Source organism: Dromiciops gliroides, chromosome 1, assembly GCF_019393635.1.
Source record: "Dromiciops gliroides isolate mDroGli1 chromosome 1, mDroGli1.pri, whole genome shotgun sequence".
NCBI lineage: Eukaryota > Metazoa > Chordata > Mammalia > Microbiotheria > Microbiotheriidae > Dromiciops > Dromiciops gliroides.
This window is the reverse complement of record NC_057861.1, coordinates 266,529,424-266,601,512: the sequence shown is the minus strand read 5'-3', so window position 1 is coordinate 266,601,512 and position 72,089 is coordinate 266,529,424.

The following is a 72,089-nucleotide window of genomic DNA, read 5'->3' as shown; positions in this document are numbered from 1 at the left end:
GATACATCTGGGGATTTTCCAGGAGAATATGTTGGATTAGACCATTGGGAAATAAGGAGAATAAGATCTTTTGCAAGAGATCTTTGAGAACATACCCAGTATATGTAGATTCAGAACTTGGAAGCTCATGGTTTACATGTATTTAGCTTCATAGCACAAAGAAATCATAGGGATTATTACAGAGGGCAGGCTAGAGTTGATAGAAGAGAGAAAACTTGTCTCCTTCACCATTCTAGGCTTTTCTGTCAATTAAAAGAGTAATAAAACTATAAATTGATCTAGATCTGGATGTTGGTGGTGAAAGTTAAACATTTCCTTCCTGCAGTTATTTCTTTGCAAAAATATAATATTAAGTCCTAATTCAGTAGAAGCATTTCTATAAGGCACTGAAATTAAATTGTTATGGAATAAGGGAGGCCAGGAGCAGTGGCATATTTACTATGAATATTGAAGGTTTTGAAGTACCCAGATAATCTGATGGACACAAGTAAAGTTTGGAGGCTGAGGATACAGGTTAAGTTTGTTTTGCAGAGAGTCATTTTAGTTAGAGGGCACAGGGTTTAGCATCACCACACAAGAATTGTTTTAGGACAGACTTTGATTAGAGTTCAAGCCAAGAATGATGCAATAGGGAGGGAACAGAGTTCAGACGAGGAAACTGGAAATAACATCCAAGAATTCAGAATAAGTGGGCAGATCCACTTAAAACTACAACCAGAGTAGAATGTTTATCTCAAGATTGAGACCATCTTCCAAGTTGCACTGATATTAAGCAGACTTCTTGGCATGGGCAGATTAGGACCAGCTGCTCCTGAGGATAAATCAGTAATATGTATGTGCTAGTGATTGTAGAGAAAGGTTACACCTTTAGATCCCTTAAAATTCTCATAGGATCAAAAAACCTGTAGGAACCCTAGAGACAACTTAGTTCAAACCTTTTATTTTTTTAGCTAAGGAAACTGAAGTTTACATGTGTTATGTGATTCCCAAGATGAGACTTCCTTTCGTTCCAAATCCAGTGTTTGATTTTTTAAATAAGAAAACACAGACTCAGATACCCTGGTTCAGCTACTTTGCTTTCTGATTGTCTGGATTCGTGCAGTTATTGATTTTGGAAAATCTAAACTGACTTGTCAAGTTTTGGAACACCTATAACTTTTAAGTTTTTATCTACACATACTGACATCAAGATTAATGTGTTTGCTTCTATAAAAACAATGTCTTCTTTTAATGTTATTCTGTTTTTCTTATCTTTTTCCAGATTATTTTTTACTACAGTATATTTTGTAGTCCCAATATCATGTTGTCTCTCTTACTTCTGTGGAGAGGCATCATCATATATTCAAGTTTTTCTATTCTAATAATTATTTTGCCTGTGTAGAGCACAGATTCTTTCATTAGCACCCATATCAATTCTCTCAACAATCTGATTTCATCATTGAACCATTATGAAACATCTTAATGTGGCTTCATTCCCTTTTGGGCATACATATGGTTCTATATTTCATCAAGTGCTGGTTTTATTTCTTTTGTCTTGCAATATGTATTGAGAGACATTTACAATCTTTTCAGGTGTCTTGTTGCTTATCTTCCCTTCCAAATTTTGCATTTTCTCTGTTGATTTGTCTGATTATGCTTTAAGTTTTTAATCAAATTTTGTTTCTTCTGAATTTTTATGGCTTTAGTCTTTTTTCCCATTATTTTTCCATCACTCACTTTTAGACTACTTCCCATTTTGATGGTACATGTGCTTTATCAGTGCAATTATCTATACCTATGAATTCACAAATCTTTGCCATGTTGAATAAATAATTAATGCTAAAATATAATAAAATAATTAAGGGATAGGGACTAAACATGTGCTTTCACTGGTATATGAAATTTTCTGGTGAGAAAATTTCATTTACCAATTCAAGTTATTTTCTCTGCAACTTATATTCTTAGGGAGTTGCCTTTGAGGATTGAGAGGATAAGTGACTTGCCCTAGGTCAAACAGCTAATACGTGTCAGAAGTGGTACTGAATCTTAGGTCCTTGTGTCAGTGAGAGCAGCTCTCTATCCATTTTCTATTCTGACGCTAAATATTGTGAAGACAAGACTTAAAAAAGGAAGTTGAAAGTAAGCATATAACTTTTTGACATTACTTACTGAAGTAAGTAAGTAGATAATCCTTATTGCCAAGCTGATGGTATTGGCATCCAGAGAAGCTACCTGATCTTCCAAATTGATGCCAAAAGTGCGTAATAAAAATCAAGAGTTGTCCTTAGTGTTTTGGATTGCTGAATCTATTTGAGCCTTTCCAAATCTTTAAAATCAGTTAGTCCATAAACATTTATTAAGTGCCTACTATTTACCAGGTACTGTGCTAAGGGGATAGGGATACAAAAAAAAAAAGGCAAATGACAATCCTTGCCCTCAAGGAGCTGATAATCTAATGTTAGCATCTTCTTCCAGGAGTTAGTATTACCAACGAAGAAAGCCATTTTGGTTGGAAGCAGGCAAAACTATCTATCATCTATCTATCTATCTATCTATCTATCTATCTATCTATCTATCTATCTATCTATCTATCTATCTATCTATCTATCTATCTATCCATCTATCATCTCTCTATCTACACACATATACACATATATACATACATGTATATACATACATATATATACATATAGATGTAGATATAGATGTAGGTAGCTAACAACTTGGCTTAGAGGGTCACCTTCTGACTTCTTCACTATCATTTGAAATATAAAAAGGCAATAGGTTTTCCAGAGGGAAAAATTAATGCAGAGCCCCTATATCAGCTTCTGAAATCATTTTTATAGAACCTTAAAAATCTTTTCAAAATTTGAAGGCTTCGTAGTTAAATGCTACACTACTAACACATCTGATATTTAATAGTAAGTTGTTAGGCTAGGCAGTCACTTTTAAAAGCTGATATAATATATTTGAGCCATCTCACTTTTGTGATTCATCTTAGCAATATTTTTGATGCATGTGCCTTAGGGACTTTCAAAGATAAGACAAAGACATTTGGCATGATTTGCTGAATGCACTGTCAGTTCCTTCCCCTCAGAATTCTTAATGATTGCCTCTTGGCATCAAGGTTCAGGAAGGCAGAATGTAAATCACATTTTTCTAATATGTGCCTTTATTTATTGCTATAAACTACATTCAGTTGCCAGTAAAACTTGTACACAACTTTTTCAAAAAACTCTGATGATCACTACCACAGATTACTAAGAATGGATTTAATTATGGCCAATCCTACTCTCATTGCTCAGGGTGGAAGGTCAATGCATTTTATTCCCAAACACATTTCAACTTTTCAAGACCTTTACCTTTGATTAAAAGAAAAGAGTACAGATGAAACATTTCAGATTTTTTGCTGTCTCTAATAACTCTTCTAATAACATCTTTATCATATATACAATGATGTTAGTGTTAGGATCTTAAACCATAGATTTAGAGCCATAAGGGACTTTAAGGTCATCAACCACAACTCAATTTTGTAGGAAGTTGTGCCACAGAGAGATTAAATGGCTTGCTACTATCAGATATGAAATGGCCTTACATCTTTCAAAGAAGTTTCTCTACCAATTTTCTGATTTCTTAAGCAAAGCAGGATTTAATTTGGGTTATAGCCATAACTTTTCAAGGGATATTTAGAGGATACATCAATATCGAGTAATCTGACACAATAGAATCAAAAGGTGCTGAGAGTCCTTTAAGCACTTAGTTACCACAAGCTGGCCTGTTCTTATAACTATCAGGGAACCAGGTCTAATTTCATGGGGGGGGGGGAGTAGATGAAGGACCTAAAAGCCACTGCTTATTGATATTGACCTGATACATCCTGCAAGGTAATGAGAAAGAAATGTTAACTGACTGCAACAATAACAACAACTGAAGACAGCTGGATAGCATGTTGAGATTTGTCAAGCATTTCCAACAAATCATAGCATGAGATATTCAAATGGCAAGGTAGGTACTAAAGGTTTTTGGTTGTTGTTTTGTTTAACCAGACCCATGATTTCATTGTTGTAAAGAATGTCCAATGAGGAAAACTACACTACCATTGCAGGTTTATAACTGCTCTGCAACTTATAGTCTTTGTGAGTTTCCTGGGGACACTGAGAGATTAATTGACTTAGACAGAGTCACATGACCATCATGCTTCTGAGGTGGGACATGAACCCAGGTTTTCCTGACTTTGAAGCTAGCTCTCTAACCATACCTTACTGCCTTGAATATTTAGTTGCAAAGGTTTTATAATCTCCATTTTAAATGTCAAGAAACTGAGGTTCAGAGGTATTCAGTGACAGAAATTTTGTCACCCAGCTAATTAAATGTCAGATACAGGACTTCAATACTCTTCTGATTATGCCATGCTACACCTTCAACAATTATATTACAAGGGCTAGAGAGGATGATTCCTATTCTATTTGTAGAATATTGTTATTGGGGTGCAAGAGAGAAGGTAGGAATTAAAACAAGTAAGATATCAAAAGATTTATGTTAGGAATCTAGACCCATTTGGCTAGGTTCTGGACTAGGTCTATAGCCAAGGGAATGGAAAGATTAATCTGAGACCTGCTGTGGAGATTAGTGTTGTCAAACTGCATATGGGTAGTGAAGAAGAAAGAGAGAAGAGGAATTAGAAGGTAATATTAATTTGGAGAGTCTTTAAGAAAAATGAAAATAAAATTCAGGATCCCATTTAGATCTTATTCTAATTTGTTTACATTCTAGCCACAACCCTTGCTATGGATTCAGGGGAAAAGCATTACAAGAGATACATGCTTCAGCCAAGGCTCTATACTAGACTACAAGTATTAGTATTGGAGTAACAGAATATGGTACTAGATTGGGGAAATGAAGGGTGGAGTAAATGCTTAATGTGATGGAAATAGAATCAATCTAGCCTTAGAGCTTACTCAGAGACATGACAGCCTTTAATTTGCTAACATAAAGACTCAGTTCAACTGCTTGTGTGCTTGGGCAAGAAGTATCTTTAGAGATGGAAAATATTTGAATGGGCACACAAATTGGAAGAGTAATACTGTACTAAAGAGTACTTCATATGTACATAAACTAAAAGTGATGAAAAATGCTTTGTCTCCTTGAAGACTCAAAATTCTAAAGGTTATTTGCTATACTAATTCCATCTTGGTACATGTTCATTGTGAATTTCATCTTTTTCATTTCAAGTAGAAAATGAATAATAACATAACACTGAAGTTTATTCATAATTCTGCCCTCAACTAGCAATGTCTAAAATTGGGTGATGTATATCTAATTATATAATTTATATTAATCTAACATATATTAATCTATATATAATATATTTCCCCTTTTATGGAAATCATGAAGAAAGAAAAAAAAAAACCTGCGTGAGAAATTCCTCCAGTTTTCCCCATATGCCCAGCTGGTGAATAACTGAGCAGCTAATGTCCTGGAGTAAGAAGTGTGGGTGTGTCTGGGGAGGAGTGAACAAATCCACTTTTATAATGCAGAAGAGGGAAAATCTGTGGAGGAGAAGGATTTTCTTCTTTTTGTGTCCACAGAAACAAACTTGTAGAAAAGAAAAAAAAAAGAGAAACCAGTTAATAGACAAGGTGAATAGAATATGGTTTGATTGAGATATGCCTCCAACTTTCCGTTTTTAACAACTGGAGAAGTTTTGGCTATGTTAGCTAGATGCTGTGTGTATGCATGCATATATTTGCCTTCGGTAAAAGGGTTCTTGTTCTCCATCTCTTGAGCCTGAATCAAGTAATAGGAAACATACTACCTCCTAGGGCAGCCCATTCCCTTTTTAGATTACTTTCTTTTTTTTTCTTCTTTTTAAAAAATATTTTCCTCAAATACATGTAAAAAAATTGTTTTACTTTGCATCATTAACACTTTCTTTTTTCTTTAATAGTATTTTCTTTTACTTTTTTCTAGTTACATGTAAAGATAGTTTTCAACACTCATTTTTGTAAGATTTTGAGTTCCAAATTCCTTTTTTCCTCCCTCTTCCTAAAACCAGCAAGCAATCTGATATAGGTTATACATCCCAGTGATATTAAACATATTTTCACATTAGTCATGTTCTGAGAGAAGAATCAGAACAAAAGAAAAAAAAAGACAACAAAGAAGAAACAACAATAACAAAAAAAAAACCCAACAACAAAAGTGAAAATAGTATGCTTCAATCTGCATTCAGACTCCATAGTTCTTTTTCTGGATGTGCAGAGCATTTTCCACCATGAGTGCTTTGGCTTGGCTTGGATCATTGTATTGCTGAGAAGAGCTAAGTCTATAATTGTTGATCATCACACAATGTTGCTATTACTGTGTACAATGTTTTCTTGCTTTTGCTCACTTCCCTCGCCATCAATTCATGTAAGTCTTTCCAGGTTTTTCTGAAATCTGCCTGTTCATCATTTCTTACAGCACAATAATATTCCATTACATTTATATACCACAACTTGTTTAGGTATTCCCCAATTGATGGGCATCCTCTCAATTTCCAATTCTTTGCCATGAAATAAATGTAAATGTTCATTTTTTAAAAAAAACAATTAAGTTCCAAATTCTCTCCCTCATTCTTTCCCCTCTCCCCTCACTAAAAATGCAGGAAATTTGCTATGGGTTATACATGTGCAGTTAGACTGCTTTAATTAGAAAGCATTCCATAAATACAATTAAAACCTGTCTCTGGAACTAAAAATTATAGAATTTGGAGTTGGGAAGAATCTTTAATCCAATACCTTAATTTTAAAAATGAGAAATGTGAGATTTAGAGGGGGAAAAAGTAAGTTGTTCAAGACTTCCCAAGTAAAAAATGGTAGAAGTGAGATTTGAACTCAAGTCCCCAAGCTTCAAAATCCAACACTTTTCCCATTCTACCATGTTCCTTCCATCTGTTCATTGCTTCCAGTCCCTTTCTTCTTTGAGACAAAGCAGAACAAATCTTTTTCATCAGAAAAGAAAATTGCATCTTATATTCTTCTGGAAAATCAATACAAATCTGGAGTTTTGCTTTGTCTATTTTTCATTTCTCCAAATAATGGCTATAAATTCATTTCTTCATTATAGTCATTCAAATACTTTAAAATATTCAATGTTTTAATAAATGGCATACTATGACATCACCAATTTTAAAGTGGATGAACAAAATATGGCCTTCTTTTAAATGAGGCAAATGTCATGTTCAAACCTTGTTGCAAGTTTACTGCTATTTTGTTTTGTTGAGAAATGTATTGACACATTTTGTTATGATGCAACAAACCTATTTCAAATAACTAGAGTCTATACCTGGAAAACATTTTGTGATTTGATTTAAAAATATTGGGATGTATCTCTTAACTATAACAATATGGTACTAACATTAATATTTGTATTCCATCAAACTCTATTGCCTCATATGTTTCCTTTATGTTGTAATCATAGTGTTTATTGCTATTTGAAATCCACTGCTTTCATTTTTCATTTCATACAAGTTTTCCATCTATGTATTTTTTGTTTCTTACACAATAGTCATATTCCAATACATTCCTATGCCATAATTTGTTCAGCCATTCCCCAATTGTTGGGCACATTTTGATTTTTTTGTTTTCACCAATGATGACTTTTGTAGTAAAAATATGTTTTTGTAAAGTGACAGTAGAAAACAAAGATTATTATCGGAGTTCTTTCTCCTTTTCCGGAACAACCAAAGCTGGATAGGGTGGCCTATGATTCAATATCTTCTGAAGATCACCAAGTTTTCATGAACACTCGATGGGGGAAAGAGATTCAAGTGTAGAAGTTTGATAATGACTGGAATTTGTGTGTGTATATATGTATGTGTGTGTGTGTAGCCTTTCACTCATTCATTATTTATCTTACCTTAAGTCTGATCTTTGTCTTTATTTTCCTTATTTGTGACAATTTTAAAAGGACATGTTTAACATTTTTGCTTTTACACTTTTTTTTTAAAACAAATTCAAGTGCAGTAAAACATCACTTTTCTTCGTGCGTCAAAGTGACCAGTTTTAGGAAAGGTGTACAGCAGAAAAATACCCTACTCAGCAATTGTGATATATAGTGTGCATGTGTTTTTTGTGTGTAATATGATATATAGTTTTCTGATGTTTTTTTACATCCCAAATTTCTCTTATTTTTTTTGTGCTAGATTTTTTCTGTTTGAAAACGGTACATAGTTACTCACAATTGTCATCTTACAATCTAGATGTTTTGATATGTTACTGTTTTTCCTTAAATATTTAGATGTTAGGCTATTCAAAGCAGACACATATATACACTATGGATGTTGATCTAATTCATTATTCATGGAAAGTTTAAGCATATGTAGTTTCACTGCTTGTCTCTCTTAACCACATTTAGTTTTTTTCCATATAAATATTTTATTATTTTCCAGTTACATTTAGAGATAGCTTTCAACATTTGTTTTTATAAGAGTTCTAGTTTCAAAATTTTCTCCCTCCCTCCCCTCCCTCCCCCATCCCCAAGACAGCAAGCAATCTCATATAGGTTATATATGTACAATCACATCAAACATATTTCTGCATTAGTCATGTTATGAGAGAAGAATCAGAGCAAAAAGGAAAAACCTCAAAAAAGAACAACAACAACAATAGAAATAGTATGGTTAGATCTGCATCCAGATTCAACAGTTCTGTTTTTTTTTTTCTGGATTTGGAAAACATTTTCCATCATGAGTCTTTTGGAACTATTTTGGACCATTGTATTGCTGAGAAGAGTCAAGTTTATAACAGTTGATCAATACACAATGTTGTTGATAGTGTCCAATGTTCTCCTGGTTCTGCTTATCTCACTCATCTTCAGTTCATGTAAGTCCTTCTAGGTGTCTCTGAAATCTGTCTGCTCATCATTTCTTACAGCACAATAGTATTCCATGACATTCATATACCACAACTTTTTCAGCAATTCCCCAATTGATGGGCAACCCCTCAATTTCCAATTCCTTGTCACCACAAAAAGATCAGCTATAAATATTTTTGTACGTGTGGGTCCTTTTCCCTTTTTTATGATCTCTTTGAGAAAAAGACCTAATAGTGGTATTCCTGGCTCAAAGCATATGCAAAGCTTTATAGTCCTTTGGGCATAGTTCCAAACTGCTCTCCAGAATTGTTGGATCAATTCACAGCTCCACCAACAATGCATTAGTGTTCCAATTTTTCCACAGCTTCTCCAACATTTATTATTTTCCTTTTTTTGTCATATTAGCCAATCTGATAGGTGTCAGGTGGTACTTGTTTTAATTTGCATCTCTTTAATCAATAATGATTTAGACTATTTTTTCATATGGCAATAGATAGCTTTGATTTCTTCATCAGAAAACTGCCTGTTCATATCCTTTGACCATTTCTCAATTGGGGATTGACTTGGATTCTTATAAATTTGATTTAGTTCTTGATATATTTTAGAAAAGAGGCCTTTATCAGAAGTATTGGCTATAAAAATTGTTTCCCAGGTTTCTGTCTCCCTTCTAATTTTGGATGCATTGCTTCTGTTTGTACAAAACCTTTTTAATTTAATGTAATCAAAATCATCCATTTTGCATTTCATAATATTCTCTATCTCTTGTTTGGTCATAAATTGTTCTCCTTTCCAAAGATCTGAGAAATAAGCTATTCCTTCCTCTCCTAATTTACCTATGGTATCATGTTTTATGTCTAAATCATGTACTCTTTTTGATCTTATTTTAGTATAAGGTGTAAGATGTTGGTCTATGCCTAGTTTCTGCCATATTCTCTTCTAGTTTTCCCAGCAGTAAATTCCTATTCCAGAAGCTGGAGTCTTTGGGCTTATCAAACAGTACATTACTTATGTCATTTACTACTGTGTCTCCTGTGCCTAGCCTATTCCATTGATCCTCCACTCCATTTCTTAGCTAGTACCAGTTAGTTTTGATGACTGCCACTTTATAGTAGAGCTTCAGATTTGGTACAGCTAGCCCACCTTCCTGTGCATTTTTTTTCATTATTTCCCTTGATATTCTTGACCTTTTGTTTTTCCAGATGAATTTTGTTATTATTTTTTCTAGCTCTATAAAATAATTTTTAGGTAGTCTGATTGGTATGACAATGAATAAGTAAGTTAATTTAGGTGGAATTGTCATTTTTATTATATTAGCTCAGCCTATCCATGAGTAATCAATATTCTTCCAATTATTTAGATCTGATTTTATTTGTGTGAAATGTTTTGTAACCACATTTAGTTTTACTCTTCCCTTATTTGATATCATGATTCATACTTTTGCTTTCTTAGCTTCAATTGATGCATAATTCATTCTACTGATTTTTATCAATAGAAATGACACTGTCTCATATGAAAACTACATGAATTTTCATGTTTTAAATGTTTCTTATATACAACCATTTAATGAGTTTTGCTTTTTAATCTATCAATTAAATGGCTAATATGCACTAGTGTTAGATACTGTGGATACAAAGAAATGAAACAATCTCTGCCCCAAGGAACTCATATTCCATCAAGAAATGGAATATAGAAAAACAATTTTTACTGTGTCTACATATATACATATATGTATGTATATGTATACACATATATTTACCATAAGTATATATGTGTGTATCTGCATAATTTATTTATTTATTTATTTTTGTTGTCTTCAATTATTTTTTGTTTGGTTGGTTTTGGTGAGGCAATTGGTGTTAAGTGACTTGCCCAGGGTTACACAGCTAGTAAGTGTTAAGTGTATGAGGTTGGATTTGAACTCAGGTCCTCCTGACTCCAGGGCCAGTGTTCTATCCACTGTGCCACCTAGCTGCCCCTGTATTATTTATTACAAGTAATTTTTTCCCCATAAGTAAGGCATTAGCAGTTGAGAGGGAGGGTCAGAAAAGGCCTCATATAGGAGGTGGTTCTTGAAGGGAATTTTGACAGAAATTGAAAGTTCTATGAAGTCCTCTCCTCTTTTGTCCTCTCCTGTCCTCTCCTGTCCTCTCTTCTCCTCTCCTTTCCTCTCTTTCCCCCTCTCACTCTCAGCTTCCAGGGGTTTTATTAGTCAATCAGTCATTCAATAAGCATGCATGTATTAAGTATTTACTATTGGCTAGGCACTATGCTAGGTGGTGGAGATACAAAAAAATAGGCAAAAATGTGGTCCCCATCCTCAATGGGGTCACATTGTAATGGAGCAGACATGCAAAATAACTGTATACACAAGATATATACAATGTAAATGGGAAGTAATCTCAGAAGGAAGACACTAGAAGTAGGGGTAGGTTTAGTATAGGGAAAGGTTCTCTATATAAAGTAGGATTTAAGGAAACCCTGATTTTAAACCACTGCTGCCTTGCGGCTATACCCATATATGGGAAAGGCTTCAGGAGTTAACTGAGGAAAAATCAGGAGTCTGGAGTCCCTTAGGCAGTTCGATGTTGGACATCACATCCCTCTGGAAACTCCTGTGGTGGCACTGGTGCCAAACTGTATTGGCTCTGCTTCTCCTTTGGATCCACCAATGTCAAGGAGAGGGAAAACCTGCTGCGTGGGCAACAGCTTGTTTTCCATATTGATCCACCCAGGCCAGTGCCCTGGAGAGGACACTCCAGCTACTTCTCATGGGGTAGATACAACATGGGATGCAGCAGTTACCAGTTATAAGTCACTCAGGAGCTGCGGCTCACGTATCGGACTGCACAGCCACAGGGCACCGATCGGTGGTCGTCCGAGACTGGTGGAGGCCTACTACTACTATCTCTTCCAGTCTCTCTCCTGAGTTGTCATAAATTAATTTCATAGATATTCATTCTAACATGAATCTGAATTGTTAGGTAATTACTTTTCTGGTGACAATTCCCTATTTCAGAATAGGTGGGAACCAACTTAATCATAGTAGCCTTTGTAGGGTGGGGGAAGAATGGAAGGGAACATAGGGTCACTCCAATTGTCTCTCCTTCAACCTCCTTCTCTCTTAGGGACCTAGCAGCTTCCCAGAGAGTGAACACACTATAAAATAAACCTAACACTAATTAAAGTAAGGAGTGCCAGGGTTATTTAAACAAAGGAAAGGGAGCTTGGCATATTTAATAGAAATAGCGTTGGAGTTAGGGTACAGAAGAGCTGAATTGGTACCTTACCTCAGACACACCCAATGTGACTTTGGTTGTCACTTTTCTGAGCCTCTGTTCCCTCACCTGTCAAATGACCTGCCTCATAGCATTGTTTCACGGATCAAATGAGGTAATGTATATAAAACATTTGAATATCCCCAATTCTTATGTGTGAATTATTATTACTATAGGTATAATTGATATATTTCTCCATGTATTCATGCCTTATTGAGGACTTGGAACTTGGGTGGTGGCAGAGTAAATCTAAAGGGGACAGGTGTGATGTGTGACTTTAGCAACTGTCTTCAATGTACACTTGTTTGTATTGTGCTGGTTTGATTCTCAGATTCTCTTCTATGTCCCTGCCAACTCTACTTCCTACTCTCAACCCTACTCAGCCATACGCTGGCTTTCATCCAACTTTCAGTTTCTCTTTATCTTAATTTATTACTAGATGAACTATTGAGTTCGCCTTTCTCTTTTGTGCATCTAATTTGTCTTTGAACAAAACACCTTGAAAAGAGACTTTCCCCCCCAGGAATCTACATATGGGAAAATCTTTCCAACCTTGAACTTTCCACTTAAGGCATGCTAATTAAGTTGACAGCAACAGAACTTTCTACAGTTTTAAAATTTATGGCAAAAAAAAAAAAGAGACCATTTTGTGATTCCATTATATGATTTGCACTAACTAAAAAGCCAATAAAAAGATACTTAGACCCTTGTAAAGAAAATGAATCTGAATTAAGAGGAAAGGTTTAAATCCCTGCAGATTCTAAACACATTTGAAACTAATTCATAACTGCAAGTACTACTTGTTATAATCCATAAATTTGACAAACACATTGTTAAGTAGCTGATCTAGAGCTGATCAGGGTTTTTTTTTTTTTATCTTTTGAATGGTCTTCAAAATATCACAGGTAAGGTTCTAAACTTTTCAAAAACCAAGTCTTAAAAAGTTTATCTTGCTCTTTTTGCTCTGGAAATTAGATTAATACTCTCCACCAAACCAGTCTGTTATATGAGGTACATTTGACAAGTTTTTTTATTTAATACAAATTTTCTTTTTTTTTCAAACTGAAGGAAATAGGCATTTATTTTTAAATGAATAGATGACTTTTTGCCTTTATTTTGATTTGTGTAAGACCATCTCCTGTTCTATTCTCAGTAAGCATTAGATTATAAAAAGGATCTCACAAAAATGGAGAATTACAGAGTTTCAAGAGATCGAAGGATTTATCTAGTCCAACATATACATGAAACCAATCCTTAGTATATCATATTTAAAAAGTGATCATCCAGTCTCTGATTAAAGGTCTCAAACAAGGGGGAGAGTCACTGTCTTTCAGAGAAGCCTGTTCCACTTTTTGGGAAATTCTAATTATTGGCAAAACTTTTGGTAAAATATTTCATACTGTTTGGAGGGAGAAAATGGAGCTGCATGGACTATTCAGAACACCATCTTCACAAGTACAGGTGGGCGGTACATTCTTAGCAGTTTGTTTAAAAAGTTTTTGTGGGTTTCATGGTACTGCAAGTTCTATATGATTCAGCAGTGTGACATGGAAGTAAAAAAAAAATCTAATGTGTTTGTGTTTTTTTTTTTTTTAAGACAAGAACAACTTCCAGGAATAAGGAGATGATAGCCCTGTGTTCTGCCCTCATTCTATCATACCTGGAATATTGTGTTGAGTTCTTGTTACCACAGTTGGAGAGAAACATTGATAATCTAGAGAGTTTCCAGAGGAGAGCAATTAGGATGATGAAGGCCATTTGTCCATGTCATGTGAGGATCAATTGAAGGAACTGGATAAGTTTATTTTATTAGATTTGACCCAATGCTAAAGCCTGTCAGGATCATTTTGAATCCTAACTCTATCGTGGAATATGTTAGTTACTTCACAATGCTCCATTTTACTTTCTAGTAAATTTTGTCCTGTATAGCTCCTATTTCCAGTTGCTTCTATATTTTTGGAAACATTGAAGTTTTCATTTCATCTTGATGAAAAATGGCATCTTTTCAATGGTTAATTACTAAATATTACTGACCCAAAATAGCCCAATTACTTTGTTATAGAGGTGTTTACTAAAACTGAAAGCCCAGCTGAGATATCTATTCTATCAAAGTGGTGATGATTGTTTTCCTTTGTACTAGAAGAGGGACAAAATGACATCAGTATATTGGGGTTAATGTATAGTGTGCCTGACTGTGGCTGATTAGGTCAATAAGAGCTCAGAAGGGTCTACCACAGGTCAACCACAAATAGTCCATAAGAACATTTGGGAAGGAAATATCTAACAAAATAGAGCTAAAGAATTGTTTGTAAGGCATAAAGTAGGAATTAGAAAGAGTAAAGAAATCTACAACTATAAAAAAATCAAGAAGAAATCCTGGGGATGGCCTGGGGACAGCCCTTACAATTTTACCAAGGCTAGGATAAGGTAAGATGAAATCTCATTGATATTCTAGTCAATAATTCATGAAAGTTAATGATAAGGAGTGAAGTTAAGACAAGGTGGAAAAAAAAGATCTGGTTTCTCAGGACAACAATTCATGATGGGAATCTGAAATAAATTAGGATTTCATTGAAACATTCATGATCAAGTTGGAAAAAGCCTTCAAGCAATAGCTAAACTAATTTTTCATTTTATACAAAAACTCTGACTCAAGGTAATATTCTCAAGATAGAAACTTTTATTACTAAAATTATGTTCAGAGATTTCACTTGAACTTAGTGAGTTCTACATTGATGGGTCTATCTGCCTCTTCTGTAGCACTCCGTAGTGCCATCTTAAGTAGCTCTTGAGGCATGCTCAATAGACATTCCAGTCATCCCTGACCCTTTCAGATATCCTCTTACTGCTTCCAATCAGTCATGTTGACTCAGAGGTTTGTTCTGAGTGATAATGAAAAGTCTTGGATTGGCTGAACCATAACATGGATATAATAGAGGGGTAACCCTATAAAGATTCTCTTTTTCACTTTGAACTTCAAAACACAAGGACTTCTTTTTTTTTTTTTTTTTGTGAGGCAATTGGGGTTAAGTGACTTGCCCAGGGTCACACAGCTAGTAAGTGTCAAGTGTCTGAGGCTGGATTTGAACTCAGGTCCTCCTGACTCCAGGGCCAGTGCTCTATCCACTGCGCCACCTAGCTGCCCCTACAAGGACTTCTTAAAAGTATAGTTAGAAGAGTTACTTGGGGAAAAGGGAATGGTGGAATCTTTATCTTCCATCTAGCCCCAAACATCTGTAAATACATTTTCTCCATATATAAACCTGTGCCTAGGATGGGACCATCTCTTTTCTGGTATTTCCTTCCCCAACTAAATGATTGATCATTAACCTTGAAATATATAAGTCCAGAGGACCTCATGAGTTTCTGAAGGTCACAAAGTCCTGGGAGTCCAGGAAGGCACCCAATTACCTGAAACATGGGATAGAGAAGGAGAGGGACAAGGGAGAGAGGGAAAAATTGAGAGAGAGGGAGAATGATAATTGAAAAGTACATCATACTCAAATCATTCTCAGGAATTGATTTGACTCTGCTCAGTAGAGGAAATATGAACTGACTAATTAGCAGTCTAGCAAACACACACATAGAGCAGCAGCAATAACAACACTTTATTTCTCAGCAAGCCTTGAATATTAGCCTTCCAACTAATTGTGCTAATAGTATCAATACTGCATTTCATTCTAACAATTCTATGATTCTTTAGTGATTAATATTTCCTGTTTTCCTTTTCTATATAAAAATAAGATACCTGTACATAACTGATTCATGTTGTTCATTGGGTATCTTTTTATTTTAACTTTGCCCATGTTGCTGAAGAAAACCCAATTTCAAACCCAGAACTATTTCTCTAATTAGCAACTCTATAAGTGGTAACTTTTCCTAGAGTAGCTGGAGTGAGGGTGAAAAGCCAATGAATGTGAGAATTGGGGAGCCTACTTCCCTTATTGATAAGCTAAGTAACCCAAATCAATAAATTAAGTGGTAGTGGCAGGCAAAAGACATAGATTGACTCAGTGACCAGCGAAGGGGTACCTAATTAGCCCCTGTGTTGACTTGTGTTGATTTTCCTTGTGCAGAACTGTTCTGAGAGTTCCATCAATTTTCAGGGGGACCCTATGGATCATTTAAAAAAAGTCAGGATTAACTCTCCCATTTAAAAAAAAGAGAATTAATTTATTAGGTCTATTAATACATAAATTCTATGATTTACTGGGAAAGAAGTTTTGGTTGAAATTGTAGTCACAAATGTTCAAGAAAAGGAACTGACCTTTTAGCTTTTGAAAGTTAAAGTTTCCTGTGAACTATATGGAATATACCAATGTGATAGGTTGTATATATGACTGGAGGGTTTGTTTATTCATTACATTTTGGCAGGGTCAATGTTTTGAAGAAAAGCTGTGGAAGAAGCTTTTAAAACTTGTAGCTGCTGTGGGAGTTTTCAGGGACAGAAGGCTCCATAAATTCTCTATTGATTTGTGAAACCTTTGGAAAATTTGTGACCAAAAATACTAGATAATATACAGAACTGAGTGAGAACTCCTATGCAAAGTCTAGAGAGAAAAAGAGAAGCTGGCTTTTTGCAATTATCTCATGAATTTGAGCTCTAGAGATACTCAAACTAGACTTGGCCCATAAAATGTACACCTTGGCTTGAATATTGAATATATTACCCTGATTTATGACCAAGCCCAAATCTGTTTCATTTTGGCTACACACTTATTGTTTGGTAATGCTTAATTGTTAGAGCTAGTGCTGAAAGTCCAGGATCAATCAATTAATAAGGCTTAATAAGCATCTACTATGCACCAAAAGATCTGATATGTTCTATTATTTATTTATTCATTCATTCATTTATTTAAGTGAGGCGATTGGGGTTAAGTGACTTACCCAGGGTCACACAGCTAGTAAGTATTAAGTGTCTGAGGCCGGATTTGAACTCAGGTACTCCTGACTCCAGGGCTGGTGCTCTATCCACTGCGCCACCTAGCTGTCCCCTTGATATGTCCTATTTAAACAGTAATAACACCTCATGCATACCAAAATGAATCTGTGATATCTTTGTTGTGAGTAGTTCATTTACTGGTGAAGGTTATGACCTTTCCATGCTTTGATAGGGTCCTTCTGTAAAGCCCCCGTGGTGGGAGGAAATAGAAACACCTTCCCACCCCCAATTCAGGAAAGGGTGATTCTTTTATTATACTGGTTCTTTTATTGTCACTCAAGTTCCAGTGAAGTACTTGGGCTGCATTTCTAATGAATGTAATTAAATTTTCCAAGTGTTTTCACATCTGTTATCATCACAGGTGCTCTACAAAGCAAAAAGAGACATTATTCTATTTTTAAAAATGGAGAAACTGAGACAGAGAAGAGAAGTGATTTATCTAAAGTCACCTAATTAGTTAATGGTGGGATGAGAATGTAAATTTTCTTAATCTTAGCTCTCTGTACTATCCACTAACTCTACCAGTTTCTGGACAAATGAAAAGCTTCCTTAAGTATTTCGCCAATTCAATTACCAGCAGCTATGGCTCAAAAAGTAGTCCACCAGCAGTCTTGGAGAAGAGTTGTTTTAAAGTATTTCTATAAGCAGATCAACTGAATGAAATGAGTTCAGACCTTTATTACAAAGCCACTCCTCTGCAGCCTTACTTACAAGCATAGCAGAATTCATGACTCCAATTGTCCTGCTTTTTTAGCTTTGAATTCTTCTAATCTTGGCTTTTCTTACAGTCCCAAAACATAAAGAGTGCATGAACTCACCTGTCAGTATGACATACATTGACAAAAGCCCACTCTTAAGGAATTATTTTTGTGCTTGTTTCAGTTTTTCTCTTTTAAATTTTGTAATCACACGCTTTTGGAAAGGAAAAAAAACCTCCAATCAAACAGTTTCTTGCTATGCAAATAACTTAAAACAAACTCCAGATTTGGACTAGGAGCCTTCAGAGGATCATAGTCTAAGAGCTAGAAAGGCCAAGAGACTTCATTGAGTCCAATCCTAATTTTACAGATAAGGAAACTGAAGCAAAGGGAGATGGAGTGACTTAACAGAGATCACAGTGCTAAGTGCAAGTACCAAGATTCAAAAGCAGGTTTTCTGACTCCAAATTCACTGCTTATACCAGTATTTCAAAGACCCCAGAGTAAATCATATTCTTTTTTTCCACAAAAAGGTTTCTTTTGAAGAGAATTTTTTAAAAATAGTAAACATTTTAATTTAAAGTTTTGAGTTCCAAATTCTATTCCTCCTTCCGTCCCTCCCTGCCCCCTTCCCTGAGGTGGTAAGCAATCAGATATAGGTTATACTAGTGCAATTATGTAAAATGTTACCATTTTAGTCATTTTGTATAAGAAAACTTGAATAAAAGGAAAAAAGACAGTAAAAACTAGAATGCTTCAGTCTATGTTCCATCAATATCAGTTCTTTCTTTGGAGGAGGATAGTATTAATCCTTTGAGATTGTATTGGATTATTGTATTGCTGAGAATAGCAAAGTCATTTACAGTTCTTCATCAAATAATATTTCTGTCACTGTGCTCAACATTCTCCTGGTTCTTCTCACTTCACTATACATCAGTTACTAAAGGTCTTTCCAGGCCTTTCTGAAATCATCCTGCTTGTCATTTCTTATAGCCTAATAATATTCCATCAGAATCATATACTACAGCTTGTTTAGCCATTCCCCAATTGATGGACATTCCTTTGATCTCCAATTCTTAGCCACCACAAAAAGAGTTGTTATAAATATCATAAAAAAGGTTTTGAACACATATACTACAACGAAAAAATAATCATTCATATTTAGATAGTGATTTATAGTATGCTTTGCTCAAACAGCCTATGAGGTAGGTTGGCAGGAGCATTCTAACTTTACATTTGAAGAAACAGGCTCAGAGAGTTTATGTGTTACCTATGGTCACATGGATAATTACTATCAGAGTCTGAATTCAGTCTCCTGACTCTAAATCCCATCCATTCCATTTCATTACACTATAAATATGGACAAGTGCCCCATAATAATATTTTGGTGATCCCCTTTATCTAAACAAAGTAATGAAAAAAAAAACCTGATTATGGGTTCAGGATGAAATCCAAGAATGTTTGAGTTCTCTCAGTCACCAGTCTCATTTCAGAGGGAGGAAACAGATCAAACTAGATGATTGCCCAGAGCAAATGGATAATTGCTGGTGGGTAATGGAACAACCTGAATTATAAAGACTTTTGACTTTTTTCAGAAGTAGAATAATAATGATAATGATAATTAATAATAATAATAATAATAATAGCAAGTGCTATATAAAGCACTTACTATGTGTCAGGCACTGTGCTAAGTTTTATTGTTAGTGTTGTCTGGTTGTTTCAGTAGTGTCTAACTGTGACCTCATTTGGGGTTTTATTAGCAAAGATACTGGTTATTTGCCGTTTTCTTCTCCAGTTCACTTTACAGATGAGGTATCTGAGGCAAAAAGGATTAAATAACTTGCCCAAGGTTTCACAGCTAGTAAGTGTCTGAGATCAGTCACTTAACCCTGTTTGCCTCAGTTTCCTCATCTGTAAAATGAGCTGGAGAAGGAAATGGCAAACCACTCTGGTATCTATGCCAAAAAACCTCAAAAGGGATCATAAAGAGTTGGATGTGACTGAAACATCTGAACAATAACAAATGTTGTCTTTTTATTTATTTTGTTAAAAACATTTTCCTAATTTACTTCATTTTGGACTAGGCTACACTCTGCTAACAGTCTGAAGACTGCAAGTTTGATACCTTTACTTTCTTTTTCTTTTTTTGTGAGTGGGGCAATGAGGGTTAAGTGACTTGCCCAGGGTCACACAGCTAGTAAGTGTCAAGTGTCTGAGGCCAGATTTGTACTCAGGTCCTCCTGAATCCAGGGCTGGTGCTTTATCTACTGCACCACTAGCTGTCCCTTGATGCCTTTACTTTACAACAACTTCCCAAAGTAGCTATTCAGCCTCCATTTGAAGACATCCAGTGAGGCAAGGACCTTATGGGGACACCTCAGGGGAGATGAGCTGTAAATAACACTTGCTGTTATTTAATGTCCATTGATCAAGTTATGGGGATTTTTTTTTCTTTGCCAGCATACTAACTTCAAATATCTTTATGTCTGGCTTATTATATGGTCATTTTCCTTCTAGAAATTTGTACTTATAAAGTAGATTTTAAAAATTTCAAATGTACTAATTTACATTTTGTTGTTCAGTCACTTCAGTTGTGTCTGACTATTCAGGAACCCATTTGGGGTCTTTCTCCAGCTCATTTTAAAGATGAGCATGCTGAGGCAAGCAGGGTAGAGTGACTTTCCTAGAGTCTCACAGTTAGTAAGTGTCTGAGGATGGATTTGACAAGTCTTCATGACTCCAAGCCTAACACTCTGTGGACCTTGGTGCATCATTCTAGCCTGTTCAGATCTTATTTTTTTATGCTGGCTCATCCATCCTCTCTCAATTTTTCATCATGTAAATATTTGTTAAGCAGGGAATCTATGCCTATATCCAAGTTATTGATAAAAATATCAAGTAGCCCAAAGTAGAAAAACAAAAACAGATTCTAAGGGCACTTCAGTAGAAACTTCCCTCCAGGTTAACATCAACTCATTAATTGCATTAATGACTACTCCTTACATATGCTCCTTTAGTCACTTCCAAATCAATCAAACTATAATTTCCATCTAACCTACAGATATCTCTCCTGCCCAGAAAGATGGCCATGGGACTCTGTATAACAATCTGGTGAAATATAAAGAATATTCATTGCTTTCTGCTATTACCCATTTAGTACCTTTCTCAACACAAAATTTAGACTAGTGGTAAGTCTCATTATTTACAAAGATACTGATTCATAATAACCATTTCCTTTTCTAGATGTCCACTAACTAGTCTTTCAAAAATATGTTCTAGGGGCGGCTAGGTGGCACAGTGGGTAAAAGCACCGGCCCTGGAGTCAGGAGTACCTGAGTTCAAATCCGGCCTCAGACACTTAACACTTACTAGCTGTGTGACCCTGGGCAAGTCACTTAACCCCAATTGCCTCACTAAAAAAAAAAAAATCTATTAAAAAAAAATATGTTCTAGAATTTTACCAGAAATCGAAGTCAGGCTCATTTCCCTATAGATTATTGGCTTTCCTCTCTTCTCTGTTTTCCACATTGAAATAAGATCAGCTCAATTCTATTCCTATGACACTTTTCCTGATCTCTATAGTCTTATAGAGATCATTAACAATATAAATAATAATATTTTATAATTTCCAATATTTTCAAATGTCATGGAACATTTGATCATTAAATATTGCAGGGTTCATGATAAATATTTGCAAAAAAAGCCCACTACTATGAAAATAAAGTTTTTATAATAGTGGCATCAAATAAATAGATATGGAGCTATTAATCCATATGTATGTATCCCTGAAGGTATATATTATCTTAGAAAAACACATATTAACATCATCTGTATTTTATTATATTTTTATTTATTTTATTAAGTATTTCCCAATTACATTTCAATATGGTTCAGCAGCATTTGGGAGTGTTGTGAGTCACATATAGCCTGTTGGCCAAGTGTTTGACATTTCCATTTTACAACAACTTTACAGAGGATGAAGAGAGAAAGAAATTCCAATGAGAGCTTGAGAAGATCTTCTAAACTAAATACCTAAATACTTTGAAACTTAGTTATTTCAGTGCAAAGGTGGGAATAGGGAAAGGATGCTGAGAAATATATTGGAAAGTAGGGGTAAGGGATGCCAAAGATTTATCAACCTCAAAGAAGCCTTGTGATGAAATATTATTAATACTTATTTTGAGAAAATAATCAGTAAATGCTGGATGTGGTCAGTACCAATAACATAACTAAAGTGAAATGTTTTATATAATCATAGATATATAAATGGAAAGGACATCAGAACACATTTAGACACATTTTGGAGATAAGGAAATTGAGGCCCAGGTAGATTAGGTCATTTGGTCATGATCATACCAGTAGTAGTTATAAGAGGTGATATTGGAACCAGTAGTGGTATATATGTTAATAGGGACAAATTAAAATCATTAAATTTATTGACATATACAATAAATGTTGTTCAGTCATTCAGTCGTGTCTGATTTTTTGTGATGCAATGGATCAAAATGTTCGTGGGATTTTATTGGCAAAGATATTGGAATGGGTTACTATTTCTTTCTCTAGTGGATTGAGGCCAATGGGTTAAGTGACTTGCCCAGGGTCTTGCCAGTGTCTGAGGCCAGATTTGAACTCAGAAAGATAAATCTTCCTGACTCCAGACCCAGTGCTCTATTAATGAGCCACCTATCTGCCTTTATATCTTTAAATTTTTTCATTTATTCAGTATGCTCTCCCTTTGCTGTAGTCACAGGATTTTTGACAAACATTAAAAAAATCTCCATCATGAAGCTATGATTTTGTGGCATTTTTTATTAAAAATATCTGTGGGGGCAGCTAGATGGCGCAGTGGTAAAGCATCAGCCCTGGATTCAGGAGTACCTGAGTTCAAATCCGGCGTCAGACACTTGACACTTACTAGCTGTGTGACCCTGGGCAAGTCACTTAACCCCAATTGCCCCGCAAAAAACAAAACAAAACAAAAAAATATCTGTGATGAAATGATCACTTTTTCTAAGTTAAGCTTTGGAGAACACCAAGTTCTCTTGACAGAGTAGAATGAGGTTTAAATCATGCAAATTCCTAGATCATTGAAGCATGTTTATTTCTAGCACTTCAATATATTTATTAATCTTTCAGGGTGTGTGGCATAATGCAAAGCTATTATGCAGTATTTCACCTCCATTTAAGAATATCGAATTCTAGAACAATTTTGTTCCATAATATATCAATATATTTATTAGTGTTTATGATTCCCTCAATGTAGACAAAACTTCCTGGTCTATTCAAAGTGAAAAAACCCATAGCATTATTTTTGTGGATGCTCTTCAATCTGACAAACATGCCCAGGTTTTATAAGCTTGGGATTAGGAAGTATTACATCCTAGAAGATTTGGAGAAAGAGTGTCCTCTGATTACCATCCATTACCATAATCCAACATGGCTCTTTATGGCCATATTCCATTGCGTTGTAAGGAGTTTATATGTTTGGTGCTAAAGTGATTGCTAGGCTTTTTGGTAATTAATTTATTATGGTAAATAATTATCTCATTTAAACTTATTTATGAAATGATAATAGTCTACATCAATTTTTATCTATTTGTCATATTTTGGCATCAATGGCTTGTTTAAATGTATCAGGTTACATTTCTTTACGTTGTGTGCACATCTACTTTCTCCCTTTTATTCTAATTTCTGCATTGATTTAGATCTTGACTCTTTGAAGTTAGTAATCTGACTTTATCCACATTGATTAGATTCAGAAATGACTACTCCATCAGTAATTAGCTGTATATCATCTGATAATAGCATAATTATTTACTTTTAATGAATGTTTATTTTTGCTACTTGCTGTGTCCAGTGGCTCCCAACTTTTTTTTTAGACTAGGGATATTCAAAGAGAAACTTGAAGCTAAAACTTGCTTCTTCTATAAAGTACTCACAATATATGGGTGTAAAGCTTCTGTGTAGCTTATTAGCATTTGGTTTCCTTTGTTGTTTAATCTCAAGCCATATTTTCTAGTCGTTCCTTCTGTCCCCACCCCCCCACCCCCATTATTCCTATTCTTACTTTTCCATTCAAATCGTCAAGTATGGAAACATGTTGATTAAATTTGGAAGGTCTTATAAAATTAATCGTATTTTTATTTGCTTCTTCATCCTCTGCAATATATGCTGGCACATAAGCTCCAATCATCTTCAAGAGTGTCTTTTTGAAAATACTCATCATGAGCACTGTAAAGTAACACGACCAACTGTGTCATGAAATATTACTTTGAGTTGCCTTTGGATGTCTCATGAATCCAACTCTTCCAAATACTTTATTTTCCTCTCCAAGAATTACCAGTGGTCCATCTTGCCATTTGGCAGCAACCACATTTTCCTCTACTGATTTTATTCACAGTGAAAACGTCATGATTTTTGTGATTCAGTTCTTCCAGTAGGTTTATTCAACAATCACTGGATCAAGTCAGTGTTTACAAAAGTCTAACTTCTATGTGATTCATAGCATCCTCTGTCCCCTATTCCACCATTATGCTGCCATGGCTAAAGAAGCAGAAGGAGACCTAACAGGGCTGAAAATCATTTTGAAATTGTTCTTGAATTCATGGGTTGCCATGATTAAAGTACCCAGTCTACTGGTGATGAACCTCTCTGCACTTTGCTAGCCCCATTCTCAGAAAAGGGGCACAATCACTAGAATTGTCTTCAAAGCCTTTTCATTATAGTAGAATCTGCCCAAGCTTTTGCTGTTTTCACATTATCTTCAAGAACTCTGGACTGATCCCATAGTACAATGGGGCATCAGAGTATGAATTGCAATTCTACAGAGAATATATCTTAAGTTCTCCCCTCTCCCTCCCTCATATACTTCAGGAACTACTTCCTCTCTAATGAAAACAAAAGATTAATCCTAAAACTCAATGATTTAAGCTTTGAATATTATACCTTTAATTTTAAAAAGCAGTTTTTTTCTCAAGGAATTACTGTTCTGTTTCCAGGAATATTAAGGCAACCACACTATTAGTAGAATAGGTTATGAAAAACATTCCCCTGTGGCCAGTGAATAATAATTGCTTATAACTTGGTGGAAGAAATTGCCATGCAGGAAGGAAACTTCAGTGGCATGGGGTACGAAGACTTGCCAACATAAGATAACTAAGGGGAATCATTAGAGGGGTGAGAGCAGGAGAGGGAATTGAATCTTCATTTTTCTTCCAAATAGAGTGTCATAATTAAAGATTCAAAGAACAGTTCTCCTGGCAGCTGCTAGCTTCCTGTTAACAGGATCCCTATTTTACTAACCTGGAATTAGCCCAGTGCAAAAATCTGTTCCTAACAGTTACCTTCAAATTAATTAACCCCATAATTATATGCCTGGGTACCTTGGTATAATTAATATACCAGGGCATATACATACACTAGCAATATTAAATACAATACTGATTTTTTAAAAAAAATGTGGTGATTTAGGTTTCTGTACTTCCCGTTAAAGAAAAATGCACCAGCATTTTGCAGACACTAAAGTGCAAAAACTAAAATAAAGAAAATAAACCCTATTTTCTTCATGTATAGTAATTTGTTATACTAAAAGAGCTGAGGGAAAACCAGTTTATTTTACTGGCTTGTGTTGTTTCTTAGATCACATTTTGGAGCGTTTATGACTGGGCAAAGAACATAACATTATATAGGGTTTATGAAAAGGGAAGACAATACCTCTATGCTCATAGTCTTTGAATATATTAGTAGCTTCAACCCCGACCTTTGGAAAATCCCAGATTCCAAAGCCCAGGCTTCTTAAATCCTGTGATTCAAAGTTCATAGTACAAAGTATGTAACACATACAATTGCCCAGACTTCTGTCTTTAAGTGTGTGTGTGGGGGTTCTGTTAACAAGCTCAGGTGCTCTGTCAACTAGCATTTCCTCTCGCCCTGTGCACTGTCAAATGATCCCAAACAGATAACCACAGTAAATGTTTCCTGATGTCATGGGCAACAATCCACATTATCTCTGAAATAAATCAGAGAATGGAAAGAAAACAGGCCAAATGCAATTGCACTCAGCAGAAAAGAAAACATTGCTTTCTTGATTGTTTTTAGCTGGTTGTCATATGTTTCACTGGGATTCAAAAAACCCAAAACAAAACAGAAAGGATTGTAATTATGAGAGAATTCTAAAATATGAAGGTACATAGTTATTTAATAGGTTTGGGGGAGGGACTCTAAGACCATTGTTCTTTTGAAAATTTCTTTGTCAATAACATACAGATCATAGGGAATAATAATAGTTTAATATTAATGATTTTTCTAATTCACACCTATGATCATAACTCCCCTCGACTCAAAAGCATTTAATATTTCATGATTGTGTACTGAAAAAAGCCATATTCTGCAAGACGTAAGGTCTTTCATGATCTGGCTTCAACCCACCTTTAAGCCTTACCAGACTTTATTACTCATCCCAGACTCTAATCTCCAGCCATACTGGTATCCAGTCACTTTCTATTAATCACAAATTGCATTTTTTTTTTCTATTGGGGGGAGTTTGCTTACACTGTATTCCTATGTTAATTTCTTTGCCTCCCCCGATTCCATAATTTCAAATAAACTTCTCTCCTTTATGTACTCTGTGTTCTAACACAAATGACTACTTGGGGTTTAGAATATGCAAATCACCAGATACCCACCTCCATGCCTTTTCTTGTTCTGTTCCCTGAGTTTGCAATGCCTTCATATTCCAGTGGAAAATCTCACTAAGTAAAAGATCCAGAACCAATGTTTTCTCTTCCATGAAACATTCACAGGTTTTCTCTGGTCCTTCTCTTCCCTTCCAATCCCATCATTTTCTCCTTTGTTCTTATATCATTCTTTATTTATAACTCTCTCGTGCACTTAAAATGAATGCTATATTCAGTTTCGTAGTTTTGGTGTACATATTGTATACCAACCTCTAGAGGAAACAATATCTTATTCACCTTTATATTTCCTCCACTGCCCAATATAGTTCTCAGGGAATATTAGTTGGAATCCAAAGAACTTGCCAAACCAAGTAACGACTTGTAGCCAAGATCAAGAGTGGAATCAAAAGACCTTTCCTGGGTAATATCTGCTGGAATGCAACCAATAATATATATACAAAGACATGTTAAACAAATAAGCTGGTTCAGAAATGGAAGACTGATCAATGCTACCAGAAATTGCAGAAAAGTTGTCCTTAAGGTGCCTGGACTTATTGATTGATGCAGATTATTTAAGGAAATGACAGAAACTGTGGAATGTAATGCTGCAAATTGAAAAAAAAAATTAGCATCTACTACCAAGATAAGCTCTAACAGCCAAACATATATCACAAGCTTGCTATCTTTCACAAACTAATAGACAAAAAAATCCCTCTATTCAAATACAGATCCCCAAATATCCTTCAGGTTTCAACAAATAAAACTGCACTGCAAACAACCCATCATAAGCAAAACTGTTGCTCTTAACTGCCCAGATATAACACCAATTCATAAAAGTTTAATAATGTTTTAAATAGATTACAGCATGTTGAATACTTATACTCTCCAAGCTATTTGGAATGAAAAGATTTCAAAATATAAAAAACCTAGTAGAAGAAAACAAGACTATGTGTTCAACATGATGAAGTATATATCATCCCTGCTGTACTGTTGGTCTGTTCCTGAAGTTGTCCCCGAGATACTCTCACAAAGCCTATGGACAATGAATTTAGATTCCAATACTTTTATCCGATTGCAGAAAGCAGTCATTTGTATCTACCTGAACAATAGTTTAAAGAACATCAAACATAAAAGAGTATTAGCAGGATAACATATGGTCCCAGAACTGTATTTAACTGAATGAAATGAGAAGAATGAGCTAATAATAATGATAATACTTGAAGAATATGTCATTTCTGACAGTGTGGGGAATCTCTGGTGTTAGAAGTGTTTTCTGTCATACAGGCAGACCACAACTCACCTAGGACCTGAGGCACATAGAATAGAGGTGTCTTTCTCAGAGTGATGCTGTTAGTAGTAAGTTGCAAAGACAAGAGTCAAATCCAGGTCTTCCTGACTTCAAGATCAGCAATTGACTGCCAATTCCATACTGCCAATAACAATAAGACCACTGCCACCTGTTTAAACCAGTTTCTCTGGCTCTAAATCCAGCATACTTTCCTGTTTTAGGTTATAACAAAATACTAACTTATCCTATTTCTGGGGAATGTGATGGTGCGATTCCATTGCTTCCCTTCCCAGGGGTAGGGGAGGGATGACTGTAATAAACAAAGGGATTTTTAAATTGTCTTGAAGCTATTTTGAAAACAAATCTTAGATTTATATGCTAGAATTAAAATAACAAGGCTTACTCTTCAGATTTCTTTCCTGACCCTCTTCTCCCAGATTTTGTCCGTTACAATAAATTGATTTTAGTTCTAGGGATTCAATTATACAAGTTTGGTTGGTGTCTGTTTTTTAGAGTTGGCTTTCTTCAATCTGTAGGTCTATGTGTGGGAACTAGGTCCTTAGAGCAAGTACCTATGGTTCTCTTCCAGCCCCTGCAAGTTATTGTCTTTCCTCGTGGTCTTTAAGACCTTCTGTCTCCCTCTCTGTGGACTTGGTCATGCATGGAGCCTGAGAGGTCCTCCTACCTTCCACTACTATCTTTGTTCCACTGGCTCCCACATAACTCTTCTCTCTGGCCTAGCAAACTATCTCCTTCTTACATTTCAGGTTTTGGTATCTCCTACAGTTTTCTTCTGGAGATCTCTATTTTCTGTTTCTTGGAAGAGAACTTTTTCTTGATCTCTCTCCCTGACTTCCCTCCTCTCTGTTTTTCTCTTCTCTTTTTTCTCTTCCTTTCTTTCTCTCTTTTTTCTATTCCTCTCCTTATATTTTTCTCCTTTTCTTTATTTTTATCCTTCCTCTCTTCTTTCTCTCCCCTTCTCTCTTCCTTCCTCATCTTAGTCTCATTCCCTTTCCCTCTATTTCTTTTCCATATGTCTCTTTCTCCTCCTTTCTCTGTCTCTTTTTACTTTTATTTTTCTTCCCCCTCTCATTCTCTGTCCCTTCTCTTTTGTTTTCTCTCTCCTTCCTTTTCTCTCCTTTTCTTCATTTCCCCTCTGTCTTTTTCCATTTCTGGAATATTAATACAAACTAGAAATTTCTCAGCCACACTATGGTACCTAGTTATGTGCTTTCTATTTAAAGTGTCTCCCTCAACTTAGTGAGACTTAATGGTCCGGGACAATGAGGTCAGGCTTTCATTTCTTTCTCAACTTGGTCTTGTCCCATCTGTATTCTTCCAGCGTGTATTTTTTTTTCCTGTTCCCTACAGTGTCCCAACCCTCTTTCCTTGGCTTACCTGAGATACTCCTCCCCTCAATTCCACTAGATATTGGATGCCTGAAAATGTTCTTATCCTGTAGCTGAGATCCACTTCATTACTTCCAGAGTGCCACACATTTCAAAGGAGTAGTTTACTATGTTCCAGTTTACAATTAGCAAACATTCATTAACAGACCATAAACATTTACAGAACATTCTTGCCTCTCACCCCATTCCTTGTATCCAACAAGGTATGGCTTAGCACTACAGGAGCCATATGGAAAGTTTCACATAGAAGCATTTGTTTTCTTGTATTAATCTTATTGTCAACATCTTTAAAAGCCTCTCTATTAAGGAACAGAGGCTCCTATCTTACGATTGAACTCTTGAATGAGTCTGGTCTCTGAATAATCAGTCCTCAGTCTACTTTCTCATCCAATACATACAATCTGTCATTTTGTTTCACTGACACACACTGAACTATGACTCCTTCAACTGTGTGGTGATAAGCTCAGGCTGAGGTCACTGTTACGATAAATCCTTGCCTGCTGGTTAGTTGTGGAGAGAACAGGGATTCGTGCCTTGACAACCTGTGTCCATGAACTTTTTAATGTTCTTGATATGATATCACCCACTTGGTAAGAGCAGCTCTGTGTGGAGCCTGAACATGGCAGCCAACAGTCTCTGTGCCTGGGAAGCAGAGTCAGAGTTGAAATAGATTTGTTTTAATTAAGGCCAGATATTTCTGGCATTTAAAATGGCTATCTGGACTAAACTCAATAGGTCCCCTTCACCCTGACCTTTCTCTCTATATTGTCAGCTATCTCTGTTGTAACTTTCTTCCTATATTTCTCTATCTTTATGCTTTGCCTCACTGTTAGATTATTCAGACTTAAAAGTTAGGCCATTTTAAATATAAGGAAACTCTCTCCATTTGGGGGGGGGGGTCATGTGGAAATTAAATCGATAAAATATAGATTCTACCAGGCACATTTAAGAACCTTCTTATATGGAGCAGGCAACAAAGATAGGATGAGAAGTATAAGGGAGTGTCCCAAACAATGACAAGACTTTGAAAGTAGCAGCTGTGACAGTGAATCTGAGAGCAATCTTGATTTGTAAATGGTGAGGAAAAGGCTGCTATTCTCAAGGGCTCTTTGCTCACATACACATACAAAAACATGGAGAGCTGTCATCATCAGGGTGTCTTCAAACAGAAACAGCAATAAGCTGCATAATAAAGAGGCATATGATGAAAATGAACACTTCAACCTCTTTAGAACTCAAGAGGATCCTTAAAGTTCTCATTTTATCTCTGCTCCCACCCACCCTTCCTTATTCACTACTATATTCTGAGAACAGATTGCAATAGCTCTCCCAATCAGTTCAATTCAACAAATATTTACTAAGTGCTTACTCAAACCAAGGCTCTGAGGTGGTGGTGCATATTCAGAACCCCCAAATTAAAAAAATTAAGCCTCTTTCCTCAAGAATTTTACATTTTACTGGGAGGGGAAAGAATACCAGATGAACAGAAAAATATAATACAAGGCAAGGAGTGATGGGGGAACAGGAGAGATCAAAATTCTCAAGGGAATATTTTGAAGTAAATGAACATCAATTGCTTTGTGGATCAGGGAGGGCTTCCCAGAGGAGTTGGCACCTGAATCAAGTTTTGGAGGAATCCAAGTGATCCACAAAAGTATAGATAAGGAGAGGAAACACATTCCAGGCTTGGGGTATATCTTGTGTGGATAAGATATATAACAGGAGATGGAATGTCAGTTTCAAGGAACAGCTGATAGTCTAGTTTGACTGGAAGGTAGCATGTACTGAAGAGTCACATATAAGTGTGAAAGGTTGTTTGAAGATGGAATGTGGAGGGTCTTCTATATAGGGCTAAGGAAAGTGTATTTTTTTTTCTAGAGGCAACAGTGAGTCACTAAAAGTTTTTGACCAAGGGAGTGACATGGTTAGCTCTGTCCTGGCTGTGGTGTATGGAACACCACACTTGTTGAATAGTCATTTACTCAACAATAATTCATCAAGTGCTTCCTATGTGCCAGGCACTGTGCTGAGCACTGAGGATACAAATATAAAAATAGTCCTTGCCCTCAAAAAGTTTATAGCTTGGGGGGCGGCTAGGTGGCGCAGTGGATAAAGCACCGGCCCTGGATTCACGAGTACCTGAGTTCCAGTCCGGCCTCAGACACTTGACACTTACTAGCTGTGTGAACCTGAGAAAGTCACTTAACCCCCATTGCCCTGAAAAAAAAAAAAAAGAAAAAGAAAAAGAAAAAGATATGGACTCCTCATATATCATAAGTGAGAAAAAATCTGTTCTGGGAAATGGGGTTACAAAGACAAAAAGGAATGCCTCTGATCTTGAGGAGTTTCCATTGTATCTGCATTTAACGATTTGTAAGTGGATAAATATTTATGTGATAATTTGAGGATATAGCACTACTACATAAGAAGACCAATTCAGGGATAGTGGAACTACCTTTTAAGAGGTGATAGTGACTGTATATCAAGGGAATGATGAGAACAGGAATATGGAAACTGCTAGCCTTAGAACAGAGCAATATCACAAGTCACTGGGGTAAAGGACAGGACAATGAATGGAAATAGGGTCTGGGAATGTCATGTGGTAAAGGGAGATCACAGTGAAGAAAGCTTTGAATCCAGGTAGCATTAGTCAAGGGTGGTGTTCCTGGCAGGGGTACTTCCTCTCTTCTAAGTGGCAAGCAACTGTCTTCATACATCTGAGTTGTGTGGTGAAGAAAACAAAATAGGTGGTACAAGATCCTATGAAAATGGAGGGCCACATTAATCCATTTTACTCTTAATCATGTACTCTCCTACCTTCTTTCACTTCTCACCTAGGTGAGGTAGTAGACAGAGGACTGTGTTTTGAGTCAGAAGACTTTATCGGATGGGATAAGCATGTCAATAAGTAATGAATTTAGCTTTGGGTACTTCCTAGGTATGTGACCCTGGGCAAAATAAAATGAGATAATATTTGTAAAGTGCTTAGTATGGTGCCTGGCACACAGTAAAATTTAATAAATGCTTATTTATTTACCCTCGTTTGCTTTTATTTCCATAGATTTAGAGTTTGAAAACAAACTTAGTGGTCATGGAGTCCAACCTTCATTCTTATTTTTTCTGAAAATTCAGTCTCTTTATAATCTTTTAGATTTATCTGATGACTCTACATAGCTCTAGTTATGTTAATAGTATTAGCCATTAGGTAAAACCTGATATGATTGTGTGGCAAAGGCGATATTACCAAATATCCTGTTATGTGCACTGATTTCTCTTTTATCTTTTTCAGACACTAGGCCTCCTTGGGAAGCAGTCACACCTAGACCTGGCTTGTTGTGGTTTAATCCTTTTGTTAAAGCCAATAGTATGCCAGACCTAGATTTTCCCATTGGACTTCTATATTTAAACTGATTAAAAGCATGTTAGAATGTTCTATAATGGCTCTGAGGGGCTTGATATCTGCTCCTCTCCCCAAACTCTGCTTGACAACCTGGAACGAAATTACTTAGGTTAACATGTTCTGTGGATTTGGTCCAACTCTGATGAATATCAATTTTCTCACTAAAACTTAACTTAAAAATTTATTTCTTAATAAATATTGATAGACAGCTAAAGATTAAAAGCAACTACTTCATGTATTGGGAATGACAACTTGCAGACTTGTATATTTATCAGTCTCCATCTTCTTTTAGCATAATACTACTATTTAACTTGGATTAATAAGGCACAGGTATTACATACACATGTGAGATGAAGGAACTTCTCCATATATAGGTTCTAGAAGCTGAGCTGCTAAGTGGTATGGAAAAGTGGTGTGCATAGAGTGCTGACCCTGGACTCAGGAGGATATGAGCTTAAGTCCAGCCTCAGATTCTTATGGGCTATGTGACCCTGGGAGAGTCACTTAACCCTATTTGTTTCAGTTTCATCACCTGTAAAATGAGCTGGAGAAGGAAACGGCAAACCACTCCAACATCTTTGCCAAGAAAACTCCAAATGGGGTCATGGACAGTTGGACACAACTGAAATGATTCAACAACAACAACAAAAACCTCATGTACAGAGAACAGAAGCATTATGGCATATTGGAAAGAGTGAAGAAACCTGGTCTGGAGATATCTAGCTTCAAATCCTGATGTGGACTACTTAATATCTCTGTGACTGTGATCAAGTCACTTAACCCTTCTACATCTGTAAAACAGGAATAATATCTGTAATGTCTATGTGGCTGTTGAGAGGAGCAAATAGGATAAATATGCCAATATGTATTTTGGTATCATTATTATATTTTAGATAAATACCAGCTATTATTCTAGGAAACTTAGTAGCTCTTAAAGGGATGGGTCAGGTTAGGGTTGTAAAGGGATGGATTTGCCAAAATACCTTTTAGAGAGTTGGGAATGTGTTATCTCCTTAAAGGTATGTGTATGTGTTTGACTGGATGTCTATCATATGCAAGTAACCAGATTGTATCTACCCATTCTCCCCCTATTACTTCCACTACCCCGTTCTCCTACCCTGCTTTCCATTCTACTGTTTTCCTTTGATCTCTTATCCATACCCACTGTTTCCAGAAAAAAGCCTTTCATCCTTCTACCTGCTCCAGAATTTTATCTCATTTTACACTACTCAATCCCACTCCTCCCACAACAGAGCAGGTAGATGCCACAGCAGAGAGAGTGCTAAGCCTGGAGTCAGAGGACCTGAATTAAAAACTGATCTCAGACACTTAATAGGTGTGTGCCCGTGGGCACTTAAGTCACTTAACCTTGTTTGCCTCAGTTTCCTCATCTGTAAAATAAGCTGGAGAAAGAAATGGCAAACTACTCCAATATCTTTGCCAAGAAACTCCAAATGGTGTCATGGACAGGCACAACTGAACAGCAAATCCTTACAACCTTTCCACATCTCTGAATCATATGCAATTCTTGTAGATATCTTTCCTATCGGTGTAACCTTTGACAAATCATTTCACTTTTGGGGCCTCAGTTTCCTCATCTGGAAAATAGAAGAGGAGAACTTGAAGAAACCTGTAAGTTTTCTTTCCTCTCTAAGCCAGACGATCTTAAGTGTGAAGGAAATTGTACCCTATAATTCAATCCTTCCACAAGCCTATATTTAGTGGAGAAAAAAAAAAAAAGGTTACCCTCAATCCTTCTTAAATAACGTCAGGACAGGACTCAATAGAGTCTATTTACTTGACTACTATTTTACATCATCCTGTCTCCAGAAAACACATAAATAACAGATCTATTTCTTAGAGAACATCTTTTCTCCAGAAAAGAAATGAATAAACAGAAACATTTAAAGACAGGGCATTTAAAATATTCTATTATGCCCTGGAACTATTCTCTTACTACGAAAGCAAAGGAAAAAATGGCTGGTATGGTTATTCCCATCAAAATCCATAATCAAGTCCCATTAGGTTATCCTGAGGCAGTTAAATGACAGAAATGATAAGAGTTCTAGACTTTACATTAGGAAGATCTAAGTTTGAATCTTACCTCAACAGTTTGTGTGACCCTGGGCAAGTCACTTAGCCTTTCTGCCTCCATTTCCTCATCTGTAAAATAGAGATAATAATAGCAATGCTTCACAGGGATGTTGTGAGAATCAAACATCATGAGATAATATACAGAGTTCCAAAAGTCTAAGGCAAATCCTCCTTTATACTTTCTCTTTGTTTCTTTTTGTCCCATTGCCTTTCACTACTTCCCTACCAGTCTAACCATTCTCTCTCAGTCTCCTTTGCAGTCTGCTCTGCCATATTATGTATCCCTTAACAAGGCTCTGTCTTGAGTCCTCTTTTCTTCTCTGAGAGTCAGCTATGTGACACAGGGGGTAGAATTCTGGTCCTAGGAACATCATCTTTCCTTTCTGATGGGGACTTCAATTCACAGATTTGAATCACAATGTTATGACTGGAGATGTTAGGGCTCTGGGAAAAGATGGGACTTAGAGAGGTAGAAGATACTTGCTTATAGCTGCTAAGTGGCACAATGGACATGGAGTCAGGATGGTGTGAGTTCAAATCATGCTTTTGACATTTACTAGCTATGTGACCCTACAAAGTCACTTAACTTTTTCTCAGACTCCATTTCTTCATTTTTAAAATGGGTTATAATAATAACACCTACTGTGCAGGGTTATTGTGAAAATTAAAAGAGATAATATTTGTAATGTGTTTTACAAACCTTAAAACACCATATCAATAGTAGGTATTATCATTATAGACTATCCTGAGTTACTTATGATTTCTTCATTTCCTGTGGAGTGTGATAAAGTTTGTCTTATATCCAAACACACTGCTACCTTCAATGCTAGTATTGAGCCTTGTGACACTTCTGCCCACATATGTGAAGATCTAAATATAAAGTGTTTTCTGAGACTTCCCAAAAGCTAATCTTGATGGGGGCAAAATTAAACAGAGCATAATATAAGGGGCTGGGACAAGGCACAAGATATGACCCATTCCATATAAGCATAAAGCTTAGTGTTGGGGCCAGGAGTTGTACGGGTTAGTTACAAATCTATACATTGTTCTTTTTGCTCTACTCCAAGCCCCAGAAACACATTCAAAACATACTCACGGGGCAGCTAGATGGCGCAGTGGATAGAGCACTGGCCCTGGAGTCAGGAGTACCTGAGTTCAAATCCGGTCTCAGACACTTAACACTTACTAGCTGTGTGACCCTGGGCAAGTCACTTAACCCCAATTGCCTCACTAAAAAACCAAAAAAAACAAACAAACAAACAAAACCATACTCACTTCTGGGTTGTCTGTACCTTTGAGCTATAAAAAGGAAACACTAAATCCTGCAGGGAACAGGGATGTAAACAGAGTGGGGGAGATAGTGATAGGTAATGTGATTCTTTGGAGCATGACTACCAAAATTACTTGCACACCACTATTGGTTTCCAAATTTGAAAACAGATGCAAACTTAGAAACTTGTTTCAGGAAATGTTATTGCTAGACTAGCTTCTCAGCCAATGGGTGTAAAGTCTACAATTGGGATTTGCTATTCTAGGAACAGAATACTGATGTACCTAACTAGATGTTTTTTTACCTGTTTTTTTTTACAGAGAAAAACACTCTTATATTCCCCCCCCCACCTCTACCCAGCTAAATGCAGAATACTGTTTGAACGTGTCCCCCTTTCCCTTCACTTTTTCCTTCTCACTTACCTTCTACTTCCTCTTTGAAAGTATCAATTCACCCTCTGAAGCATACGATCTACTTACCATATCAAGCTCTCTCATTAATTACCCTTCTATTAGCCAACCAGAGCTCACTGAACTTGAGCACTTTTCAATCAAGCTCAATTCATCCAAATTTATTTAAATGCAGGACTCAGATGGGAGAAGAGAGGACAGATGATCTTTAAATTGACATCAGGTTGGAGGCTTTTAACCAAAGGAAAAATCAGCACTAATTGTACTACTAAGTATTTCTGGAGGAATTTATGTGGGAAGGGACAAGACTTCTATCTGAAAAAAAAAAAAACTAGAGGTTTCTGGGTACTTGTTCCCAGGTGTGTAGCATTCAGGAAATCACTCAGGTGAAAGAATGGGGAAATATTTAAATAAGAAAGCCGTCAAGTTGAAAATGTATGAGTCAATGTATGAGTCAAAAGACCTGTTTCTTCTCTCACTGTTGATCTTAAAGAAGTTTGAGTAGAAATTCTAACTTCTGAAACAATTAAGAACTGTGGCTTAATTTTTTACTCCTGGAAAATTACCTTCCATGATCAAGCAGGAATTTTGTCCCTCCCTCCATCTTCACCATCCACATAGATGAATACCTTTCTTACTCAGTGCAGATTGATTCACTGACTTTGCTGCAGTGACGTTCTGACAGGTTTTTGTTTATCTTCAATGAGAAATGGACAAAAGGAAACAAAAAAAACCCAGATGAATGAGCAAAAGTATGAATAAACAACTCAGGGAATGGAATAACAGATGGCTGCTGAGACTGCATGGCTGAACACATTGATCTGCAAGTTTTCTGATAAGAAGAGTGGTTGATTTTGGGGGGACTAAGTCAAAGTATTAGCCATGGATTGAAAATGATCATATCACTGACTGAAGCCTAATTAAGAGACAGTGACAAGGGTGTTGGCTCTTCATGAGGAATAAAAGCATTATGTGTAACTTTATGTTAGGCAGTATATCACCCTTAAAGAACAGCTTACAATGGAGATATATGTATTTGAGGTAATATTTTCACACCATAAGAATCCTTAAACTGAGGGCCCAGATAAAAGGGAGGAAGAACTAACACAATGTCCTGAAATCATCCCACTCACTCAACTCCCTCCCTTTCTTCCTGTCAATTTTGTAAGACCCAAACCTTTGGTCCAGAAAGGGTAAAAGAAATGATAATGCATCACTACATTTTGAGCAAGGCCCAATAATAGAGATGACTATTGGTTAATTAGCCATTAGAAGATTGTGGGATATGTGTGAGATAATTTAAAAGGTAAAAAGGTCAATACACTATTCTTACTAGAAAGATTCTCTGATATTTTGCAATATGCAAAGTATATACACAACACTGACTTTTTCATATTTACATAAACTTCTTATATACATATTTCTATTCATCGGTCCTTTTTCTGGATGCAGATAGCATCTTCCTTCATATGTCCTTTATAGTTAATTTGGATATTTATAATAGCCAAAATTATGTACATGCTCAAAGTCTTTCTTAAAACAATATTGCAGTTACTATATACAGTGTCTGCTTGGTTCTGCTCATTTTGCTCTTCATTATTTCATGAAAGTCTTCCCATGTTTTTCTAAGACTGGTGAACTCATCATTTCTTATAGCACAGCAATACTCTATCACAATCACATACCACAACTTGTTTAGCCATTCCTCAATTGATGGGCAATCTTGCAATTTTCAGTTCTTTGCCCTATAAAGAGAACTACTATAAACATTTTAGAACATGTAAACTCAATTAAAAAGTTAGTTTAAATAATAATTTTAGCAAAGTAGCAGGATATCAAGTAAATCCACATAAATCATTAGCATTCCTATATATCACAAAAAAACTGCAAGAAGAGATAGCAAAGGATACTCTATTTAAAATAATTCTAAAAAAATAATTCTAGATTGTATAAAATACATGGAAGTACACCTGCTAAAATAAACACAGGAACTATGTAAACAAAATTAGAAAAAACTTTTCTTACAAATAAAATCAGGTTTAAATAATTGGAGAAATATGAATTTTTCATAGGTATGGAGGGCCAATATAATAAAAATAACAATTTTACCTAAATTAATTTATATATTCAATGTCATCCCAATTATATTATCAAAAATATTTTACTGAATTAGAAAAAAGTAATAAAATTAATTTGGAAGAACAAAAAGACAAGAATATAAAAGGAATTAATAAAAAATGTAAAGGAAGGAGGTTTAGCATTACCAGATATTAAACCATATTATAAGTCAATAATTATCAAAACTATCTGATATTGTTTAAGAAATAGAAAAAATAGATCAATGGAATGATATCCTTTAATGGATACATATGGGGGGGGGCGGGCGCAGCTAGATGGCACAGTGGATAAAGCACCAGCTCTGGATTCAGGAGGACCTGAGTTCAAATTTGACCTCAGACACTTGACACTTACCAGCTGTGTGACCCTGGGCAAGTCACTTAACCTTCCTTGGCCCCCTCTCACCCCACCCCCTCCCCCAAATAAAAGGAAAGAAAAAGAGAAAAAAATGGATACATATGGATTGACTACTGAACCAGGATTAGATTGAATCAATGCTTTAGACAGTTACCTAGAGTAAGCGTCAGGGGAATCTCAATGACTGATATTTTTCAATATTAGTTTTTTGTAAATATAGAGATTTCTAATGCTACCTCTTCATCCCTCTACTCTCAACTACTTCCTATCCATCCTTCTCATTGCTACCAGAATAATCTTCCTTATGCACATGTCATCCTACTCCAAGTTTGTCAGTAACATCCTGAGGGGTATAGCATAAAAATTTTGGGGAGGATTCAGAATCAGAAATTGTTAAAATTCTGCCTATGTGACTTTAGACAAGCATCTTACCCTCTCTGAGCCTCAGTTTCTTCATCTATAAGATGAAGGTAGTAGGATCACATGATACATAGCAATTCTTCTAGCACTAATATTATTGTAACCTACCTCTTGAATTCCATGCAAAGTAATTAGGACATTTATAGGCTCATAATGTAGCCCAGCTTCCTCCCAAATCTGAAGCAGTTTGTCCCCATCATGTCCACAGCTTGGTAGGCTTCAGTCCATCATTCAAGACCCTTCTGCTCTATATGCTGACTTCTAAAGGTCCTTTTCCACATGTGTCTCCCAAGAGTATCTGGAACCAACTGAAATAACTCAGCATTTTCTGTGAATCAATTGTTGTCTCCCTCTATTTACACAGCATGAAGAATGGACCCAAGCATGGGTGGAAGATAGGCTACATTATGATCCTACAAAAGTTCTCATTGCTTTGCCACTTAATAGCCAAAGTTCTGTACAATGGGATGTCACTCTAACTTTCCAGTCTTCTCTCCTATAATGCCCTTCCATACATTCTACATTCAAGCAAGCTAGACTACTCTTTCTCTGAAGGTATCCTATGTTATTTAATGCCAGTCTGTGATTATCTCCAATTTATCCTGTATAAATCCTGTTTGTACATAATTATTTGCATGTTATCTCCCTTAGTAGACTTGACAGGAGGGGATTTTTTTTTACCTTTCTTTGTGTCCCCAGCACTTAGTATAATTCCTGGCACTTACTAGGAGTTAAATAGATACTTGATAGTTTGGTTGTGTCTTCTTATCTGTTCCTCATACCTTTGAAAACTTTCCTCTTCTTCATCAATGTTACCGAAAAGAATAAAATCATCAATGGACTGTGGCATGGAAGGGACCTACTTTTAAACCCCACCTTGGGTACACAAATACCCTACCCTGGTTTTGATTAACTGTGTCTACATTCCTATGTTCACTTTTGTTATAGAGACATGTCCAGACAGCTACCAGGGTGCCACCACCTCTGACACAGACCCAGAGAATAGGGAAGGGTTTAAATTAAAAGGTCATTTCCAAGTCCCCTGGTATTTGTGTGTATGAGACCTCAAGGCACATAAAACAATCTGGTGAACAAGACTTTCCCTGGAACACTCTTGACAAAGAGGAACACAAACATAAATACACAGAAAGAGATGCTCAGGTGGCCAAACTCTCTAGAACCACATTGTTCTGGCACAAAGAGGTCTCACTTGGTTCTCTTGTTAATCACTCTTTCCAGCAAAAGAGGTTTAGGAACACCATTCTGAAGGTGATCACTCTGTGATTTTATATACTTTCTATACTCAATCTTGGAGTGGGAAGTGCTTATTTTTAATACTATCATCAGCTAATGCTTCCCCTTTTTCTATTGTTCAACTTTCCCCCTCATTAATTTTGGCTACAGAAGTGCTGTAATGGACATTCATCTGATTTCCTTAGAGACGTAGTTCCAAATTTCTCTCCAGAATGGTTGAATCAATTCACAACTCCAACAACAATGCATTTGTGTTCTCATTTTTCCACATCTCCATCATTTATTATTTTGTTTTTTGTCAAATCTGCAGAGAATGAGGGGCATCTAGGTGGCATGGTGGATAAAGCACTGGCCCTGGATTCAGGAGGACCTGAGTTCAAATCTGGCCCCAGACACTTGACACAAGCTGTGTGACCCTGGGCAAGTCCCTTAACCCAATTGCCCTGCAAAACAAAACAATAACAATCAATTGGAAAATGACTTGTATTCTTATAAATTTGATTCAGTTCTCTATATATTTTAGAAATGAGACCTTTATCAGAAACACTGACTATAAAAATTATTTCCCAGCTTTCTTTTTTCCTTCTAAATTTGGCTGCATTGCCTCTGTTTGTATAAAATCTTTTTAATTTAATGTAATCAAAATGACCTATTTTGTATTTTATAATATTTTCTATCTCTTATTTAACCTATTTTCAAATGTTTCTGTTTTTTGATTATCTACTGGTTCCATTGATCTACTTTTATGTCTTTTTTACTGGTGCCAAATAGTTTTAATGACCACTGCTTTATAACATAGTGTGACATCTGGTAATGCTGTTCCCTATTAATTTATATATTTTCTAATTATTTCTTTTGTTTCTATAACTTTTGTTATTTCAGATGAAATTTCTAATTGTATTATCTAATTCTCTAAAATGTTTCCTAAATACTCTTATTGGCATAATACTTCATTTGTTAGTTAATTTATTTACTGTTATCATTTTATTATATTGTTATACTTTAACCATGAGCAATGAATCCCTCCAACTTTAAAGTCTCCCATTATTTCTAGTGTTTTATAATTGTATTTATATAAACCTTGGTAGATCAATTATAATGTTATTTATGAATGTTGCAATCATTTAAAATATAATATATATTTTAATATATCATTTAAAATATAATACCTGACTTTAAGATAGGGAATTGCATACATTCTTTTAGACTCCTGGCCTGAGTCCAGGCAACTGCAGAGTAAAGTTGGACGTATGTCTAGAGTGCTATGTAATCAATAGCATTATTCATCCACCCATCCATCCATCTGTCTTCATTTGTTCATCCATCCATTCATTCTTTCATTAATTAATTTGTTTATTTATTTAGATTTTTCAAGAATCAGGGTGGGGGGGTAGGGGAAAGAGGGAGAATCTACTTGATGACCTTGGGTAAATTATCTACACTCTCTAGTATTCATGTTCCCTATCTGCAAAATAGGAATGACAATATTAACAGCATTGTAATAAGGATCAAATGTGATAACATTTAAAATTCCCTATAATCATAAATCATTATATAGTTATTATACACATATGAATATAATTTCTCCTTAAGCCCTCTAACAGCAAGACATAGGTTTTATTTCTAGCTCTATTAGTTGTCATGTGACCTGGACAAGTTAGCTTCTTTATCTGAGTTTTCACTTCACCTTCTAAATGAAGAAACTGGCTCTTGATCATAGTGTCATCATGTTCATTTCCTCCTGACCATACGAATCAAGTTGAGGAAGAAGCAAAGGAGCAGACTAAAAAGCAAGATGATAAAGATGAGATTGAGGTCCAAGTGGATTGATTGACTCACCCATTGCACAAAGATAAAGCACTGTGAAGAATGCCTTGGAAATACCTAGGGTGCCACCCAATCTAGGACCATACTCTTTCTCCCCTCTGGCCCAGGACTTTACCTTCAACATTTCATGTTTGAGTCTTATCAAGCTCTACTTTTGAATTCTCCTTGGTAAAGTGTATTTCATCTTTTAATGTAAGATCTAAATAGCTGAGACCAATAACCATTTCAATCAGTAAAGATTTATTAAGCCCCTGCTATGTGCCAGTCACTTTACTAAACAGTGGGGATACAAAGAAAGGCAAAAGTCAGTCTTTGCTCCCAAGGAACTCACAGTCTAATTGGGGCAAAAACATGCAAACACTGTACACAAAACGATACATACATGGTAAATCAGAAAGAATCAAGGAGATAGAGCAGTTAGGAAGTGTTCCTTTGGAAGATGAGATACCTAGTATTAGGAGGACAACTTACAGTTCTATATTGTGAACCCTTTTGACTTTACAAACGAGTGTAGCATATGTTCAACAAGTTATCTCCAATAAAATAAAATGAGGGAGTCATACCTCATTTGTATATAAAGATATTGGTTTTGCTTACATAGAAGTACACCTATACTTTGTAAAAATTAATACATACATATCAGGAGGTAGGGTGAGAGTGTTAAGGACACAAGCTTTAAGTTTACTATGTAACATGTCAGAATTATAGTATTTTGTTTGAACTGATTGAGCAAAATACCAAGAAAGAAAAGATTCCTAGAAATCTCTTCAACAACTGGGTTCTAGTAGTATGTCACGATCTCCTCCTGATTGAAATCATCTGACACCTGACACCTGATTAAAGGATACTTAAATCCAGCAAAATGACTAGGCTCTGTGTCTAGTGCCCTCACACACCCTGCCAGGAACAAGATGATGCAGCTCTTTCAAAGCTGAACTGCCAAGCCCACAAAACAAGTGAAATGTAAGAAGCCCCAAGATAATTTTACTCAGAGGTCAGTGTGACCTGAGGTGGGCAGCTCTATTCAATAACTCTTATTTAAGTAAGCATATGCCTTGTTTGGCTTTAGTACTCTCTCATAGAGTAGGTAAAAAGCAAGGGGAAAGAAGAGGGTAGATGTCATGATACAACACATGGATAGTGAAGTTGTTGGAAAAGAACAAAAACGTTTATTTAAGTGCAGTGTCTCTCATTCCCTCCCTTAATGAAGGAATGTGTAAGGGATTAGTTAATTTTTCAAGAAAGTTAGGGAAGCTCATTCTGATCCATTACCATAATTTTTAATATAATATTTTATTTCACCCACAGTTACACATTAAGACAATTTTTAACATTTTAAAAAGTTTTGAGTTCCAAATTCTATACATTCCCCCCCCAAGATGGTAAACAATATGGTATAGGTTATATGTATACAAGCATGTGAAACATTTCCACATTAGTCATTTTGTGCAAGAAGACTCAAATAAGAAAGAAAGGGAGGGAGGGAGGAAGGAAGGAAGGAAAGAAAGAAGAAAGAAAGGAAGGATGAAAAGAAAGAAGGAAGGAGAAATAGTATGCTTCATTCTGTATTCACACAGCTTCGGTTCTTTCTCTGGAGGCAGATAGCATATTTCATCATGAGTCCTTTGGGATTGTCTTGGATCATTGTATTGCTGAGAATAGCAAAGTCATTCACAGTTCTTCATTGTACAATATTGCTTTTACTGAGTACAGTGTTCTCTTGGTTCTGCTCACTCCATTTTTGCATCAGTTCATGTCTTTCCAGGTTTTTCTGAAATAATCCGACTTGTCATTTTTTTATAGCACAATTATAGTCCATCACAATCATACACCATAGCTTGTTTAGTCTTTCCCAGTTGATGGACATCCTTTTAATGTCCAATTCTTAGTCACCAACCCCCTCCCCCCCAACAAACAAAAAATGTTACTATAAATATTTTTTTGTCTAAATAGGTCCCACTCCCTTTTTTATGTCTTTGGGATAGAGACCTAGCAGTGGTATTTCTGGATCAAAGAATATGCAAAACAAGCCCTTTAGACATAGTTCCAAATATCTCTCCAGAATGGTTGGTTTAGTTCACAATTCCAATAACAGTGATCCTGTAGCATCATTAACAATAATTTAGCCTTAGTGTGAATATAGAATGTGCTTTTCATTTCAAGATGGCAAAGGTAACTGGACCTGTGATTTCATTGGTATGGAGAGGACCTGGAGGAGGAATTTCTCTCTGCTAATGCAGATCAGCACCTTCATTGCAACGAGAGTCTTGGAGAGTTGTCTAGACCAGAGAGTGGTTGAGTGACTTGCTTAGCATGATATAGCCAGGTCTTGAAACAGGTCTGACTAATTTGAGGACATTTCTCTATCCATTAGTTCAATTCACATCAACTCAACAATAGCAGAAATTCAGAGCACTTATACTTTGATAATTCAATGTCTTTATGATCTTATCTGTGAGTGTTTCCTCTCCAAATGCAGATGGCAACCCATCGATTCCTGCCTATCCCTTGTAACTCCGTATCTTTCCATAAACTTGCCACCTGGGTCCACCCAATGTCTGAATTTTTCTCACTTCTTTATACTGTATGGATACCAATGGAGCATGTCTGCCAGTCAACATGTTTTATTAAGTACTTACTATGTGCCAGCCATTCTATATTTCTCTGACAGACTTTCTATACTTTGCTTCTCTTGAGCAATTCTCCCATTTTCAATGCAATCATGGAGCATTTTTTGAGAAAATACTGTGCCTGGCACTGGATATGCAAAGAGGAAAATCAGAGTTCTTATGATCAAGGAGTTTAGGATGTATTAGAATTAAGATGTATACACATAGGGGCAGCTAGATGGCGCAGTGGTTAAAGCGCTGGCCCTGGATTCAGGAGTACCTAAGTTCAAATCCAGCCTCAGACACTTAACACTTACTAGCTATGTGACCCTGGGCAAGTCACTTAACCCCCATTGCCCCGCAAAAAAAAAAAAAAAGATGTATACACATAATTATAATCCATGTTAGAGTATGGTTTAAGTATATGGGAAAAGTCCAAAAATAATATTATATGAGATTTGAGTGGGAATAAATAACTTCCATGTTGGGGGTGGGGTAGGAAGAAGAGCTGTCAGAGAAGACCTCATTGACAAAATGAGTCTTATAGAAGGAGAAGGATTTTTATAGATCTTGATGTAGAGGAAAAGGAACAAAGCCCCCCAAACCAGAAATGGCAAATAACCAAGTTTGGCTGGAATATAAAGGGTATGGAGGGAGAGGAGTACTGTATAAGTTTAAAGAGGCAGAAAGCCTTAAATATCAGGATAAGAAATGTGTATTTTATTCAGGAGGTCCAAATCAGACTTATACATAGGGAGAATTATACTGGTAGTCATTTGAAGAGTGGATTGGGAAGGAATCAGAGATATGATGCCTATAGCTACTTTTACTAGGCATGTGGGTGGAAGGGATAACCTGACCTAAAGTGGTTTCAGCAAAGTTTGAAAGGAAAGGAGAAGTATGAGAAATATTGCAAAGTAAGAATTGACAGGACTTGACAACTAGCAAATGATTATATCTGTAGGATTCAGGAAGAGAGAAGAATCAAAGATGAGCCTGAGGCTTCAAACTTGGGTTATTGGGGGGATGGTGTTATTCACAATAAAAAGAAGAAATATTGAGGAGCAAGGAGAAGATAGTTTAATTTTGGACATACTGAGTTTAAGGGACTAATAGCTAGCTAATGTTTTTAGCTTTTCATTTTAAAATAAAAAAAAAGAATGATTGAAAGAAAAAACACTTACTAAGTGCTTACCATATAAAGCACTCTACTAAGCATTCAGTATATAAATTGAAAAGCAAGACAGTCCCCTATCTTAAGGAGTTCACCTAATGTCAAATGAAAAGACCCTGTGATCCTTAGGGTAAAGCAGCAAAGCAGATGATAGTATATCTTCAGTAATGTAATTTTGATTGATAAAACCACATCCGTTTATGATATTGAACCATATGACAGTGTCAAATTCTTTAGTTGGAAGGACTTTTTGTCAGGGATACGGTAGGATTCTTCAGTAGCTATGGTAGCTGAGGAGGCAGGAGCTGAAGCACTTGAAAGGGCAATTTTCAGGTTACATTTTCACGAGGATTGCTCCCCTGGATGATGCTTTCAGGTACCAGGCTGCAAGCAGTGTGTGTCCTGGAGGATTCTTTTTCTGGGGATCTTGGATTTACCTGAACATTGGTGGCAGTTGGTCAGCGATGGTGATTGTAAAATGTGGGGGTATGTTTGAAATAAGGATGATGGTATGAATAGTGTTGACATTTCTGGGACTCTTGGGCTTACCTGTTCACTTATGGTTGGTGTTATTAGGTACAAGAATAGGTGCCAGGGCAGCTAGGTGGCTCAATGGATAGAGCACCGGCCCTGGAGTCAGGAGTATCTGAGTTCAAATCCAGCCTCAGACACTTAACACTTACTAGCTGTGTGACCCTGGGCAAGTCATTTAACCCCAATTGCCTCACTAAAAAAAAAAATAGATGGGGCTCTCTCTTTCTCTCTCTCTTGTGAGGCAATTGGGGTAAAATGACTTGCCCAGGGTCACACAGCTAGTAAGTGTCAAGTGTCTGAGGCCAGATTTGAACTCAGGTACTTCTGACTCCACTATCCACTGCACCACCTCTAAGGAGCTCTTCTTTATAAAAGTTGCTTCTCTGGATGATGACTGTTTGAGTCAAACTGAAAGTAGGAATCTTGTTCCTTCCTACTTTTCAAGATTTTTTCTCACAATAGTCACCTCAAAATACTGTATAGTACAGTTCCATTAATTAAGCAAATTCCAATATTCCATCTCCTATCTCCATGAATTTCTGTTAGCTATCCTCCATACCTGGAAGGCACTCCCTTCTCACCTCAGACTTTTAAAAATCTATTTTTTACTTTCTTAAAAACTCAGTCCAAGTACTACCTCCCCTATGAAAGCTTTTTCTCACTTTCCCTGCTAAGGATCAGATCCTTCTAAAATTACTGTATTACTGTATTATTACTCTATATACTCCTTCTAGTCCCTCAATAGAACATAAACTCTTTGAGGGCAGAGGACGTTTCTCTTTTTCTTCCCCCCCTTAATATATTCCTGGGGTAGCTCATAGTAGGTACTTAATAAATAATTGCAAGGGAATTTGTCCTGGTGGCAATGTCCCAAGTTGGAAAGTCAATCTCTAGCTCAGGTGAGAAATCCAAGTTGAATATGTACATCTTCATAGAGGTAGTTATTGAGACTGAGTAAATGAAAGAGATCATGGAGGGACACTAGAGGCTATCCATAGGAAATGGTCCCTGTCTTTTAGCACATTATATTTGATGAATCCCATTTCACTCTCTTTCCTTATCTGCTTTTCTTTGTCCTTTAATCCTGTCAGGTGTATACAAAGGGTACACCTGCTGGAAAAGGAATACACTCCTGAGCACTGGTTTCTCTAAGAATGTTCCTCAGGAAATGAATTTTGAGATGGACAAAACTGAGGAGAGATTAGTGTTCTACAGTTCAAATTAAGTATTTGAAATAAAAGTTATGACTTTTTCTTTTTTCCCTCTTCTGCTTTCTGGCTTGGAACAGCACTTGCTGAAATACTGCACAGAAGGCTTCTCTTGTGGAGTTTCCAATTGGGACCAGAAGTGAAAGTGTCAAAACTCTCACCAGGAAGCCAGTAATAAGATCTCCTACCCAATTTGGCAACCACAGGTGGCTGGAGAAGTACAAATAAACTTCCAAAAGTTATAAGAACACTTTACTCAATGTGCCATTTCCAATGGGCAGTCATCATTCCAAGCAGAGATTATCTTTCTTATAACACTTTAAAAGTTTAACATAACTTTCTTCATCATTTTCCTTTAAGTGCAGGCCAAATTGCCAAGGAAATGAGGATAGGAATGAATGAGGAGAAATGTGAGACTTGGTTGCCTTAAAAAAAAGATATATCGATTGAGTAGTTCAGTGTGTGAGAAACAGGGAGTCATAAATGTCTTATAATACCTTTGAGATGAAATTAAATGTTTATTTTTTAACTCAGAAGGGTCAAATATGTTTAACTGAAGTCATATTTTTGCTGTCAAACTTCAATTTTAATTTCACCAGGAGTTGTATGCCTACTCTTTAGAGTGGGTTTTAAAACTCACAGAATATTAAGTCTAGAAGGCGATTGAGAGGTCATCTAGTGCCTCTTCTCAACTTTCCCAAATAAGAGAGAATTTCTCTTAGTTTTAAAGACCCACAGAGAAATAGAATAGATAACTTACTGTCATAACCCAGTTCAATCTTTCTTTCTTTTTTTTTTTTTTTTAGTGAGGCAATTGGGGTTAAGTGACTTGCCCAGGGTCACACAGCTAGTAAGTGTTAAGTGTCTGAGGCTGGATTTGAACTCAGGTCCTCCTGACTCCGGGGCCCGCGCTCTATCCACTGCACCACCTAGCTGCCCCCCAGTTCAATCTTAATAAATTTTTAAATGTTAACAATCTTAGCAGTTTCCCAACTAGAGAAGAGAGAACTAATGGACTTGAGGTATGTGTCTATGTCTTACTTATTGCTTTATGTGTCCCAGTGTCTAACACAGGATTGTGTGTAGCAGCTACTTAATGTATTGATTTGGAATATTGAGTTTGGGGTAGTGGTATAGTTTGGATGGAACATGGAATGAAGACTTATCAGTGTAAAATAGCTGGGATAGTTTACATGAAGGTTCTTAAATACAAGGTTAAGGAGCTTATATTTTATCTTCTGTGCTGGAAGGGTCTACTGGTGGTTTTTGAACAGCTAAGTAATATGATCAAACCCAAGCCTCCCCAAGCTACAATTTAATCATAACTCCCATCTGTTTTGTATGTATTTAGAATATTCCTATTTATTTACTTCTTGTCTTCCCCATTAGAATGTAAGCGCCTTGAGGTAAGGGGCAGTTTTTGCCTTTTTTTTTGTCTGCCTAAGGCTCAGCATAGTACCTGGACCCAAAGTAAGTGATTCACAAATTCTTGTTGATGAATTGAATTCCTTTTGCTCTTCACTCAGTAGACAAGAACAAGCAGTCACCATGTACTGATTGAGAGTTCTTCCTAGAGTTGAAGATATTTATTTAATTGAACATTAATTCAGCAAACATTGAAGAATGCTTGACATGCATATAAGACTATAAGGTTTGCAAAGTGCTTTACATTCATTATTCCATTTGGTCTTTCCAAAAGCCCTTTGAGATAAATGCTATTATTATCTGGATTTACAGATGGGGAAATAGAAGTTCAGAGAGTAAGTATCTTGTCTCATATCACACAATAAGTTCTTTTAAAAATGTCTAAAATGTTTATTATTTAGAAACAATATCTTTTTGCATAATTTTTGAATAATATTTTCCCCAATTATAATTTTTAACATTTAAAAAAATTTTATGTTCCAAATTCTCTCCTTCCCTTCTTTCCATCTCTTCTTCCTGAGATGCTAAGTAATTTGATATAAGTTTTATACATACACACACACACACACATATGTGTATGTAGCCATGCGGAACATATTTCCATATTAGTCATGTTCTAAAAGAAAATATAGACCAAAAACCCCACGAAAAATAAAGTGAAAAATGGTATGCTTCCTTCTGCATTCAGAATGCATCAGTTTTTTCTCTATAAGTGGATAGCATTTTTCATCATGAGCCCTTTGGAATTGTCTTGGACCATTGCTAAGAATAGACAAGTCATTCACAGTTTATCATCACACAATATTGCTGTTACCACACAGTAAATTCTGAGGTGGGATTTGAATCTAGGTTATCCTAACTCTAAATCTAGTTCACTACCCTCTCCTTACTATATTTGCCTGTCAAATGTCTATTGGATTCAAAGCATTATTCATTATTAAGTTCTGGGGTGGGGAAGGATTAGCATTAATACAATATATAGTTTCTTTTGGAAAACCAACCAGCCTATTATTCTGTGGACTGAAAAATCCTAGGAGTACAATACCTATTTTACCATGTAGTAACAACTTTTGTGTCTATCATTACTTAATAAGTACTTATTTAATAACCTGATATGTATCCAACACTGAAACAAGCACTTTATGAGATACAAAAAGAGCGCAAGCCACAGCCTCAATCATTGAGGGGGTTCTCCATATTTTTTTTTCTAGAGATGGAGAGTCAGAATGGGATGCAGTGGCTTACTAACCAGCATTAAGCAGAAAGAGAGGATTAGCATTGTGATTCTACTTGCTGTATCCCTGAAAGAATATCATAGTTATCTTCTGAATAATAAGTGTGCTCAATCACACAACAGTTGAGAATGTATTATGTGCTAGGATTTGGCAATACAAATACCAAAAAAAAAAAAGAAAAGAAAAGAAATGACTATCCCTGCCTCCAGGTAGCTTACATTCTACCAGGAGATTCCTCCCTGTTCTCCTCTCCTCTCCTCCACTAAAATCAATGAATTTAAATGATTATAATCAGCTCTATTTCTTTTTTCTGTCCCAGGTGTAGTGGCTGGTAGGGTACATAGTTGGGAACGATGAAACAGTCATCTATTAAACCAACCCACAGGGGGATCAAACTATGTAACCCTGGCCTCATTAGGACAAATAGCTGACTCACTGCCAATTTGTAATATGTTTTAACAACTTGTTAAATGTTTAACATGAACCTGTTAGGGTTTTTTGCTTTACATTTACATAGCCAATAGTTCATTCCCAGATATAGTCTTCTCCTTCCCCTACCCCAACTTAATTATATTTTTGACCTCTGCCTTAAATAATTCAGATCACTGGAAATTCTGATAGTATCTTTCAAGATTCTAGTTCATGTTCTTTCCTCTTACATAGCCCTACCCGCCTATCCAACAATCCAACCCTGGCATTAGATAGAGGATGGTTAATACTCTGACAGTTTAATAGGTAGAAATTCTTTCAACTCAACCATCCAAGTCACTGATGAAACTGGTTGCAGAATCAACCTGCAGTAAAGCTTCTTTTCATATTTCTCAGGCTGGTGTGGATCTACTTGTTATTATCTTTCTGCAAAATACTGTGGCACACATCTGTAACCCCCATTCCTTCTGGGTAGATTGAGACTCACGGCTCTCTCGAGTTCTGAGTGTCTTTGGGCTAGGAGACCGAATCTCTTCACTAAGTCCTGCAACAGTTTGATAAGTCTCTTTGTGGGTGTTGGAAGGAAAGGACCAAGATGACTTTGCTCAGTCACTTTCAGTCATGTCTTCATGATCCCATTTGGGGTTTTCTTGGCAAATATACTGGAGTTGATAGTCATTTCCTTCTCCAGCTCATTTTACAGATGAGGAAACTGAGGCAAACAGGATCAAATGACTTGTCTAAGGTCATAGAACTAGTACGTGTCTGAGGCTGGATTTAAATTTAGGGCTTCCTGCCACCAGGCCCAGGATTATATCCGTTGTGCCACCTGGCTGCCCCTAGCCTCTTGACGGAGGTTACTGGATAGGACCATGATGATGACAGAGTGGTAAATTGGTCCCATGTTAGAAATGAGCAAGTCAAATCTTTTTCCTGATCAGTAGTGGGATCAGACCTGTAAATAGGTATTATGCTTCTAGCCCGGGTGAGATACAGGAGACCAAGTTTTTTAAAACAATAAAAATAAGTCAGACAAAAATAAAAGTTAAAAAAGAAATAAAGGAGAAAAAACCCTAAGCATGAACCTAAGGCGAGTTGTTTTTCTGTCTATACATATGGTACCCTGAGTTTCTAGTGCTTAGAACTATTAGAAAATCATGATATAGTAGGATGATGGTAAGAATCTGATTCACTATCATTCAAAATTACAGAGAGAATTATTGTTACCTTCCTTAAGTTTTCATTGTAGTGAAATAATTCATTTAGGCTCCAAATGTACAGAGCCATCCTCCGCCCTCATATACTTGTTTATCACTTCTGTAAAATGCTTTGTCTTGGTACTGGTATTTTTTCCTTATTGTCAGAAGGTTTGTTTGAAGAAAATCACTCTGAATAGGAATAAAATATTATATCATTGATTAAATCCTTCTATGACCAGCCTCCTCCCCAATTTTTTTTTTTGTGTGTGTGTGTGTGTGTGTGTGAGGCAATTGGGGTTAAGTGACTTGCCCAGGGTCACACAGCTAGTAAGTGTTAAGTGTCCGAGGCCAGATTTGAACTCGGGTACTCCTGACTCCAGGGCCTGTGCTCTATCCACTGCACCACCTAGCTGCCCCCTCCCCATTTTTAAAACAGTTATTAAACTTGTTTTTTAAAGTAAGAATTGGCCTAATGAATTCCTATATTTGTAGTATTTCACAACCAGAAAAAATTATCCAGGATACTAAAAGAGCAGTAGGAGATATCTGCGTCTCAGTTATTAAAAAACAAAGTCCCTGTATTACAAACCTGGAGAAATATTTGTGACGTCATTTTCTGTGCATCTGCTAAACAGGATAAGGGCATTGGAATAATCCAGACACAGTCTGCTGGTCAAGAGAGGTAGAATGGAATGTCATTAATGCAACAATAATAGCTGAAATCATTCTATTCAATGTGGAAAAGAAGACAGGAATCAGGAGAAGAAATACGAGCATGTCTATATAGTGTCTTGAACCAGTGGATTGAAGTATATTTATGAATATTTAAAGTAACTTCTACCTTTATCTCTCAATAATTACCTGGTTGAGGTAATCAATGAACCACAGTAATCAGTATTTTAAATACAAATTATAAGGTTTATCCACATCCCAATGTTTAGTGACTTAATCCATCTCTACTTGCCAAGAATTTAAGCCTTATTCTGTTTTATGAGCAAATTAAGAGCAATTTGTTCTCTAAACTATTAAAGACACTAAGTAGAAGGAATATATAATAAAGAATAATTAAATTTTATATAATGATTTTTCATTTCAGTTTAGAAGATGAGTGAGGTGGGAGATAAAAGGACTCATATTTATTTTCCCAATAATTTTAGAATTGTTATTATAAAGCTATATTATTAAATATTATATATCATATGTATGTGTACATTTATACACACACACAGACATACACAACAGGTTTCAGCTATAATCTCCACTAATGGAGTGTGAAGATGACCCTGGATTTTCCAAGGCAATATCAGTGTCTGCTCCTACCAACCTGAAAAGGCTAAAACTATGTGTGGATATCAGACTATTGTTTATCTGAGCACTATTCTAGCCAAGTTCTGAGAGGTTTCACACCAAATTAGATGTTAAGTGATGAATTTTTCAGCCATCACAACTCACAAAGAATTTTTACTAAGCCATAAGAATGTTAACATATTTTTCTTTGAAGGGAAGAGCCACAATGATGAAAGGAGAGTTCTTAAAGTAAACAATTTTAAACTATATCACATATTTACAAGCATGCATGTTTAACATTCTCTCCTTCCTGATAAACATATATTTCCTAAAATACAGTATAAAAACCCAACACACCACCAGATTTGGAATCACAGAGCTAGGTACTGTATTCTTGTTGTTGTTCAGTCATTTCAGTTGTGTCGGACTTTTTGTGATCCTATTTGGTGTTTCCTTGCAGAGATATTGGAGTAGTTTCCCATTTCCTCCTACAGCTCATTTTACAGATTAGGAAGAAGAGGCAAACAAGATTAAGTGACTTGCCCAGGGTCACACAGCTAGTAAGTGTCTGAGGCCAGATTTTAACTCAGGAAGATGAGTCTTCCTGACTTCAGGCCTGGCACTCTATCCACTGCACCACCTAGCTGTCCCTTACCACATTTGTGCCCTTTTAAGTTTTTGGTACCTCAATTCTTCATTTGTAAAATGAGTCAGATGAGTTGATTTCTACAGTTACTTTCACCTCTAAATCCTATGAATTCTTAAGCAATCAATCACAAAACGCAGACTTGGAGTCAGAAAGACGAGTTCAAATCTGACTCCAGACCCTTATTAGCTATGTAAATTTATATGTCACTTGATCTTTCTAAGCCTCAGTTTCTTCATTTTTAAAATGAAGAAAGATATCCAAGAAGGGGGACACTATTAATATTTGTTCAATATACATTTATTAAACATTTATCAAATTTCCATTGATTCTATTCCTCCTTTTACTTTTCTTTCCCACAATATCTCAGTTGAGAACCTTTCCTCATATTTTATAGAAAAAAAAAATGAGGCCATTGGCCGAACTCAGATGCCTTCTGCCACTATCTGCTCTTTCACTACTATTTCATGTGATGAAATGGCTTTACTCCTTTCCCCAACTAACCCCTCTACTTGTTCAGATGATCTCATCCCATCCTGTCTATGCCAATAGATTGCCTCCTCTGTTTTTCCCAGTGTCTTCACTTAATTTTTTTTTTTTTTGGTGTGTGTTTGTTTGTTTGTTTTTGGTGAGGCAATTGGGGTTAAGTGACTTGCCCAGGGTCACACAGGTAGTAAGTGTTAAGTTCTGAGGCCGGATTTGAACTCAGGTCCTCCTGAATCCAGGGCCAGTGCTCTATCCACTGCGCCACCTAGCTGCCTCCTGGGGGAAAGGTATTTTAATGGGAAAAAGTCCTTCATTGCCTAGCCTATTCCTATCTTTCTCGTCTTCTACTTTACTCCCCACCATGTACTCTTACATCTAATGATGCTGGCTTCCTAGCTGTTTGACAATTATTCCATCTCTTGACTGGCTGTTTTCTCTGCCTATCCATTATACCTAGAATGATCTCCCTTCTCATATGTACCTATAGGCATTCCTAACTTCTTTTTTGTTTTGTTTTGTTTTTGTTTTCACTTTATTTATTTATTTAGAATTTTCCCTACCTTACATCTAAAATCAAATTATAACATCAATTTTTAAAACTTTGTGTTCCAAATTCTCTTCCTTCCTCCCTATGCCCCCTTTAAGAACTCAAGCAATTCAATATAAGTTATACATGTGCAGTCATGCAACTGACTTCTTTTTAATCCCAACTAAAATTCCATTTTCTACTGGATGCCTTTTCCAACCCTTTTCCTCTGTTAAGTATTTCTCATTTATCTTTTATATAGTTTACCTTATATATTTGTTTGCATGCTGGTTGTCTAAATAGGTTGAAAACTCCTTGAGGGCAGGGACCTTTTGCCTTTTTTTGTATCCCTTAATGTTAGTAGAGTGTGTGGCACATAGTAGGTGCTTAACATAGTCAGTGTTTACTGGATGATTGATGCAGAGCAGTGAAATAAATAGGAACTAGGGGAGAGAGAAAATCAGACATCTGACATAATTCCTATACTATGGGGATTACAAATTAGTAGAGAGTAAAAGACAGTTAATTATAATAAATAATAAGAAGAAGAAATAGTGTTTTGTGGTCAACAGCATAGGTTGAAAAGCATAGAGAGGCCAAAGAAGATAAAGACCAAGATCAGACCACTGATTTTGCAGTTGATAATTATATTTGGGCCATTTTCTATTTTGCCAGAAGTCATACCACAAAGTATTAAGGAATAAGTTGGAATGACTAGGAAATAGATGCAGTGGGTGTAAATTACATTTACAAGAAAGTTGACACAATGGTAGGAAAAAAAAGTCTTGAAGGGAATGAGGACTGATGTAAAGTTGCTTTAGCATTTGTAAGATATGATCATTTTTAATACAAATGTGATAACTGTAAAAATATCAACTATAATTAATCTGAAAAATTATAACTATAAGCTATATGAAAAATTATGGCTATAGCTGAAAAATTATATCTATAAGAAAAATTATAACTGGGCCATAAGTCCTGTTGCGGTCGCCATTCAATGTAAAAAAATTTTTAACTTAACTAACTTGGGTCCTAATCTGTGAACTCCTGGCTGGTTATCTGAGTGCTTTTAATTTAGTATGGGCCATTTATAAAATCCCACACTGTTTCTCCCAAATTGATAAGCAAACACCTCTTTTTTCAATTAAAGCACAAGGGTTTATTTATGAGAATAAATGTAAGAGATAAGGGTAAAGAAATGCAAAGTATATGACCTGAAACCTTGGCCAAAACGGACTCTCCACTTTCTCTTTTTAACTTTCTCTCCTGCAGCTGCCTGTACTTACAACCCCGAGCCATGTCTCTGGCCTGTCTGCTCCGCTCCTTTCTCTGTCTCTGTAGTATCCTTGTAGCGTCCCCCTGTGTCTCCTACAGACTGACATTCTTCTAGCGTTCCCCCTCTTTCACTGTAGCGACCCTTCCTTCTTTCTATACCATTGCAAACCCCCAGCATCTCAAACGTCTCTCACTAAATCTTCTCCACTTTCTCTGTCAGCCCCCTCCATAGCGTCCTCAGTACTTCCTCTCCTTTCTCAGCATCTCTTCTCTCACCACATCTTCTCTACTTGCTCTCTTTCACCATCAGCCCCCCACACCCCCCATATAAAAGGCCTCTTTTTCTCACCTGAAACTCAGGCTGACCATGTAAGCCAAGCTAATTCTCTGGCTCCACTAGCGCCCAGGGCTCCAGGGGCTCCCCCCCCCCTCCCCAACTGCCGGCCTGGGGCCTCTGCTGGCCATGCTATGCCCGGGAGGCTACAAGGCCCACAGGGCTTCTCAGCTAGGCCCTGAAGTGGAGGGGGAGGGGTGCCAGCCCAGCTCAGAGAAAAAACCTGAGAGCCTGGGGCTGATTTTTTGCTCTTACATAATCAAAGATCCATATTTTTGTCCTGAATATTCTACTGGTTTTATATTATGCTGAATCACTGAAGATCTTAAACTCTGAAGAATTACAGTTGAAGGCTACTGAAAGGAATGATGGCTAGTGCCTATGGACAATTTGAACAAGAGTTCTTCTTGATTTAAAGTCTACCACTTTATCCTGGAAGTAAAGACCTCCTTTGATAGTTTCATGGATATAAGTTTCCTGGTTTCTCTTTGGATCTTTGTCTTCACCCTCCACTTTACCAATTTTTTTTCATTAATTTTAATAGCCCTCTCTTTTTATTTTAAAATGTCTTTTCTTGAAGATGTTAATGTAAAATATTTCTGACAAGTACCAAATATTCAATATATCAAAGAATTTGAGAGTTTGAAGAGACCACAATAACTGTTTAATACAACCAGTATCCAAAATGAATCCCAACTGTAACATACCCAAGTATTATCTTAACTCTGCTTGAAGACAGCTAAGGAACCAGGGAATCCACTGTCAAAGCAACCCATTCTACTTTTGGACAATTCTAATTTTTAAGAATTTTTTCCCCCTGACATTAAGCCTAAATTTCACCTGCAATTTCTACCCATTGATCTAGTTTTTAAATTTTGAGACAACTAGATGGCATAGTGAATAGAGTGCTAGATTTGGAATCAGGAAGATGTGAGTTTGATTCTAACCTCAGACTAGCTGTGTGATTCTGGGCAAATAAGCTAACCTCTCTCTCAGCCTCAGTTTCTCCATCTGTAAAATGGGAATAATAACAATAATAATAACAATAATAATAATAATAATAATAGTCTACTTACTTACTAGGGTTGTTGTGAGGATCAAATGAAAATCACAGGTAAAGGGACAGCTAGGTGGCACAGTGGATAGAGTACTGGCCCTGGATTCAGGAGGACCTGAGTTCAAATCCAGCCTCATACACTTAACTAGCTGTGTGACCCTGGGCAAGTCACTTAACCCCAATTGCCTCACCAAAAACAAAACAACAAAACAAAAACAAAACAAAAAAAATAAATAAAATCACAGGTAAAGTGATTTGCAAATCTTATGCTAACTAAATAAAACAAGTATAATCTTATTTTTCTATATGACAGCCTTTCAAGTATTTGAAAATAGTTATCATGTCTCCCCCTGTGTCTTCTCTTCTTACAACTAAACATCTACTAGTTCCTTCACTTAATCCTCATATGACATAGACTCAAGATGCCTTGGCAGTTCTCCTTCTTATATTTCTTCTTAAAAAGGTATGGCCAGGGGGACAGCCAGGTGGAGCAGTGGATAAAGCACTGGCCCTGGATTCAGGAGGACCTGGGTTCAAATATAGCCTCAGACACTTGACACTTACTAGTTGTGTGACCCTGGGCAAGTCACAACCCTCATTGCCCTGAAGGGGAAAAAAAAAGGTATGGCCAGAACTGAGCTCAATATTTCATATGAGTTCTGATTATGACAGAGCATAGAGGGACTATTCCCACCTTCTTATTCTCAGAAGCTATGCCTCTCTTTTAATGGAACCCATAATTTGATCAGCTTTTTTGTTCGTCCTATCATATTGCTGAATCATACTGAGCTAGCTGTACTGTACTCTAACGCCCCCAGATCTTCTGTGACAAATGATTATTTAATTAAACCTCTCCCATCTTGTACTTGATAAGCTAATGCTGTAAAATCCAATTGTAAGATTTTGTGTTTATCCAGATTATATTTCCTCTTATGTCCAGACCAATGCTCTTGTATGTCAAGATTTTTTTAGATCTTGATGCTGTTGTTTAGAGTGTTAGCTATTCCTCTCAGTCTGGTGTCATCTCTAATTTGATGAGCATGTCATCAAAGTCATTGATAAAGCTTTTAAATAGCTCAGTCTAGCTCAGATCCCTTGGGGATTCCATGAGAAACCTCCTGACATGTATACATTAAGCCATTAGCAACAACTCCGAGTTTGTCATTCCAACCAGTCCTGAATATGCCTCATATTATTGTCTAGTCCACCACTTCCATCTTCTTCACAATAACAGAATTAAGGATTTTACCAAATATTTTGCTAAAATCTAAGGAAACTATATTAACATTGTCAAAGAAATAAATCGAGTCTCTCTCTCTCTCTCTCTCCATTATGGCTCTTTATAATATTGCTTCTCTTTATAGATATTCTCCATGAATCACTTTAATGATTCATCATAGAATTTTCCCAGGAATTAAAGTTAAGTTCTCTGACCTGAAGTTTTTAGACTCTGATCAATTCCCTATTTTGAAGATTGGGAAAATATTGGCTTTTCTCTAAGATTGTGGTAATTAACTGCAAGTTATAACATTAACTGCAAGTCTAAGATTGTGGTACCTCTACCATTTTAATGAGCTTCATATATTACAGATGTGACTTACCAATCACATTTGCTCATTCTTTCATTATTCAGGCATGTAATTCATCTAGTGCAGGGTAGCATGAATTCACAAAGGGTAGCTAGGTGCTCTCTTACTATGTCATTACTTCTCTTGGTCATCAACATCTGTCATTTACAGTGTAAAGGTCATTCTCCTTGGAATTGTAGATAATAGGAAAGTATGAATTGAATAGCTCTGCTTCCTCTGTTGTCAGTTATCATTGTCCTATACTTTCTTTGATCTTTCTTTTCCTTTGCAATCTTCCTTTGATCTTCCTTTTTGTTATTCTCATCTTTCCTTTCTTGCCTCAGCTCATCCTGAGCTTCAGCACTCCTGACACTATTTTTAAGAGATCATGCCATCTTCTTTTATTCCTCTGATATTACATGCTCTTGCTACCATATTCTGTATATCACTTTAAAAATCTGACTTCCTCTGTGTATTTCAGGTACATACATATTAGTCTCCTCAGGCAAATCCCATTTTTCATTCTCATTGGAATTGTTTATCTTTTTTTCTTTAGTACTGCATTCTCAAGAGTTTCCCATTCCTCTTGGTCTTACTTCTCTTTTAGAATTTTAACTGATGGGATGCTACCCATTATTCCTTTACTTCCTTGGAAATAATGTGTTTTAAAAATATAGTGTACATATCAGACCCAGATTTTCTATTCTTTTCCATAACAAACTCTAGATAGAAACGTATTCTCTTTGCCCTAGAATTCCCATACTTTCCACTCTCACAACAAATTCTTCCCTGTTATTGGGAATGTGATTCAGAATAGATTTTTTCCTTGTTGGTTCCTCCATCGTTTTTGGAGGATGAAATCATCTCTTAGGCAAGTCAATAAGTTCTGCTTTTGACAGAGAACTCCATCAGTTTTCTCTGTAACTGAAGTCCTTTGTTACTAGTATGACATTCATCTGTACCAAGAATATGATTTCTTTCTCAAATTCTTCATCTATATACCTATACAATTTCCATAGAAAGAAAACTAAAGCAAGTAATTACCAAAAGCTATCATTAACAGCTCAATGATTAAAGAATATTGAATATTATCAATCTATTAAACATTTAAAAATGCTTAGTGTATGCTAGGCCCTCTGACAAATTCTAGGCATATAAAGACAAATGAAAAATTATCTCTACTTTTAAGGACCTTTCCTTTTTTGTTGCTATTGTCATTGACTTACTTTTATTGTAAAAAAATTATTTATTTTTAACATTCTTTTAAAAACTTTTTGATTTTTGTATTCTCTTTTTTCCATCTAACCCTTCCTCATCAAGAAAGCAAGTGTTATTATTAATCCTTCAATTTGAAGAGGACCAATGACATTAGGGGTCATGTCTCGACTTGTATTTGAATTGGATTTAAGGGCATCATTCTTGTAAACATCGAAGTCTTCTCTCTTCTAAAACATCAAAATCCAGCAGGACAAAAGTCAGGATAATACTCCATCACTATACTATACTATATACTATATCTTGTTTAGCCATTCTCCAACTGATGGGCATTCCTTCAATTTCCAATTCTTCCACCACAAAAAAAGAGCTGCTATAAATATTTTTGTACATATAGGCCCCTTTTCTTTGATCTTGATCTCTATGTGACAACCTGGTATTGGTATTGCTGAGCCAAAGACTTTGCAAAATTTTGTAGCCCTTTGGGCATAGATCTGAATTATTCTAGAGAATGGATAGACCAGTTCACAACCCACCAACAGTACATTAATGTCTGTATTTTTCCGCATCTTCTCCAACATTTGTCATTTTCTCTTTCTGTTATGCTAGCTAATTTAATAGGTGTGAGGTGTTACCTCAAAGTTTTAATCTGCATTTCTCTAATTAATAGTGATTTAGAACATTTTTTTTCATATGCTATAGATAGTTTTGATGTCTCTTTTTTGAAAACTACCTGTTCATTATCTTTTGACAATTATTATTTGGCAATGGCCATTATTTTTTAAAAATTGACTCAGTTCCCATATATATTTGAGAAATGAAGCCTTTATCAGAGAAACTTGCCATAAAAAATTACTTCATTGTCTATGTTACCTTTTAACAATATGTAGTTTATAGGTATAGATCAACATCTCACACCATATACTAAAATAAGGTCAAAATGGGTACATGATTTACATATAAAGGATGATACCATAAGCAAATTAAGAGAATATGGAATTGTTTTTCTGTCAAATTTATGGGCAGAGGAAGAATTTAGGACCAAAGAAGACATAGAGAGTAAAACAAAATTTAAAATAGATCATTTTGATTGTATAAAATTAAAAAAGATTTTGCACAAACAAAACTAATGTAACCAAGATCACAAAGGAAACAGAAAACTGGGAAAGAATTTTGGAAACAAATATCTCTGATAAATGCCTCATTTCTCAAATATATAGAGGACTGAGTCAAATTTATAAAAAAAACAAGTCATTCCACAATTGATAAATGGTCAAAGTGTATGAACAGGTAGTTTTCAGACAAAGAAATCAAAGTTATCTATCATCTCATGAAAAAATGCTCTAGATCATAATTGATCAGAGAAATGCAAATTAAAACAACTCTGAGGTATCACCTCACACCTATCAGAGTGGTAAATATAGCAAAAATGGAAAATATTGGATGTTGGAGGGGATGTGGGACATTAATCCACTGTTGGTAGAGTTGTGAAAAGATCCAACCATTCTGGAGAGCAATTAGGAACTATGTCCAAAGGGTTATAGAACTATGCATACCCTTTGATCTAGCAATACCACTCCTAGGTTTATATCCAAAAGACAACCCCAAAAAGAGAAAAAAAAGACCTACAAAATATTTATAGCAGTTCTTTTTGTGGTGGCTAAGAATTGGAAATCAAAGGAATGCTCATCAACTGAGGAATAGCTAAACAAGCTATGGTATATGATTTTGTTGGAATATTATTGTGCTATAAGAAATGACAAGCAGGATGATTTCAGAAAGGCCTGGAAAGACTTGTATGAACTGATGCATAGTGAAGTGAGCAGAACCAAGAGAACATTGTCCACAGAGAAGCAATATTGTTTGATTAAGAACTGTGAATGACTTAACTTCTCAACAATAAAATGATCCATGACAATCCCAAAGGACAATATTTTATTCATTTATTCATTCATTCATACATTCTCTTAATCAATTATTTATTTATTTATTTATTCATTTATTTATTTCTATATTTACTTATTTCTATCTATCTATCTATTTATAAGGGTTAGTGACCCCCCCCCAAAGGACGATTGATGAAACATACTATCCACTTCCAAAGAAAGAACTAATATTCATGGAACACAGAATGAAGCAAGCTATTTTTCTACTTTCTTTAATTTTTTAAAGAATGTTTTCTTGTATAGAATGACTAATATGGTAATATTTTATGTAACTGTGCATATATAACACATATCTCATTGCTTACTGCCTCAGGGAGAGGGGAGGGGAGGAAGGGAAGGAGGGATAAAAGTTGGAACTCAAAACTATAAATAAAAATGCTTAATCCTTTAAAAGTGGCTTTACATGTAATTGAAAAAAATGCTATTAAAATTTTAAAAATATGTAGTTTACCTGATTTTTTCTTGTAATTAGGTCTATTTTTATTTTTGCTTTGTCTCAGATCATGATTTCTACCTCTGCCCCCTCCCTTTTATTTTTACTTTAACTAAAGTATAATAGATTCTACTCCAGCTACTTATTTTAAATCTGTACATCTTTTTGGTTCAAGTGTGTTTCTTATAAACAATATGTTGTAGGATTCTAGTTTCTTATCCATAATGTGTGGTTCATCCCATTCCCATTCACAGTTGTGATTACTATGTAATTCCCTTTAGCCTATTTATCTCTGTTTATCTTTCTCTATTTTTATCCTGTTCTTCCTCTAAAGTCTGTTTTGCCTCTGCCTTCCTTTATCCACTCTCCCTTTTATTACCACCCTCTTTTATCCTCTTCTCCTCTTACTTTCCTATTGGGTAAAATAGATTTCTTTATCCAACTGAATATGTGTGTGTGTGTATGTGTGTGTGTGTGTGTGTGTTGTGTGTGTATGTATGAATATACACCCCATCCCTATATATGTCCCTGTGTGTGTTTGTGTGTGAGTATTCTTACCTTTTTGAACTAATTCTGATGAGAGTGGAATTCAAGCATTGCCCATCAACTCCTCTCATTTCTTCCTTCACTATAAAAGTTCTTTCTTCCATGCCTCTTATGTGAAATAATTTTCTACATTTCCCCTCTCCCTTATATCTCCCTTCTTCCAGTATACCCCTTTTTCTCACTTCTTTTTTTTTTAGACCATCCTAATATAATCTACTCAGACTTGTGCCCTCTGTCTATATATATTGCTCCTAACTGCCCTAATAGTAATAAAGTTCTTAGGAGTTACACATATTGTATTGACATATAGAAATGGAAAAAAAGTTTAAACATTGATTCTCTTACGATTTCTCTTTTATGTTTACCTTTTTATGCTTTTCTTGAGTCTTGTGTTTGAATTCAAACTTTTAATTCATTCTCATTTTCATCAGGAATGCTTGACAGGCCTCTATTTCATTATGTATTCATTTTCCCATTGAAGGATTATGTGAATATTTTTCTGGGTAAGTTTTTCTTGATTGTAATACTAGTTCCTTTGAATTCAGGAATATCTTATTCCAAGCCCTCTGCTCCTTTAATGTGGTAGCCACTACGTCTTGTGGAATCCTGACTGTGCCTACATAATATTTAATTGGTTTCTTTCTGGCTGCTTATAATTCCTTCTCGACATGGGTGTTCTGGAATTTGCTATAATATTCCTGGAATTTTTCATTTAGGGATCTCTTTTAGGAGGTCATTGATTCACTAAGTTTCTATTTTATCCTTTGATTCTATAATACTAGGCAATTTTCTTTTATAATTCTTGAATTATGATGTCTAGACTCTTTCTTTGATCATGGCTTTCAATATAGATTTATTTTTGAGGTCAGTTGTTTTTCTGATGAAATAGTTAACATTATATTCTCTTATTCTCTGTTTTTTTTTCTTTCTTTTACTTTGTCTTATGGTTTCTTGATGTCTCGTGGAATCATTAGCTTCCACTTGTCCAATTCTAATATTAAGGAATTATTTTATTCAGGCAGCTATTGCACTCCCCACCCCACCCCAAATTTGGCCTATCCTGCTGTTTAAGGAATTCTTTTCTTTAGTGAATTTTGTTTACCATTTGGCTAATACTCTTTTGTAAGGTGTTATTTTCTTCAATATTGTTCTGTCCCTCTTTTACCAAGCTGTTAATTCTCTTTTCATAATTTTCTTGCATCATTTTCTTTTCCCAATTTTTATGTTACCATGCTTTCTCTTTCTGTAACTCTTCTAGGAATTCTTGCTGGGCTTGTGTCCAGTTAGTACTTTTCTTTAAGACTTTGGTTGTAGCTGTGTTCACATTGTTGTCTTGTCCAGGGTTTGTGTCTTGATTTTTCCTGCCACCATAGTAGATTTTTATGGACAGGTACTTTGTTGTTGTTGTTTAAACTTTATGCAAAATTGGGCCCTGCTCACCTGAGGACTAGACAGACTCTAGCCCAGGCTTCAGACTTTTTTGTGCTGCTATTTTCAGAACTTGTTCTGGAGGTCTGCAAATTTTGGTGTTTCCAAGGGGGTGTGATCTGGGGAGAAGTGTGATTATGGCTCTCCTGCTCTATGCTTGGTCTTTCCTCAGGAAGGGCTCTTGCTATCGTATTAGCTGTGAGTGCTAGCACTTTTCTCTGCCCTCAGATAGTGATTAAGCATTCTACTGTCCTGTACGCACAAGCCCTAGAACTCCACTCTACCCTGGAACTGGAACAAGGGTTCTTGTTCCCTTGTGACTGACTATGAGTGTTCTTTAACACCCTAGACCTATAACACAGAACTGTATATAGGTAATTGACTTGCCAAATAGCACATGGTCTTGGGCTTTGTGTCAGAGTGGGGTGACCTGTAATCTCTTTCTGACTAGTTGTATAATCCCCTTACCATTTCTGGATTGAGAGCTCCCAAAGCTGCAGCTGTTGTCAGAGGCACCTCCAGGGCCCATTGTTAGTGTTATACTGCCTTTACTCCTAGCCAACCCCTACCCCAGTGTCACAAACCTCTCCTTCCAACAACCTAAGTTGTATTGGGCTGAAAAAATGCCTGACACCTCTCTTTTGTTGGCTATTGCACTCGAGAATTCTATTTGATACATTATTTTAAAGTTATTTGGAGAGTTTGATTGAGTTGCTGCCTCTACTCTGCCATCTTGGCCAGGACCTTATATTCTAATTAGGAGACAGTGTGGTATATGTGTGTGTGTGCGTGTGTGTGTGTGTGTGTGTGTGTGTGTGTGTGTGTGTGTGTTGTGAATAAAACCTATACTATTCAAAGTATCTTTGGAATTGTAATAAATGAAAAATCTGAGTTTCTGGGTAATTATTAATCAGCTTATTAATTAGGCTAGCTAATAATCAATAAATTGTTGGTCAGTGATTTCTCTCAATAACTAGAAACCACCAATGGAGACACTAAAGCTTTAAATTTCTTTGTAAAAGGGGATTCCCCTGACAAGAGAAAATCAACCCTGATTCATGGACATTTAATCAGGAGGTAGGCTAGGAGTCTTCAGCTCCTCCTGCTGAGAATGTGGCTTCATCATGAGACCCAGATACCTCTAGCAATCTGGACAGGCCAATTCATTCCCATCCAGACCACTCTGTTTTTCCTTCATGAGCTGGGTCACTCTAAATCCCAATGAGGGGATGTAAGGACAAGGGGTAATTTCCTTGGTGCAAGAATTCACCTAGATGGGATTGTTTCTACTTTAAACATAAGTAAGTTCTCTTGGTTGGGTGGTGTGCTGCCCAAGATTGAAGAGCATGTTTCCTTGAGGTCTAGGACAATCTCATCAATTGGTCATATCCTTCAGAGAATGACCTTCTGCAAGAGCTAGGCCCTAAATTGGGTAATAAAGGAGAAAAATCCTTGATCCTAATATAATAATTGGTTGTGAATATAATAGCAGGACAATAATTTCTCTAAGAAAAGAAGGCATTAACAAGTTGGGAAAACAGAGTCTTGAAGGAAAAGCAGGAATCCCAGAAGCTGAAGTTATGGTGAAGAACATCCCAGGCATGAGATGCAAATGATGCAAACACAAGGAGATGGGAGATGTACTATAATGTGTGAGGATCAGAAAGAAGAACAGTGTAGCTGGAATTAGAATAAATGGAGGGTATCAATGAGTCATGAGGCTGAAAAGACTGAGGGAAGCAGATGGCACAGTCGCTTGGGTATTGGATCTGGAGTCAGGAGGATCTGAGTTCAGATCCCCCCTCAGACACTTAGTAGCTCTGTGATCTTGCAGAAATCACTTAAACTCTCTCACCCTATTTCATCATCTATAAAATGGGATAATAATATCTATATCTCAAGGCTTTTTATGAGGACTACATGTGATAATTTGTAAAACATTTTGCAAAGCTTAAAGGTTTCTATAAATGCTAGTACCCTTCTCTCCATCCCACCCCACCCCACCCCACCCTCCTCATAAAAAAATAGGATGGGGCTATAGCTGGCTATGAAAAGCTTTAATTGTCAAATAAAAGTTTATATTTTATCATAGACTTAATATGAAGTGATTGAAATTTTTCGAGTAGGATATTGACCTGATTAGATCAACTCTCAAACAAATGAGGGTTAAGTGACTTGCCCAGGGTCACACAGCTAGTAAGTGTCTGAGGCCAGATTTGAACTCAGATCTTCCTGACTCCAACCTCAGCTGGAATTCTACCCACTGTACCACCTAGCTGCCTAATTACTACACAATAGCTACATAATTGTTACAATATAAATAGAAAGATGAATAATAAAACCCTTAAGTTTTACTTTAATTATAATGATCACATTTAGCCCAGAAGAAAAGATAAATAAGCCTACTACCCTTCTTTCTTTGCAAAGGGAGGGGACATGGGTTCATTGTATGTAATTGCATATAATAGGCCATTACATATAATAATACCAGGCTTTGTTGATGTTTTGATTAGTTTTACTGAATTGCTTTTTTCCCCTCTTTCATTCCATGTAACAAAGTATGGCTCAAAAGGAAGAGGAGGGGTATGTTCAGAAAAAATATATACATATATATTTATTTGTAATGAAAAAACATTTTTAAAAATGAAGAAAAATCTTTTAAATAGATATTCAGATGGAAAGTGAAGCCTGTTCCTAGTTTTCATATTTTATTGGTTAATTCTTTGTTTATTTGTTGAGTCCCTGCATGTGATTCTGGAAGAATGGGCACTAAATAATCTTTCATTCTGAGTACCCATTATAAAGTAGTTTGGCATCTTCATTGGTTCTCTATTCAAGGAAATGGGGCCTAGGCCCTCTGCTTTAGCAAAATATGAAACAATTTTGACATAGCTCCAGGGGCCTTCAGAGAAAAGCTCAAATAAACATCTGTCCACCTAAAACTGGCCAAATTTGGACATCTGGTCACAAAGCCCATCTTAGGTTTAACTGTGCAGTAGTCAGAGTTTGTTTTTAAAACATTCGACAAGTAGTTGTTGAGTGTTCACTTTATAAAACTGTGGAGAGCACGGAACACTCACTGTCCTGACTTTTTTCCTTTAGTTTTATGTCTCATTTTCTCTCCTTGAGACTTTTCAGTCTTTACAATTCTTCCTTCCTTCTTATATAAACCAATTCTTGGAAGAGTATTTGAAATCCATTCATTCTAATAAATAATTGATTCACATTTAAGTTCATCTACTCCTAAGGAGGTTTTGCATTGTTATTACAACACAGATAGGATGTAAGCTTCTTGAGGCCAATTGTTTATTTTATGTCTGTATTCCTAGAGCCTAACACAACACCCGGTATCTTTTACTGGTCTTTTTCTTTTCTTCTTTCTTTCTTTCTTTCTTTGTGGGGCAATGAGGGATAAGTGACTTGCCCAAGGTCACATAGCTAGTAAGTGTCAAGTGTCTGAGGCCAGATTTGAACTCAGGTCCTCCTGAATCCAGGACCGGTGCTTTATCCACTGCGCCGCCTAGCTGCCCTTCTTTTAAGGTCTTAATAAATGCTTGCCTTTTTCTCTATTTGTGTGATTGATTGATGAAGGTGAGGCACACATGACAAATGGTTTTGTCAGTGCTTCTGGAGTTCTTTTGTAAACAATTATTATCATATCCACTTGTAAGGGTTGTCTTTCCTAATCAACTTAATTTCACAACAAATACTTTTCAGAGGAAATGTGAATAAAGGTACTTAAATGCTTTGTGGATTCGGAAATACAAGACTTTATTTTTAATACTGTTTGTTCAAATTCTTGGGGCAGCTCTGCTATCTGTGAAGGAATGATAAGAGGAGAGAAAACCAAGGATGAAATATGAGTAACTGAAATGAAGCTCTGCTCCATTTGGCCAGGATCTCCAGGATGTTGCTATTGATTCAAGCAGGAATTCAATTTAGTTCAGCAAACATTTATTCAGTGCCTATTGTGTACAGAGTAAGGGAAAGTAAAAAATTTATTTATGACCCAGAAAATAAGAGAGGAATCTGAATAGTATCCAAGCTGGCCAATAAGGTATCTCTTTAGTCCTTTCAAAACGGATGTTTGGGGACAACTAGGTGGTGCAGTGGATGAAGCACTGGTCCTGGATTCAGGAGGACCTGCATTCAAAACTGGCCTCAGACCCTTGACACTTACTAGCTGTATGACCCTGGGCAAGTCACTTAACTCTCATTGCCCCGCCAAAAAAAAAGAAAAAAGAAAAAAGTGGATGTTCTCCAATTCCACAGGAAAATCAGTCCAAGACTTGCATATTCCAGAGGCTCTGATAGATTCTGAAGGCTACTCAAGATGACATTTTTCTCACAAGCCAGTAATCATTTTCCAAGGTAATCTGTATATCCAATGAGAAGAAAAGCAGAAAGGGAGAGAAACAAATATTTTATGAGAATTTTCATAATCCATTGGATACAGGGTAAGTATTTTCATGTGACAAACAGCTGATATATATGATCTTTGGAAGTAATGTGAAAAAAAAATACCAAGGAAAATGAAAGTATCCTTTCTATGATGGGTAAGATGTTGGAAAAGCCAGCAAGGGAAACATTGTGAAATACTGTGAAACTTCACTAGGATTACCTAAGCAAGCATAAAATGAAGGCCAGATCTGATAGCCTCCTAGACTTCTTTCATGTTTATTATAGAGAATTTGTCCCTTTGAATACAAAGACACCATCTGTGACCTTGAAAAAGTTCTTACAGATGGATGACATGGACCTTTTTATTATTTAGAAGAATGTAAATTGCTTGATCAATGTGTGTTTCAATTTATTCCTTTGACAATTTCAGGACCAAAACTCTGAAGGATTTTAGCTGGGTTATTTCAAATGTTTAGTGTGTTTTTGTTGTTGCTGTTGTTTTTGTAACTTCATTTTAACATCACTGGCGGCATCAAGAAACTAATCTGACAGTGAGGAAAAAAAAGTATGAAAAACAGTTATGAAAAGGGTGCCAAGTCCTGAGATCCATGTTTGACTTCCAACACTGAAACTGGCTATCGATGTGGCCAAAGTGACGTCCCTTTTGAACTCTGAGCATCACTTAAAATAGGATTAATAATTATAATTACCTACTTTAGAGGGTGTTATAAGAATCAAATGAAAAGGTGGATGTTAAAGTGCTCTCTAAATTGCAAAACATGTTATTTGGGTCAATATTTCACTGAATTGAGTTTTTATTAAAAACAATAAAATATTAATGATTATGTATTACACATAATAATTCTTTATATTAATAATTATAATTAATAACTAATTATAATAATTATTTATATTAATTATTAGCAATAAAAACTACTATTATTTATATTAATTATTAGCAATAAAAACTACTACACAGGAGAGAGAAAACAGGTTGGGTTATCTTTGGGAGCCAGTTCTTTTCATGACCAAATATTCTCCATGAAATGAAAGCACATTTTTTAGCATTAGTATTGTTTTAGTCATATTTAGTGGGTATAATTCATGGGACATCAGTCTCTTTCTTTTTTTTTTGTGAGGCATTGAGGGTTAAGTGACTTGCCCAGGGTCACACAGCTAGTAAGTGTCAAGTGTCTGAAGCCAGATTTTAACTCAGGTCCTCCTGAATCTAGGACCAGTGCTTTATCCATTGCACCACGTAGCTGCTCCCTGACATCAGTCTCTTGAGAATTAAAATTGTGGTTTCCCAAAGGGCAATGGAGAGGGGCATTGTGGGCATGAACAGGACTTGCTTCAGAGATACAGTGTAAAAGATGCAATCAAAAAACTATATGAACAGAAGAAAAAAATGATGAGCTGATCTTTTGGTGAGAGCAAAGGATAATCAATGGCAACTCTCTTGATATTCTTGAAATACCAATGGACCTAGAGGAAGGCCCCCAGCATGTTGGGTGGACTCCTAGTGGCAGTTTTATAAAAAAGACACAGACAAGAATTCAACAGGATGGGCAGGCTCAGGTAATATCCAGTTTGCATTTTTGCAAGGCATACCAACATCTTTGATATCCCAAATCTATTGATGTGACTATTGTAAAGAATTAATTGTTATTTGAGGTTTTTATGCCTCGGCATGCACTGGCCTGGGGCTCCGCAAACTGCACGGTGCTCCACCCAATGGTTATAGCCTTTGCCAGGGCTCTGGCACCTTACATCATCACCACTCGCCAATGCCTACATGGGCCTGGCAAAATTATAATGATTGGAAGCCTAGTGAGGGCAGTCATGTGACTGTCAGAGAGGCCATCCCATTGGCTGGGGCTGTGTAGGGAGTTTCTAGGTTTGGGGGAGGAGAATTGGGCATTCTAGGTGGAAGCTGGAAAGTGACAGGCATTCTGCTATGTAATTTTAGCTGATTCCTGGGCGGTGGTATTTTTTCAGGTATTATAATTTCCCTTTCCTCATTTTATTTCCTTTCCCTTGATCCTACTGATCCTGTTTGTGTTTTGTTTTTAAGTTCGTTCTTGTTAAAATAAATCTTGTTCTGTTTTGAGGGAGGCTGCCGGTCTCCTTCCTTGCCCCAATATTGCAGCGAGCCGCTTAGCTAGCACTCCCCAATTAAAAATTGGTCCCCACACTAAGTAATAATTAATTAATCACAGTAATCTTCTCTGGTGCTGCTCAGGAAACAAGAGAACTAACCCTCAGCCTAATTAAATATATCCTAATAAATGGCTATCTGAGTAAATCAAGGCCAAGAGAAATAAAGTGGCTCTCTCAATTTCACAATCAACCATAAATGAGCCATATGTCCTTGAGCAAGTCATTTAACTAATCTCTCTGGGCCTCAGTTTACTCATTTGTAAAATGAAGTTATTTTAAATGTATGATTACATCATACATTATCTTTTTTTTTTTTGTAAGGCAATTGGGGTAAGTGACTTGCCCAAGGTCACACAGCTAGTAAGTGTCAAGTGTCTGAGGCCAGATTTGAACTCAGGTCCTCCTGACTCCAGGGCCAGTGCTCTATTCACTGTGCCACCTAGTTTCCCACTTCACACATTATTATCAATTATAAGAATATGTTACAGGGGCAGCTAGGTGGAGCAGTGGATAAAGCACTGGCTCTGGAGTCAGGAGGATCTGAGTTCAAATCTGGCCTCAGACTCTTGACACTTACTAGCTGTGTGACCAGGAGCAAGTCACTTAACCCTCATTGCCCCACAAAAAACAAAAACAAAAAAACCCCAAACCCCCCAAAACAACAAAAAGAAGAATATGTTACCAGATTTGTTACTG